Genomic DNA, 72,089 nt, shown 5'->3' on the forward strand with positions numbered 1-72,089 from the left:
ATTGGCTTCAGTGTCTGCTTTTGTAACAGCATCATGCTGTTTTAGTTACTGTACTCTTATAGTATAGCTGGAAATTGGGTAGTATGATGCTTCTCTGGCTTTATTATTTTTGCTGAGAATTGCTTTGGCCATTTTGGGTTTTGGGGGTGTTCCATATAAATTTTAGAACAGTTTTTCCTAATTATGTGAAGAATGATATTGGGAGTTTCATGGGGATAGCCTTGAATCTACAAATTGCTTTGGGCAGTATGGCCATTTTAACAATATTGGTTCTTTTAATCTGTAAACTTGGAATGTTATTCCATTTATTAGTGTTATCAAAAATTTTTTCCTTCCTTCTTTCCTTCCTCCCTCCCTCCCTCCCTCCCTTCCCTTATTTCCTTCCTTTTTTGAGACAGAGTCTCACCCTTTCACCAAGGCTGGAGTGCCGTGGTTATTATAGCTCACTGCAGGCTTGAACTCCTGGGCTCAAGTATCAGGGTAGTTAGGATACAGGCATGTGCCACCATGCCTGGCTATTTTTTTTTTTTTTTAATTTTTTGCAGAGATGAGGTTTCACTATGTTGCCCAGGCTGGTCTCAAACTCCTGGGTTTAAGCGATGTGCCTGCCTTGGCCTCCCAAAGGCATGAACGACTGCGTCCAGCTTCAGATTTCATTCAGCTGTGTTTTGTAATTCTCCTTGTGGAGATCTTTCACATCTTTGGTTAGTTGTGTTTGCAGGTATTTCATTTTCATTGTGAGTGTTGTAAATATGATTGTGCTCTTCATTTAACTCTCAGCCTCGATGTTATTGTTGTATAGAAATGCTACTAATTGTTGTAGATTGATTTTGTATCCTGAAACCTTGCTAAAATCCTTTATCATTTTTAGTAAACTTTTGTTGGGGTCTTTAGGATTTTTTAGGTATAGAATAATATTGTTGGTGAAGAGAGATAGTTTGCCTTAATCTTTACGTCCTATTTGGGTGCTTTTCTCTTTTTCTTTTGCCAGATTGCTCTGGCTAGGACTTCCAGTACTATGTTGAATAGGAGGGCTAAGAGTGGATGTCCTTGGCCTGTTTCAGTTCTAAGGGAGAATGCTTTCAACTTTTGCCCATTCAGTATTATATTGGCTGTGGGTTTGTTGTAGATAGCTCTTTTTTATTTTGAAGTATGCTTCTTTGAAGTCTTAACTGTTGAGAGTTTTTTTTTTTTTTTTTTCTTTTTTTCATGAAGGGACATTGGATTTAATTGAAAACTTTTTCGGCATCCATTGAGATGATCATATGGTTTTTTATTTGATCCTGTTTATGTGGTGAATCACATTTATTGATTTGCATATGTTGAACCAGCCATACATCCCAGGAATAAAGCCTGTATTGTCATAGTAGATTGATTTTTTGATATGCTACTGATGGATTCAGTTGCTAGTACTTTGTTGAGAATTTTTGAGTCTATGTTCATCAACAATGGTCACCTGAATTTCTTTTTTATTGTGTCTCTGCCAGGTTTTGATATTAAGCTGATTCTGGCTTCACAGAGTGAGTTAGGAAGGAATACCTTCTCTTCAATTTTTTGGAATAGTTTCAGTAGAATTGTACTAGTTCTTCTTTATACGTCTGTTAGAATTTGGCTGTGAATCCACATAGTCCAGGGTGTTTTTGGGTAGTAGGTTTTTAATTACTTATTCAATTTCAGAGCTTCATATTGGTCTCTTCAGTATTTAAGTTTCTTCCTGATTCAATCTTGGAAGATTGCCTGTTTTCAGAAATTTATCTGTTTCCTCTAGATTTGCTAATTTTTGTGTCTAAAGTTATTCCTAGTATTTTTTTGAGGATTACTTTGTATGTCTGTGGGACCATTTTTAATGTCATTTTTTTCATTCTGGTTTATATTTAGATCTTCTCTTTTTTCTTCTTTATCTAGCTAATGGCCTATCAATCTCTTTTTTAAAATCACCTCTTCGTTTCGTTAATCTTTTGTACGGATTTTTGCATCTCAATTTCATTTAGATCTTATCTATTTTAGTTATTACTTTTCATTCCTAGCATTGATGTAGGGTTGTTCTTTTTTTTTCTAGTTCCTTTAGGTGCAATATTGGATTGTTAATTTGAAATATTTCTAATTTTATGATAAAGACATTTGAACTTTCCTCTTAATACTGATTTAGCCGCATTCCAGATATTTTGGTAATTTGTGTTCCCATTCTCATCATTTCACATATTTTTTTAAATTTCTCCTTTAATTTTGATGTTCACATAGAAGTTATTCAGGAGAAATGTGTTTAATTTTCATCTATTTTTGTAGTTTTGAGAGATGTTAATATTTATTTATATTTTGATTACATTAGGGTCTAAGAGTGTGCTTGGTATGACTTCATTTTTTTAAATGTATCCAGACTTGCTTTATGACCAAGCATGTGGTCCATGTTAGAATATGTTCCCTGTGCAGATGAGAAGAATGTGTATTCAGAGGTTATTGAGTGGAGGGTTCTGTAGATGTCTATTAGGTCTAAATGGTCAAGTGTCAAGTTTAAGTATACAGTTCCTTTGTTAGTCATCTGCTTTGATCATCTAACTCTGCCAGCAAGGGTGTTGAAGTCTCCTACAATTATTGTGTGGTTGTCTGTCTTTGCGTAGTCCAAAAAGAACTTGTTTTATGAATCTGGGTGCTCCATGTTGGGTGCATTTATATTTAGGGTACTTACGTATTCATGTTTGATCATATACTTTGTCATCAGACAATGCTCCTTATTCTTCAATCGTTCTTCTTAATTTTTATTAAAGTCTGTTTTATCTGATATAAGAATAGTGACTCCTGCTTTTTTGTTATTGATTTGCATGGCAGATTTTCTCCATCCCCTTATTTTGGGCCAGTGGCTGTCATTACATATGAGATGAGTCTCTTGAAGACTACAGATGGTGAGCCTTACATTTTTATCCAGTTTGCCACTGTATGTCTTTTAAGTGGGGTGTTTAGCCTATTTTCATTCATGATTAACGTTGACATATGAGATTTTGATCCTATCATCATGCTTGTAGCTGGTTTTTATGTAGACTTGATTGTGTAGATACTTTATAGTGCCTGTGAGCTATATACTTAAGTGGGTTTTTGTGGTAGCAGGTACCATTCTTTTTACTCAATGTATAGCACTCCCTTAAGGACCTTTCATAAAGTTGGTCAAGTTGAAATTGATTCCCTCAGTATTTGCTTATCTGAGAAGGAATTTGTTTCTTCTTCACTTATGAAGTTTAGTTTAGTGAAATATAAAATTCTTGCCTGGAATTTATTTTCATTAATGATGTTGGACATAGGCCCTTAATCTCTTCTGGCTTGTAAGGTTTTTGCTGAGAAATTTACTACTAGCCTGATGGAGTTCTTGCTGTATGAAAACATGACCTTTCTCTCTAGCTGCCTGTAAGATTTTTTTTCTTTTGCATTTACCTTAGTGAATATGATTATGTGCCTTGGGGATAGTCACCTTTTATAGTACCTAGTTGGATTTGCTGTATTTTTTGGATTTACATGTCACTCTCTGTAGCGAGGTTAGGAAAACTTTCATAGACTCTATTCTCAAATCTATTTTCCAAGTTGTCTGTTCTCTTTATTTCACTCTTAAAAATGGCAATGGGTCATCGATTTCATCTCTTTATATAATTCCATATTTCTTAAAGCTTTGGTTCATTTTCTGTTTTTAATTCTTTTTTAAAATTTTCGTTTAACTCAGTTGATTCAATGAACCAGTCTTTGAGCTCTGAGTTTCTTTCCTTAGCTTGGCCTACCTTCTGTTAACATTTCTTATTGTATTACAAAATTCTTATACTGAATTTTTTCTGATCTAGAAATTCAGTGCGGTTATTTTTTAAAACGGCAATTTCATCTTTCAGCACTTAGATTATTTTGCTGGATTCCTTGGATTGGGTTTCAACTTTCTTCTTAATGTTCATGAGCTTCCCTGCCATCAATGTTCTGTATTCTATGTCTGTTGCAATTATTTTAGACTGATTAAGAACCATTGCTTGCTAGCTAGTGGGCTAATTATGAGGTAAGAGGACACTCTAGCTTTTTGAATTGCCAGAGTTCTTGCACTGATTTTTTCTTTTCTAGTAGGGTTAGTGTTCCTTTAACTGTAGTGTATCTTGAGTATAGTCAATTGGTTTTGTTTCTGGATGCTAGCAAAGGGCTAGGGCTTTCTCTGTACAGGATTTTTATGTATGGATAATTCTTGTCTTTGGTTTCACAGGTGTCTATGTAGCAGGATAAACTTTGATGTTGTAGTTTGGGCTGTGATCCAATGCATGGTGCTTAAGAGTAATGACGAGTGGCTAGCCTAATACCCAGTGGCATGGCTGTTTTATACTTCCTTTTATTTGCAGGTGTGCCCTGTAGTGGGGGTGAGAGAGATGCCTCCATCACCAGGTCTGCTCCAGGGCCTTGGGGGAGTCTTCTACAATCATTGGTGATGCACCTGTGTTTCTTGTGTTAGGTGTTCTAGGCCACAGGTCTCCCTCAGGCAGAGGCCCTTTCCTAGAAGCCATTCTGGGCCAGGAACTAGCTGTAGTGTTTGGGTTCCCTGCACAGGCTTCCTCCCTCTTCAACTCAGCTTCATTGCTGCCTCTCAATCCACTCAGCATTTTCTCTCCCAAGATCTGCCTAAATTACAGTGGTTTACTCCATAAATTGATATCTCTCAGTGGGAGTGGTGCTTCCTGACCACTTCAAATTGACCATCTAGTCTCGCAGAATGAAAACCTCTTTGATAGACTTTGCAACATTTTTTAATATTACATTCAGGAGTCAAATCTTACACAGTGTGATCCCGGCTACCTCTTCACTTTTGAGAATAACCTTAAGTAATTAAGGGATAATTAAATATGTAATTAAAAACTGAAAAGTATAACAGCTACACTTCCAGATCTCAACTTCTTTCAGAAAAATTTAAAATCTCTTTAAGAAAGGCAAATTGAGACCAAAATAGAATAATAGCTTTATAAAAATAAGTGCTCAAGGAGGGTATCACATGTGAAAATTAAACTTGGAATTTGTCATTTTACCCATAAAATTACTAAGAGTAATTTCCTTGAAATGTAAATAACTTTACAAATTTTTAATTAACAAGGATGCTAAAATATTACCCCTCTTACCCTCACATAACCTCTTCCTTGAAAACAACAATTTACTCATGTGGTGTGAGACTCTAATAACCTTCAATCATTCTCTATATCTGACATCATGACTAGTACCACAGATTTTTAACTAAGCAACCTTTCTTTCCTCCTTTGTGATATTATATCCAGTAATTTAATAATAAACAATCTATATTGCAAATTCAACTTCCAAATTGAATGCTAATTTTCAAACCCCAAGGACAATTTCTTCTGCCTCAATCATACTTAGGTCTTAGTTAATAGAAAAATTAACTGGCTGGGTGCGGTGGCTCATGCCTGTAATCCTAGCACTTTGGGAGGCCAAGGTGGGTGGATCACCTGAGGTCTGGAGTTCGAGAGCAGTCTGGCCAACGTGGTGAAACCCCATCTCTACTACAAACACAAAACATTAGCCAGGTGTTGTGGCAGGTGCCTGTAATCCCGGCTACTCAAGAGGCTGAGGCAGGACAATCACTTGAACCTGGTGGGTGAAGGTTGCAGTGAACTGAGGTCACACTACTGCACTCCAGCCTGGGCAACAAGAGTGAAACTTTATCTCAAAAGAAAAAAAAAGAAAAAAAAAAAAAAAAGAAAATTAACTAAATCAAGCCTAAATAAAACTTATTCACAAAGTGGCAAACTTTTTTAATCCAAAAATTTAACTGCATTGATGTCTCATTTATAGAACTTTATTTTACAATGAGGTTTTACACATCAATCAGTTGAGTCACTTCTTTTTTTTTTTTTTTTTTTTTTTTTTTTTTGATGGAGTCTCGCTCTGTCACCCAGGCTGGAGTGCAGTGGTATGATCTCGGCTCACTGCAACCTCTGCCTCCTGGGTTCAAGTGATTCTCCTGCCTCAGCCTCCCAAGTAGCTGGGATTACAGGTGAGCAAGCAAGAGAAACTCACAGATTCAAATGTTCACAAACATTTATGTTCTATTTTGATAGACACATAAACTGTATTTCTCATCTTTATATACTGAAAAAAAATTATTGAAACTGCCATCTAAAATTAATTGGAAGCTTAGTATTACCTTTGGGAAAGAGTGTAGGAAATGGGGAAAGGCAAAAGGTAATGTGTTCATGTTTTCTCTGTTCCATAATGCAAGAAACAGATAAACACAGGCAAAAAAAAAAAAAAAAAAAAAAATTCCTGTCTTTAGAGTAGAAAGAAAGTCGATAGAGTTGAGTTGCTAACCCTTAGCATTACTGATGTTTTATGCCTGATATTCCTGCACTTGGTAGGGGGTTATTCTTTGCATTGTAGGATATTAATAGTATCTCTAAGCTCTACCACTACATACCAGTAGCATCACCACCTAATCATTGTAATTCAAAATGTCTCCAGACACTGACAAGTGTTCTATGGAAACAAAAATCATTCCTGGTTGGAAACCACTTGTAAACAGAAAGTCTAGTAATGGTGGAATTATACAGTGACAGGAAAGCTCATGTTTTTCTGATTAGGTTGAAAAAGTTGCTCAGAAATTAAATCCTACTGTGTTCAAAAAAAACAAGGAACCCAGCCCTGAAGCAAAGAACTAATCAGGAAAGTTGTTTTCTCTTTCAAGTCTATGATTTCAAATGACCTCGAAGTGGTCATCTTTACAGTCAGAGAAGCATATGTGTGTTGGGGAGAAGAAAAAAAAAGGAAATGAGGCAGACGTCAGAATTATGCCTAGGAAAGAACTGTGTGTTTGGTTATAAACTAGATCCAATAAATAAATACTTGGAAAAGGTATAAGAAGCCTATTGTGAAAAAAAAGTTAAGGCTTAAAATATCCTCAAACATCCCAAATTGTACTAATCAGTGCAATTGATTAGTCATGCTGAGAAAACACTCATTGTTCTAATTTAACATGGAGGCATGGGGAGTAAGAGAAAATGCCAATTACCTCAGAAAGTAAATCTATGAGCCACAAGGACAGTGGACCTTAAAGTTACTTCCACAGGACATATTTATGGTTTCATCAAATGAATATTTGTACTGCTCAGAAATATTCTTGTCAGTGCTATGCAGACTTCTTTGTCTTCTGATAGGAGCTTCACCATGGTAACTTAGATTTTACAGATAATTTGTCTTTTGACTTTATAGGACACTAGTCCTTGATAAGCCATATAGTGGCCTAAGGGAGAGAACTGCATGTCATGAAACATCCTGAACGCTAATTTGTAAGCAATAACTGGGCAAAAATTTAGATTGTTTACAGAGTGAAGAGAAGTAAGTTTTTCATACATAAAGAAGTGTGCAAATTATATTTCATAAGTAGTCTTTTGTCTTCTGGAATGGTGATATATACAAAGCAATCTGGAAAGATATAATTTGATAATAATAGATCCTTCATTAACTTGAATTATTCTTTGCAGGAAAGATGCCTCTTTAGCCAAAATTGCTTATGTTTAACTGCTGTGTAAGCAAGAAATCACTACTTGGTTTAAGCCATTCAGTGTACTCTCTAGATAGATATGACACAAAGCTAGCATTATAATACACAAAACCAAGTGTTAACGTCATTTTATGTTGATTTTGACTACATTCTGAATAATAAAAGTCATCTGATATTTTAGGCTTACTATCTGAACTTGATACTATGATAGGTGTTTCAAATGTTTATCTCATTTGATTCTTAGAACAAACTTATAATGTGGGTACTAATACTGCTTTTTTAAATAAGAAAAAGGATTGCAAAAAAATTAAAAAGTCATATTAAAAAGTACAAAATTCTTTCTATCTCCAAATGTATAATGAATTTTATATAGTCAGTTAATTTTTTTTAGGTCTATAAAGTAATGTTTGGTGTAATAGTTGATTTCTTTAATGTTCATTCAGAATCACCACATTATCAATTTGAAATTAATTCACCTGTTCAAAGAAGTTGCTTCCTCCAATTAAGACAGTATAGTAGGCAAAATAATGGTTTCCAAAAAAAAAAAAGCATGTCCTGATTGCTGGAACCTGTGAATATGTTAACTTTATCTGGTAAAAGGGGCTTTACAAGTGTTATAACATTAAGGACGGTAAGATGAAAAACTGTCCTTTTGAGTTCAATGTAATCAAATGGGTTTAAAATAGGGAAACATTCTTGGCTAGAAGCATAAGGTGATATGATTTCAAAAGAATGGTCAGAGAGATACAGCATTTCTGGTTTAGACAAATGAAAGAGACCACAAGCGAACAAATCAGGACAGTCTCTAGAGGCTGGAAAAGTCAAGGAAACTGATTCTCCCCTAAAACCTTCAGAACGGAATACGACAGTTCTCACTCTTTGATTTTAGCCTCATAAGATGCACGTCAGACATCTGACAAACAGAATTGTTTGACACTATATTTGTGCTATTTTAAACCACTAACTTTGTAGTGATTTGCTACAGCAGCAGTAAGAAAATAATACAGAGTGTTTCTATAATGGAGATAAAAGTATAAACAAGAGGCAAGAATTTCCTTCCTCCACAGTTTTTATAATATAATAAGAAAACAAACATTAAATACACAGGGCCCAAATAGATTATTCCACTTTAATTTTAGCTGGCACTGTGGAAGGAAAGTAGAAATTCTGGAATATAGTGAATAGGAATATAACTTATTCTTATGTGGCAAGAACTGCTTATTACTGAATACTATTTGGACTGAAAATAATAAATGCACTGTAGTTACAGTAAGTACAGTAAATATGATAGTTTGCCATAAGGGAACAGAGGCATTGCGATGTAATGAAGGTCATCAAAGTTTTAGGCATTAACTATAAGTTGCAAGGAGTTAAAAAAATTAGAAGCAGTCTGATTATTTTAAAAAATGTGCCTGATTGTTAAAATCACAAATGTTCTTTAAAATTACTAACTGTATTAGTCAGTTTTCACAATGGTATAAAGAATGACTTGAGACTGAGTAATTTATGAAGAAAAGTGGTTTAATTGACTCAGAGTTCTTCAGGCTTTACAGGAAGCATGAATGGGAGGACTCAGGAAACTCAGAAAATCATGGTGGAAGGCAAAGGAGAAACAAGGATCTTCTTGACATGGTGGCAGGGGAGAGAGAGCATGAGGAGGGAAGTGCCACACACTCTTAAACCATCATATCTCTTAGAACTCCCTCACTATCATGAGAAAAGCATGGGGAAATCTGCTCCCATGATCCAGTCATCTCCGCCCAGGCCCCTCTCTTGACATGAGGGAATTACAATTTGAGATGAGATTTGGGTGGGGACAAAGGGCCAAGCCATATTATTCTGCCTCTGGCCCCTCCCAAATATCATGTCCTTCTCACATTTCAAAACCAATCATGCCTTCCCAACACCAAAAGTCTTAACTTATTCCAGCATTAACTCAAAAGTCCATGTCCAAAGTCTCATCTGAGACAAGGCAAATCCCTTTTGCCTATGAGCCTGTAAAATCAAAAATAAGTTAGTTAATTTCAAGATACAATGGGGGTACAGGCATTAGGTAAACACTCTGATTCCATAAGGGAGAAATTAGCCAAAACAAAGGGTCTAAGGGCCCCATGCAAGTCCAAAACCCAACAGGGAAGTCATTAAATCTTAAAGCTCTGAAACAATCTTCTTTGACCTCATCTCTCACATCCAGAGCACACTGATACAATATCTGCACTCCCATGAGCTTGGACAGCTCTGCCCCTGTGGCTGTACAAGGCACAGCCCCCACAGCTGCTGTCACAGGCTAGGATTGAGTGCCTGTGACTTTTCCAGGCACACTGTGCAAGCTGTCAGTGGATCTACTATTCTGGGGACTGAAGTACCATGGCCCTCTTCTCAAAGCTCCAGTAGGGAGTGCCCCAGTGGGAACTCTGTGTGGGGGCTCCAACCTCACATTTTCCCTCTGCACTGCACTGCCCTAGTAGAGGTTCACCATAAGGGCTCCACCTCTGCAGTAGACTTTTGCCTAGACATCCATGCATTGCCATACATCCTCTGAAATCCAGATGGAGGTTCCCAAACCTCAACTCTTCCCTTCTGCACAACCACAGGCCCAACCTCATGTGGAAGCCACCAAGGCTTGAGGTTTGTATTCTCTGAAGCGATGGCCTGAGTAGTGCCTTGGCCCCTTTTAACCACAGTTGGAGCTTAGTAGCTGGAACACTGGGCACCATGTCCCGACATTGCCCAGAGCATCAGGTCCCTGGGCCCAGCCCACAAAACAATTTCCCCCTCCTACGCCTCCAGGCTAATAATGGGAGGGGCTGCCTCAAAGGTCTCTGAAATGTACTGGAGACATATTCCACACGGTCTTTGCTATTAACATTTGGCTCCTCTTTACTTATACAAATTTCTGCTTGAACTTCTCCCAAGAACATAGGTTTTTCTTTTGTACTACATGGTCAGGCTGCAACTTTTCCAAACTTTTATGCTCTACTTTCCTTTTAATTATAAGTTTTCGTTTCAAACCATCTCTTTCTTCATGGGTATAAGCACAAACTTTTAGAAGCAGCCAGACCACATGTTGGAAGGTTTGTTGCTTAGAAATTTATTTCACCAGATACCCTAAATCATCTCTCTCAAGTTCAACGTTACACAGATCTCTAGGGCAGGTCAAAATACTATCAGTCTCTTTGCTAAAGCATAGCAAGAATGACGTTTTCTTCAGTTCTCAAATAAGTTCCTCATCTCCATCTGAGACCTCCTTGGCCCGGACTTCATTATCCATATCACTATCAGCATTTTGTTCACAACCATTCAACAGGTCTCTAGGAAGATTTAAACTTTCCCACATCTCCCTGCCTTCTTCTGAGTCCTCCAAACTCTTTCCTACCTCTGCCTGTTACCCAGTTCCAAAGTTACTTCCATATTTTCAGGTATCTTTATAGCAATGTGCCACTTCTTTGGTACCAATTTTCTGTATTTAGCTCTTCTCAAACTGCTATAAAGAACTACTGGGTAATTTATGAGGAAAAGAGGTTTAATTGACTCACAGTTCTGCAAGCTTAACAGGAAGCAAGATGGGAGGTCTCAGGAAACTAACAATCACAGCAAAAGGTAAAGGGGGAGCAGGCACCTTCTTCACATGGTGTCAGTAGAGAGAAGAGCTGGGGGGAAGTTCCACACACTTTTAAACCATCAGATCTTGTGAGAACTCACTCACTGTCACGAGAACAGTATGAGAAATCCACCCCCATGATCCAGTCACCTCCCACCAGGCCCCTCCCCTGACACGTGGAGATTATGATTCAATATGAGATTTGTGTGGGGACAGAGAGTCAAACTATATCACTAACCTAATAAGTGCTTATCATGATTGAACTGTATGGAAAGCTACAATTCAAATTATGTGGTCAGAAACTCTATCTAATGATAGACATTAATTCAAACACTGCCATGCTCTCCTGTCAGTTTCTCATATATTATCATGGATATGATTTAATTGTCCTTCAGTGTCATGGAATACATCCTGAGATTCAGCTGATGAGGTTGCAAACTGGGTAAATATAAATGATGATGTTTCAAAAAAGAAAATCCTCACTTAGTAAAAAAAAAAAAAAAAAAAAAAAAAAGGTTTATTTTACACTTTCTTGACAGCTGAACTAACATAAAAAGCACTCACCTTGTTTCTTCCAGTTTTGCATGTTTTGATTGTGTCAACTGAGTTCTTCTTCAAGGGATTTTCTCTCTATGTGTCAGAGACACTTGTCCCCCATTCTGTTTTCCTGTATAATCTCAAAATTGGCAAGGAGTTTTCACTGTATGTGAAAAGGATGTCAGTGTTGCTTGATTTTATGTGTGACTACTGTTTGAGATTGTCCTTTTCTCAATATGACATGTAATTTTACAGCACAGATTACTTTTCAATAGAATTACATTCCCGGGTTTAGTAGAGGGAGCGGCTTATTTACTGAAATGTGAACTCGAATCTCTCAAACAGAAACACCAAATTCTTATACTAATCTGTAAAGTAGCTACAAAGTGTTGCTTTTCAGAGTGAAGTATCTGTCAAAATGGCTAGTTTTGGTGTATAATAGAAACGGTATTTTATTCCTTTTATTTCTGTAAACAGATTAAATCTGGATGTGTGTGTGCATGTGTGTGTACATGAGATATAATACAAATGTACCTCGACTTATAAGGAGTTACATCCTGATAACCACAGGCCAAGATGTGTTTTGATGGATCTGGATATACGCATCATAAGTTGAAAACATTTTAGATAAAAAATGCATTTAATACACAACAAAAATACTGGCAAACCAAATCTAGCAGTACATCAAAAAGCTTATCCACCAAGATCAAGTTGACTTCATCCATGGGATGCAAGGCTGGTTCAACATATGCAAATCAATAAATGTAATCCATCACATAAAGAGAACCAAGGACAAAAACCACATGATTATCTCAATAGATGCAGAAAACTCTCAATAAACTCTCAATAAACTAGGTATTGATGGAACATATCTCAAAATAATAAAAGTTATTTATGACAAACCCACAGCCAGTATCATACTGAATGGGCAAAAACTGGAAGCATTCCCTTTGAAAGCTGGCACAAGACAGGGATGCCCTGTCTCACTACTCCTATTCAATATAGTGTTGGAAGTTCTGGTCAAGGCAATCAGGCAAGAGAAGGAAGTAAAGAGTATCCTATTATGAAAAGAGGAAATCAAATTGTCCCTGTTTGTAGATGACATGATTGTATATTTAGAAAACGTCACCGTCTCAGCCCCAAATCTCCTTAAGCTGATGAGAAACTTCAGCAAAGTCTCAGGATACAAAATCAATGTGCAAAAATCACAAGCGTTTGTATACACCAATAACAGACAAACGGAGCCAAATCATGAGTGAACTCCCATTCAAAATTGCTACAAAGAGAATAAAATATCTAGGAATTCAACTTACAAGAGATGTGAAGGACCTCTTCAAGGAGAACTACAAACCACTGCTCAATGAAATAAAAGAGGACACGAACAAATGGTAGAACATTCCATGCTCATGGATAAGAATCAATATCGTGAAAATGGCCATATAGATTCAATGCCATTCCCATCAAGCTACCAATAACTGTCTTCACAGAATTGGAAAAACCTACTTTAAAGTTCATATGGAACCAAAAAAAGAGCACACACTGACAAGACAATCCGAAGCAAAAAGAACAAAGCTGGCAGCATCACGCTACCTGACTTCAAACTATACTACAAGGCTACAGTAACCAAAACAGCATGGTACTGGTACCAAAACAGAGATATAGACCAATGGAACAGAACAGAGCCCTCAGAAATAACACCACACATCTACAACCATCTGATCTTTGACAAACCTGACATAAACAAGAAATGGGAAAATAATTCCCTATTTAATAAATAGTGCTGGGAAAACTGACTAGCCATATGTAGAAAGCTGAAACTGGATCCCTTCCTTACACATTACAGAAAAATTAATTCAAGATGGATTAAACACTTAAATGTAAGACCTAAAACCATAAAAACCCTAGAAGAAAACCTAGGCAATGCCATTCAGGACAAAGGCATGGGCAAGGACTTCATGACTAAAATACCAAAAGCAATGGCAACAAAAGCCAAAATAGACAAATGGGATCTAATTAAACTAAAGAACTTCTGCGCAGCAAAAGCAACTACCATCAGAGTGAACAGGCAACCTACAGAATGGGAGAAAATTTTTTGCAATCTACCCATTTGACAAAGGGCTACTATCCAGAATCTACAAAGAAATTAAACAAATTTATAAGAAAAAAATCAAACAACACCATCAAAATGTGGACAAAGGATATGAACAGACACTTTTCAAAACAAGACATTTATGCAGCCAACAGACACATAAAAAAATGCTCATCATCACTGGTCATCAGAGAAATGCAAATCAAAACCACAATTAGATAGCATCTCACACCAGTTAAAATGGCGATCATTAAAAAATCAGGAAACAACAGGTGCTGGAGAGGATGTGGAGAAATAGGAACACTTTTACACTGTTGGTGGGAGTGTAAACTAGTTCAACCATTGTGGAAGACAGTGTGATAATTCCTCAAGGATCTAGAACTAGAAATATCATTTGACCCAGAGATTCCATTATTGAGTGTATACCCAAAGGATTATAAATCATGCTACTATAAAGACACATGCACACATATGTTTATTATGGCACTATTCATAATAGCAAAGACTTGGAACCAACCCAAATGTCCATCAATGATAGACTGGATTAAGAAAGTGTGGCACATATATACCATGGAATACTATGCAGCCATAAAAAAGGATGAGCTCATGTCCTTTGTAGCGACATGGATGAAGCTAGAAATCATCATTCTGAGCAAACTATCGCAAGGACAGAAAACCAAACACTGCATGTTCTCACTCACAGGTGGAAATTGAACAATGAGAACACTTGGACACAGGATGGGGAACATCACACACCGGGGCCTCTCATTGGATGGGGTAGAGATAGCATTAGGAGAAATACTTAATGTAAATGATGAGTTAATGGGTGCAGCAAACCTACACAGCACATGTATACATATGTAACAAACCTGCAGGTTGTGCACATGTGCCCTAGAACTTAAGTGTATTGGTGAAGTGTATTGGTGCCCTAGAGCACATGTGCTCAGAACACTTACATTAGCCAAAAGTCAGAAAAAAATATCTAACATAAAGCCTATTTTTAAATAAAGTGTTGAATATCACATGTAAATTATTAAATTCTGTACTGAATGTGAAAAACAGAATGGGTATATGGGTAATAAAAGTATTGTTTCTACTGAATGTTTATCACTTTTGTACCATGGCAAAACTGTAAAGTTGTACCATTGTAAATCAGGGACCATCTGTGTTACATTAAAAAGAAAAGCTCAGTTGAACTACTAAATAAATCAGAATTTCTTTTTATTATGTAGGCGTTTTTTGCTGTTAGACAATCAAGACATCCAATTATTGCTTGCTGCTTCACCACGCAGACACAGCACAGATACAAATACACACTCCATGAATGAGCATATGTGCTTGTTTAAAGAGACATACGAACCAACAGTTGCATGCTGCCATGATATTGATTATGTCATCAAGTTCCTTATTTAACAAAACACATCTGTTCATGACGTATTTCTCTAAAACGTACGTTCAATAGCAACTGATTTTGCTCAGTCTTGTGTACCCATATTATTTAAATAAGCACCTGGAGTCTAGAATTGCTAAAAAATATCTATGTTGATGCATATTAAGTTGATTTTGAGGTCATAAATTTTGACAAGAATTGATATTATGGCACAATCATAACTTTACAAAAGATGACCTGAACTAATACTATTTTATGCTTTTACCAGTGGAATTCCCTGAAATATAATCAGACAATTTATTATTAAAGCAAAACTAAGTTTATTAAAACTCTGTGCCAAGAAAGTACACCGTTTTGACATATTTTTGCAGTGTTTCAGGAGGGAATCGTGAGAGGAAGATTTTTCATGTCTGTGGAGAATGGCTTAAGAGAGTTAAATGAGTCTTTCAAAGTCTTTCATTAGCTGATTGAAATTGAACTAAACTTAGAGCATAATAGTTTAGATAGTTTAAGAAATTGAAAAAAAAGGTGATGCCAACCATACAAGAAATAACAGCCACCAAAAAATAGAACTAAATACAGACAAAACTAAATTAAAAACAAGAATAATATGTTCAATGTTTAAAAAAGCAAAAGGAACATAGACATAGTTTTGGAGTTTTGCTTTGTTTTGTTTTAATAAGATAAAAATGTACTTAGTTTTGTACCAATACACTTAAAAATCTGGATCAACTCTGTCCACTACAGTTATTACTAGTGACATGTAGATATTGAACACTTGAAACATGGTGAATTTGAATTGACTTATGCTATGTGTAAAATACAAACTAGATTTAGTTTAAAAAATATAAAAACTGAATACAAATTTTAATATTGATTTATGCTGAGATGACAATATTTTGGATATGCCGGATTAAATAAATATAAAATACTTTTAAAAATCAAATTATATAGTAAAATTGGTCCTTTTGTTTTACTTTTTTCTTTTGTTTTGTTTTTTGAAGGGATAGAAATCATGGCCAAAAGGGACCCTGGGGCATATCATTGACCATCATGAAACATGCACTGATTTGCGAAATGTATTATTTTCCTGTGGCTGTTAGAAAAATTACACACTTAGTAGTCTAAAACCAACATAAATTTATTGTCTAACAGTTTTCCAGGTTATAAGTTCAACACAGGTCCTACTGAGTTAAAATCAAACCACTGGAAGACTGCATTCCTTCTTTAGGCTCTGTGGAATAATCCATGCCCTCTCCTTTCCCAGGTTTTAGACTCCAGCTGCATTCTTTGATGCATGTTCCCTGTCTTCACTTGGAATGCTACAAGACAATATCATAGACGGGGTGGCTTAAACAACAGACATTTATTTCTCAGGGTTCTAAGGGTTGGGAAGTCCAAGATTAAGATGCAGGTATATGTGGTTCATGGTGAAGGCCCACTCCCTCTCTGGTTGGTAGATGGCCACCTTCTCTCTGTGTTCACATAGCCTTTCCTGGATACAAGTTTATGGAAATAGAAAGAGAAGGGTGGGGCAGGGGTCTAGTATCCCCATCTTTTCTTAAAAGAACACTAATAGTATCATGAGAACACCACACTTATGACATTATCTCAACCTAAGTTCCTCTGAAAATCTCCATCTCCAGATACTATCATACTGCCAATTAATAGATTACTAAAAATAATCTATTAATAATTGAACAATGCCCATCATCTTAAATAGATTAATTTTAGGGGGACACAAATATCCAGTCTATAACAGTTCCCTTCCTTCAACTTCAAAGCTACCAATGAAGGACCAAGTCCTCACATTCTCCTTTTATATTTCCCTCTTCCACTTCTAAAGAATCTTATGATTGCATTTGGCCACCTAAAAATCTATGATAGTCTCTCCATTTCAAGATTCTTAACTTTAATTGCATTTGCAAACTCTGTCCTGCCAGGTAAGCTAACAAATTTATAAATTCTCTGGATTAGGACCCCAATATCTCTGAAGAGTCATTATTCTGACTACCACATCAATATGTTAGTTTATGTCAAGATTGCTAAATAATCAATAGGTTCTGGTGCCACAAATCCAGTAGCAGTCATTAACGTTGATTGAGTTTATTGATTGCCTTCAGCTCCATTCTGCTATTAATCTCTTTTGGGGATATAAAATGAAGACCTTATCACAAAGAGGAAGAGGAAGATGTGATAGGAGCTTGAATATGTAATAAGAATTATTTACGATATGTAAATGTGAGAAATGAATTAAGTACGTGCCATTTGTTCTCTTCTTTTTAAGACATTTCTTTCTAAAGGCTTAGTGACAGAAGCTGCCTTATAGTAAAGATCTCTGAGTGCTCTTCTACTGTAGGCATAAGCTTTCTTTCCTGGGTGCAGCATATTAGGATTTAATATTTCTATTTATCTAATGCTCTGCTGTTTGTCAGATAAAATGAAAATAAGCAGGGAGTCCAATTATTGATAAACTCAGATGTTTCATATTTGGAATCAATGTTAAAAAAAAAAACACTAATTGGCATCCTAAGGAAAATGTGTGCAACTTAGCCCCGATTCAACTGCATGTTCAGCCAAATTGTGAATGAATTACAGCCAGCTTCTGAACTCTTCTAGAGAATGAGGATGGCATAGAGAAATTAGGAATAGTAGCATTATAGGTAAAGTAATTAAATGTAACCTTAAGCATAAAAAGATTTAAAAAAAGGTAACTAGGAAAATAAAAACTCAAGATTTACAGATTAAATATGACACCCAATGGTCTTTTTATGTGGACCTTGGTTTGCAGATACTGATATCTCATATAGCGATTCACGTGATTTGAAGGCATTTGATGGAAGCTGTCTCCTCCCAAAGACTATTTGCTTTTGGAAGAATCCTAAGAGTCATTAGTTAGAGGTTTTTAGTAGAGTTACTTTCTGGTAATATGAAGATGACCTAAACCTCTTTACTTGAGAGATAGGAATCTGAGGATCAGTCTTTTAAAGATTTATGGGTTTGCTAGTTGCTAGCTCTGCCTGATAATGACTTTTTTCCTGGGATCTTTCTCTGCGGTGTCTCTTAGAAGACAAGGTATCCAGGTATGAAAACCAATTTTGCAGACATTGTTTAGGATACTAATGGGGAAAGCCTTCAGTAACTTTTTTTGAAAGAATAGATTTCCTGAGTCCTTACAGCATTTAGTTAAACAACTGTAGATTTCTAGAATCAGAGCTAATATTCCTAGACACTCAGTTTAGTCTGTTACTAACTCATAAGCCACAGATGAACCACAGAAAGAAGAAATACCATAGACCATGCAGGTTTTAAAATCTCTGTGAACTTTGGCAACTTTAGTTTCAGAATTCCATTTTTCTGCCTTCCTAAAAGGTTGAAAGGATATGGACAGTGAAGTCTGATTAATTGACAAAACTTTGCCACATTATTTAATAAAAATTTCAGTAAAATCGTTTCCTTGTTACTAGAGAAATAGGTTGCGATTCCCCAGGCTGAAAAAAAAGAAAGGATTTTGTCCATGCCAACAAGATACAAATAATGATCAGAACATATTTAAAAAATCTATTGCCAGCACTTGTTATGAAAAATTCATTTAGATTTTTACTGAGACATTTTACAGTTTTGCTAGGATTAATCTGGTGAAGGTTGAGACAAGTTATACAGATATAGTTATAAAGATATACTTACCAATTTTAGCAAAATGTTCCCCCAGCTATTGGTTAAATACATTGGTCAATTTGTCCTTAGTGTGCCAAGAAAGCTCAGCAGTTATGACTAAAGTTTATGTTAACCCACTGCCAGTAGAATGAAAGAGTTGAATCCTCTCTTAAATTATAATACATAGTTGACTCCTCAACAACACAGGTTTGAACTGTGCAGGTCTGCTCATATGTAGATTTTTTCCTATAAATATATCAGAACATTTTTGGAGATTTATGACAAATTGAAAAAGCTTACAAGTGAACCATGTACAAAAGAAATATTAAAAAACTAACAAAATGATAAGTCATGAATGCATAAATTATATGTAGATACTAGTGTAATCTATCATTTACTACAATGAAATATATATGCATCTATTACAAAACATTAAAATTTATCAAGACGTAGGCACACACTCAGCCAACTGCAGTTGAGAGAAATGTAAAACATAAATATACAATATTAAATCATAATTGCACGAAATTAACTGTATTACATACTGTACTACTGGAATAATTTCCTAGCCTCCACCTGTTGTTCTTGCAGTAAACTCAAGTGTTGTGAGTATTCACTTAAAATGCCACACAATGCTAATCACCTTCTTGTGAGTAGCTTGCCTCTCCAGTAAATTGTCACAGTAAAAGGTGATCTCTCATGGTTATGTATTTTTCATGATATGTAGTGCAATACAATAAAACTTGAAAAACACCTTCAGACTTATACAAAGTGCTGCTAGTGATGCTGAAAGTTCTTCCAGGAAGCAGAGAAAGGTCCTGACATTACAGGAAAAAGTTGAATTGCTTAATAGGTACTCTAGATTGAGGTCTGCAGCTGTGGGTGCCGCCATTTCAGAAGAAGGCTCCATCTTGTAAACACAGGATTGTAAATTTGTGAGATAAACGTAGTATAGTACGTAAATGTATTTTCTTTTCTTTTCTGTAGCTCACTTCATTGTAAAAGTACAGTGTAAAATACATATAGCATACGAAATATGTGTTAATGTTATCACTAAAGTTATATGTGAATTTTTGACTGTGCTAGGGTGGTGGGGAGGGGATAGGGAGGTTTGATGCCCCTAAACCTTGTGTTGTTCAGGAGTCAGCTGTACAATTTAGAATAATATGATTAAGGATTTCCCTGAGATTAAGAACATATTAAATGGTGGGAAGGATATTGATAGACCTCTGCATCTAGTGACACTATCAACTTTGACTGCATCTGTTTGATGAAGGAATTAAAATCTAGTAACAAAAGCATTTTGTAGATAGTTATTGTACCAGTCTTTGTTCTTGAACATGAGTGTGTTTTTTTGGAACTGAAAATCACACATTGAATGAAAAGCTTTATCTCAATATATTTTATTTACACATAAATTTGAGCTGTTTTTTGTTCACAAGTTTGGTTGATAAAAGAGCCCTCACAATAGCTTTAATTACCATTTAAAATAACTAAAAAAAAAAGGGATTTTTTTTTATTGTTCTCTCTTTTATAGGGCAAAGGAGCAATGCTTTTGGTTACTTAGTATTCTCTCAAGAAAATTTAAAGATAGTTTATACATAGAAGATATTTTAACAGGTTATATTCTGAACTTGTGGGCCGGATTTGGAAAAAGGAATATCAAGTATGGTCAAGGGGACAAGAGAGAAGCATTTGTTATCATTTTTCAAAGTCAAAAATATTTAATCAGATAATATTTTAAAACCCAGCAATAATTAATAATGATTGGTATAATGTTTTTTGTCAAAATTATTAAATAGGAGATAAAATTAAAAGCTTTATTTTTTGCATTAAAATAAAACTTTAAATATTTTGATGAGCATATTAAATCAACAATGCATGTATTATGTTGAACCTGACTTCTTAATAAGTTGCAACCAAATCTTTAAGGATAAGTTTAAGCCAGAGAGATAATTTTGGGATTTGTCACCATAAAGATAGGGTATAATGTCATGTAAATAATTAAGATCACGTGGAAAGACAAACAGGATTGAAAGAAGACCCAAAACCAAGGTTTGGGGCTCTCTCAGAATTTCTAAAAAAAATTCAGACTGAGTAAAGAAGGGTTGATCAGTAAGGTGAAATGGATCAAGGAAATGAAAATACTGAGACGAATGTTGAATAATAAATTAGATAGAACAGATGTCCCAGAAATCATGAAGATAAGTCACTTTATTAAAATGCATATTATAAACAAAGAAGGAATTAACTGTTCAAAAAGTTGTCTTGAAGAATTGTTTTGGGGGAAAATATAAAATAAACCTTATTTTCTAAAATACATTAAAACTAATTCCAAATGAATCAAAGGATTGTGTATAGAAATTTTAAATAAAACAATATTAGTGCAGATTCTCTTTAATTACTTCCCTGATTGTTTTACCTATAGTAACTCATTTAATACTACTAACAACCTTTTCATGTTGGATACAGCTATTCAAATTTTCTTTTTTTTTTTTTTTTTTTTGAGACGGAGTCTTGCTCTGTCGCCCGGGCTGGAGTGCAGTGGCCGGATCTCAGCTCACTGCAAGCTCCGCCTCCCGGGTTTAGGCCATTCTCCTGCCTCAGCCTCCTGAGTAGCTGGGACTACAGGCACCCGCCACCAAGCCCAGCTAATTTTTTGTATTTTTAGTAGAGACGGGGTTTCACCATGTTAACCAGGATGGTCTTAATCTCCTGACCTTGTGATCCGCCAGTCTCGGACTCCCAAAGTGCTGGGATTACAGGCATGAGCCATGCGCCCGGACAGAACCCATTGGAATTAACCAGAAAATTGTTAAATTCATAGTTTTTTTGACTAACATTCTTCTTCCAGGTTAATGAAATGTATATATAAATGCCACTCATTGCATATACTTTTGAGGGGTAAAATAATTACTAAATTTATGTACACTACGAATACTTCGTTTTATAAAATTGCATATATACCCATATGCAAATGAGCACAGAATCAATAGGGTAACTATAGACATAAAGTGATCAATGTAGGATATTTCATTTTATTTTATTTATGCATTTTATATATAATATACTTCTCGTTTAATATTTGTGCTAATTTTATTTAATTGAATATTTATGCCTTGGTTATAGAACAACTAAATTTATTTTCAAAGAAACTCCCATTATTATTGTCTGCAACAGTAAAACTTGCAAACAATCTAAAAATTCAACCAAATACAACCATTTACAATTGTGCCTTAGTTGAATATATAATCATAGGAGAAAACACAGGTGATGAATTTTTATAATTTCATTTAAAATATAATTGACACAATCCCTCAAGTATCATATAAATTAATTGTATTGTTACTGTCTTGGGTTAACATTTATTTCTAGTTTTTTTTTTCCCCTTAATATCTGATTTTTTCCCCATTAACATTACCTATTTGGATAATCAGAAAAAAAATCAACATTGCCAAAAGATAGATAATACCACAAGCGAAATATCTATAACAATGATAGGAAAATGCTTTGATTCAGGATGAATGAGAATCAGTCTAGGAAAACAGCTTGGACCCTCTCATTCCTGTTAATGTCATCTCTGTGTTTGGCACTGCTATTATTCCTCAGCCCTTAAGAAATGCTCTATTGCTGGGCATGGCATATGGAAAACCAAGAAAAATGACTGGCTGCGTGGTGACAGCTCTCTACTCCTCATGCCAAGTTCTGCCAGCGATTTAAATATTAAATAATGGAAAGATTTTTGAAATCCAGGATGATTAGAGAAGTCATTTTCTGCAAGAGTGAAGCATTGTCTTTAAAGACGAAAATCTACGAAAATAACATTATTGAAATACTAGACTTGAGACTATTTTTCTGAATTACTGTAACTGTTGAAATAGGTCTTTCAGCCCATTAAGATAAACACCACACTTTTCATGATCTTCAGCTGTAATTTTATAGTGAAAAGTACTTGCTTAAAAGAGTTCACACTATCTGAAAGATGTCACTTGTAACATTGACTGGCAGCCATTTCAGAATGGCAGACAGCCAATAAATCATTCAGAACTACGTGTCACTCGGTTTGGCTTTAAAATTGTATTCCTTCTCCCTTGATAAAGAACATTTCAATGTCAAATAGTTTGTTCTATTTAAACTTATACATCAACTGGAATATTGAGATACACAATAAAATTAATTGATTTGGTAATACATTTAGAACTTATCTAAAAACAGCAATATGTATTTGCGTGATAGATTTGTTTCACAAACCAATCAAGTTGTTGGTATCAAAAGCATGTTTTAGTGTTGATTTATGTATAGAGAAATTTGTGAAATTACATAAATAGAAATACTTCTTTATAAAATTCCTGGACCTTATGATATCTTGGTATTAAGAATCTTAAAGGAATCATTTTTAAAAATTCAAAAGCAAACAATTTCAATTTTACAAGAGCTAAGAACAAATCATTTTTTGATGGTCACAGATAGCTCTTCAAGAAAAGACTTTTTCCCCACTGGCTGCTAGGAGCAACATTACAAAGCAGTCTTCAGCTCTCAACTCCTTCAAAGTTTGCCTCAGCTGTAACAGTTGTCTGGCTTAATGTTAGGTCATCCTGGAGTACCTGACATGCAAACATGAATGGAGATGAGGTATAAAGCCCGGCCATTTTGACCCACCTGGGAGGATTCTGACAGGTCCTTTCAGCGCCTGAGAAACCCAGGGCTCACATCCTTTATATTCTGATTCTTCTGTAGGGGTTGTTCCCATGGATGATACTTAATAAAGCTGCCAAATATAAAGAGGCAGCCATGTAAATTTTTAGGGATTATTTCCAAAACTCTCATAACATCATATATATTTATTGGTTGTTTAAGTAGATTTTTGAGGAGTAGGTAGCAACGATAGAAGTCAAAGAAAGTAAATGTAGTTGTTAAAGGACTAGTCATCCCATACTTAGCAAGTACACAAGTTGCATATACACTATGTTCCTTCCTTAGAGCAAAGTATTTCAATGCAGTCGTGTGTGTGTGTGTGTGTGTGTGTGTGTGTGTGTGTGTGTGTATAACTGAACTCATTGTAGATTTTATTGGATCAGATATATGAAGAGACTTGGAAGACTTAGGTTTGTCTGGAACTGGGTGAAATAGAGAAGGACGATCATTGACATAGAAAGTTCATTACTTTGTCCTTTGATTATAAATAGTCTTACAATAAAATGGCATCTCCATTGTCTAAAACACATTTTTACATTTGCTCTCCTTCTGAAATTATTTATGTGAAATTAACAAATCTGCTTATTACCTTAGAAGCAAATGTTCCCTAATTTATATTATTTATTGTATATTTGTAGATCCATTTAAAATTGATTTGCAATATAAGGAAATAAATGCATTTTATAAGTTGTTTGCTTTGTGTAGCGGATCTGGTTAACCATAGGACTATTGTTGCATTGAAACAAAATAGAATTAATCTGTTCAGGTAAATAGAACTGGAAGTGAGATTTGTTGTCACTCCTCCTCCCTCAAGTACTGACCAGTCTTTTAATTCACACATAACTAACACTCTATGCAATAATATTTTTTTTGTTCTCTGTCTTTTCAAATAGAACTCAAGCTCCATGAGGAGACATTTCATTGTAGGTAAGCACATTCTTGTCAGTTAGTTCTTTCGTGTTTATTAGCATAGCCCCTGTGTCTAGAACATTTCCAGGTATTCAGTAGCCATTTAAAAATTATTTGTTGAATGAATTGTTATTTTAAAGAACATCCATAAGTTTTCTGATTGGGCATGGGAATACATGCCCATCTTTGGACTGAATATCCATTTTTCCCTTCTTTTATCAAAATACTGGTTAAATGATAGGGACAATTGTTAGAAGGAATTTTATATCTAAAAATATTTTCCCTCCTATGGATGTAAAAAATAGTGATAGTAGTTCTGGCTTTTATATTAATTCGATGTTTCAAAGTGGTTTTTTTTATGACAATATTCTACATTCTTGAAAACCACTCGTTCATGTGAGTGCTACTATTTATGCTTGTGCAGCACATAAATATGGAGAGAAGATAAGGAGAAAGTTTACCCTGTGTCTCCTTCCCTGTAACATAGTTTACTATATTGATTTGCCACTTTCTACTCCTGAAGTAAAATTTTGCAACAGGCATTTGGGAAACTCTGGATATAAGAAAAAAAATTTAATATCATACAAAGAGACAAGAGGTGACTTCTTTTTTATTTTTCATTTAGAATTTGTAGTCTAATTAAAGAAAATGCACATATATCTAAAGATAATCATGGATAATAAACTCATATAATTACTACTTTCAGTGGCTATAACAACAGCCAAAGCACTAACAGAAATGAAAAAGGTTTATCAGCATTATGCAAATACGTATCCTCTTTAAGAGTTCCTGTTATAGTGAAAGCATTAAAATAATTCAACACATACAGAGACCATATACTTTGTGATCTTTTTTAAAAAGTATTCAAAATATATTTCTGTGTGCAAAACATTTTCATAATGATCTTGTTTAAATGAAAGTATTTAGAATAGCACGTTGTAAAATTACATTGCAGAAAAATACAATTATTTTTCTCTTTAGAAGACACATAATAAAATAGAATCATCAGTGTTTTTTCGTAAACATGAATCTTTAGAGTGTTACTTGATCCTGCATAATAAGGGTACTTTTTTGCTTAATGTAAGCATAGTATACTAATTCTTTTAAAATTCAGAAAGCATATTTACAGTCTAGGCAGATGGGATATGAAGGTCACACAGCATGAGCAGTGAAATATCTCATTTACCTAGAGTTCTAGAGAGAATTTTAGGAACTCTTATTTATTATCAGTGCATAGATAAGAGTAAACTACACAAAACTGTTTGCAAAACTCTCCTCTTTCTACTCAGAAGGATTTCCCTAGAATAATCATTATGGACTCTGTCCATCCTTTACTCATTCACTGCATGGGAACAGGTGCTAGTTATGAGATTGGTGAGTTTAGAAAGCTAACCAATTTCATACTTATTGTGCAATTCTCAATTCACCAACTGTTGTGCGTTTCTTAATCAGTTCCTTTCTTTTTCTTATAGAGAGCAGTCATGATGGTCTGCACTCCACACAAGGCAACAGAGTGAAAGAGCAGGTTCTGTTTCTTTGGGGTAGTCCTGAAGCTTCCTAAGAAAGTTCACATCAGGTGATGGATAGGAGCAACCCTACAAAACCAGCCTTAGACTATTTTTCAAACAGTAAGTAATAAAGGTGACATTTTGATCTTTATCTGTTTAATTACTTCTGCTGTAATTCTATTGATTCTAACATTGAAGGAGCAGTAAATTTGTATTATCAAACTATAAAACAATAAAACTATCAAATACATTATCACATCCTTATGTTCTTATAATATTGTTCTTTTTTAACAGTTTTTATTCTTATTTGTTCATTGGTTTGTCTTCATGTTATGTCTTTTCTACTATCAAACTGAACATGTTGACATCATAGGCTATCAAAACTGTACATTTCTGATGCTAAGCATAGAGACTTAGCAAGAGTAAATATGCCAAAATGGAATGTTGTTAGCCATAGTGTGTATTATTATTTCTTTTATACGTTTCATCACTATTAGAAGAGTTTATCAGTTTTTGCCTAGATTGACACACAAACCATCTACAAACGAATCATACCTTATTTCTTCACTGTAATTTTTAATGTTGCTATTTTTGCCTGTTAACATTCCATAGGTTTATCACATTGCTTAAAGTTTTAATTCAATTTCTTTATTGTTGTCATGAGAGATTGCTTTGAACCTTCCAGTGTGCAAGGTCTCATTTTCACTAACGTAATCTCAACTTTAGCTGAGCACAATACCAAGCGTTTCCCAGCATCCCTTGCATCTGGATGCGACTGTATTAAAATAAGCTGTGTGAGGTCGGGCGTGGTGGCTCACTCCTGTAATCCCAGCACTTTGGGAGGCTGAGGCGGGCGGATCACGAGGTCAGGAAATCGAGACCATCCTGGCTAACGCAGTGAAACCCCGTCTCTATCAAAAATACAAAAAAAAAATAGCTGGGCATGGTGGCAGGCGCCTGTAGTCCCAGCTACTTGGGAGGCTGAGGCAGGAGAATAGCGTGAACCTGGGAGGCGGAGCTTGCAGTGAGCAGAGATTGCGCCCCTGCACTCCAGCTTACGCGACAGAGCGAGACTCATCTCAAAAATAATACTAATAATTAAAAAATAAATAATAATAATACCAACCTGTGTGAAACTTCTGGGATGGCTCCTTAAGTGCAGTTGACTCATTAGGGAGGTAGGACTTTTTTATTTTTCTACACTTTCTGCTGCTGTCCTGGAATGCCGACATCGTGTCTAGAAGCATGAAATTGCCTTGAAGATAGAAGTCATGCATTGAAGTTAGTAAAAGAGAAATGTAAGTATATAGGTTTCTGAAGAAAATGGGAAGCTTATGTACTAGCAACAGAATACTTACTATGCAGGCTTCTTATGTGTAAAAGAGGAAAAATTCTCATTTTATTAAGTTTCTGAAATTAGATTTCTAAATGCTGGTTCTCTTTTTTATTGAAAGTAATGGCAAAAAAAAAAATGGCGTTTTTTGCCATTACTAAATGCCGTGAATAGTGTCTGTTAAACACTGGAGATGATAAAAACAATAATTTTTCTGTTAATTATAAAAATCTGAACATTTTTCTGATTATATTTCACACATGACACACCATTTTATTTGCAGATTTTTGTATCCCCAATGTTTTTATTAATTTATTACCAACACAGCACACAATTCTAGTGGCAATGCATTACCTCTGCAGCTCATCTTGAATTCAGAAGGCCTATTTATTGCATTCATTACTGCTTAGATGACATCTTAAATCCATTAATTAGATTATTATGCTCTATTCTATACATGTATTGATCTATAGATTTCGTGGACACAAGTTTCAAAACATACCGGAAAATTTAGTAATAGCTTTTTAGAATCTATTCTTCAACATAGTTATTGAAAGTAACAAGAAGGACCTCCTCTAGATATTATGTTGAGAACCACTTCTTTGATTTGTTGAATATGTGTACAGTGGATACCATGTGGCTTTATTTTGAGGAGCCACTTATGTGGCTGAGTTACAATTCACAAAACCTTGTCAAAGGGAAAATATCAGGACAAATTTACAAGTCACATGCCAAGAAAAAAATCTTTCTAAATGCTTATAAGAAATACCTTAATTAATGGGAGCCCTTCAAATTATATAAAACGTCATAAGTAGGATTTGCAACACAACCAGCAATTTGCTGATTGAAATATGTTCATTCATACTGACTTCACCTGCTGAATGGAATATTGTGCTGTACCGTCCTTAACTTTGGAGAATTAAGGAATATTCCCTTATGGTGTTCAACAACAACAACAAAAGAGCAAGAAAGATATATTCTTAATTTTTGAAGAAGAATGTAGAGATACTTAAAAGAGACACTGAAGGTAGCAGAAAGAAGATTATTACCATCCCCAAAGTGTTTGCTCATTAAAACATTTTGTGACTTTCTTTGCCAATATCATACCTATTTGGATAATTATTTTACTATCCACACAGTTATGAGAGTGAGAAGAGGGAATATAAAAGATGGAACAAGAGGGAATCTGTGTGGCAATCACAGTAATCACAGGCTGGTTGGGATCCTAAACTTGGCCACATCACAAAATCATGTTCAAGTTTAAAGTCATGAGAGAGGCCAGGCATAGTGGCTCACACCTATAATCCCTGCACTTTGGGAGGCCAAGGTGGGAGGATTGCTTAGGGCAAAGAGTTCAAGACCAGCCTGGGCAACATAGTGAGATCCCATCTAAAAAAATTGTTCTTTAAGTTAGCCTTATGTGGTGGCATGTGCCTGTGGTACCAGCTACTCCGGTGGCTGAAGTGGGAGGGTCGCTTGAGCCTAGAGGTCGAGCCGTAATCATGCCACTGCACTTCAGCCTTGGTGACAGAACAAGACTCTGTCTCCAAAAGTAAAAAACAAAACAACAAAAAAAGTAAAGTCACAAGAAAATGAGATGTTATTAAGGTTGTTTTATGTTGATTTTCAACTAGACCAGCATTTAGCCTATACAAAGGCATATACAAAATAAACCCTAAACCTAAATGGAATTCAGCAGCAGCAGTGCGGGTTAAAGAAGCCACCAGTTCCCTGGAGGCCAGAACCACAGGCCTGTGGCCTTTTTTATTGTTTTGACCGGGAGGTGGAAAGCAGGAATATATCTGTATTCAAGTGCCTGCTCTGTTGCTGTCTGAGAAAATCCGCGCTGTAGCACATCAAATTTTTTTCAAACTGCATTTCTTAGGACATCTTTGGGGTTTACGTAAACATTTAATAGAGCTGCCCTAGCCCCTGCTTACACACGACACAAAGTCATATGTCTAGTCTCATATGTATGTATGCTTGAATTGTAGCAGAAATTTTGCTAAAATTTAAGTGAAGTAATGTTGAAGGTTGAATCATTTGAAACAAATTACCTGCACCAAAATATTCTTTGCTATACTGATTTCTGTCCCACCCCTAATGGGACTGAATTTTAATCTTAACTCTGCTTGTAATTAGGTATTTATATGTGTCTACTCATTTTTTGTAAGATGTCTCTTCAGAGATAAAATGAGGGTAGCAAAAAATAATTTTTACAGACATTTATATGGCTTTGATAACAATTGTCTGTTCTACTTATTTGACTGATTCTAAATTCTAAAGGTTATTTTACAGTTAGTAAATTATATAATTTTTATGCAACAATTTGCCTGCCAGGATTCCTATAATACTTGTCAGCTATCAGTAGGTATAAGTCTGTTAGCCTCTACTGTGAAGATAGTATCTCTTTAAGTTATAACGCATTTACGATTGTTAGAGTTTCTAAGGTCTTTTTAAGTTACAGATGCTTCTGAGGATGATGGTTTTCAAGGAGAGAGTTCTTTGACAAAAAAAAGACAATATGGGACTTAGTGTTATATTAATTTACAAATTATGTTTTTGTTATAAAGAGATAAAAGGTGTGCTGTACTAGCTATAAATTACTGTATGCCACATTTTGTATGATTGTTTTCCATATTATTATAGAACGTGGCACTTAAATAGTATCATGAAAAAAATTTATTCAAGAAATAATAAAACATTAATGAAATATGATTAATATATATTGACTATATTTAAAAATTATGTATTTCTAATCCTAAGCTTTTTAATGCGACATTATTTTTTTCTGTGACATAATTTCAGTTTAGAAGAACTTTAAATTTTAATAAGATTTTAAGATGATTCAGTAATGTTAACATACTTTTCTTCGGTAAATTTTGTTTGTTAACATTTTAGCTGCATTAAGTAAATATTTATATAGCTAATTTTAATACTGATATTTTAATACAATTCTTAATTTTACTCCTGGCTTTCAATCATTCACATATGTTTTTAAAAATTGCTTTTTTCATTGCTTTACTTTTTAATTACTTGTATCAAAGTCTTAATTGTATATGGTTGATTTTAAAAGTTAAATATTTCTATAAGATTTATAAAGACAAGCCGGGCGCAGTGGCTCATGTCTGTAATCCCATCACTTTGGGAGGCTGAGGAGGGCAGATCACTTAAGGTCAGGAGTTCAAGACCAGCCTGGTCAACATGGTGAAACCCGTCTCTACTGAAAATACAAAAATTAGCCTGGTGTGGTGGCAGGCCCCTGTAATTCCAGATACTTAGGAGGCTGAGGCATGAGAATCACTTGAACCTTGGAAGCGGAGGTTGTAGTGAGCTGAAACCATGCCATTGCACCCCAGCCTGGGCAACAAGAGTGAAACTCCGTCTCAAAGAAAAAAAAAAAAAAAATTATGAAGACAATAGAAATGTCCTGGCTATGTCTATATCAATAGGTTTTTCACATTAAACCAAAGTCACAAATATGGTTTGATTCTAATTAATTCTAATGCATCTTGCAGGTTACAAACTGTATTGTATTATGTAATTATCTGTTGATCCACTCTGTGTACTGTTGTATAAGTTGGGGTGATTAACCTCCACCTTTATTATGTAATTCAAATGTAGCATATAGACCTCAATGATAAGATTGATCATGGTGCATTTAATCATTAATTTATTATTAATCTCTTTTATCCTAGTACTTAGAGAACAGATTTTTCTCAACAAATATTTAAGCAATAATTAAATAAAATAGGCCGGGCACGGTGGTTCACGCGTGTAATCCCAGCACTTTGGAAGGCCGAGGCAGGCGGCTCACCTGAGATCGGGAGTTCAAGATCAGCCTGACCAACATGGAGAAACCCCGTCTCTACTAAAAATACAAAAAATTAATCAGGCATGGTGGTGCATGCCTGTAATTCCAGCTACTGGGGAGGCTGAGGCAGGAGAATCCCTTGAACTCGGGAGGCGGAGGTTGTGGTGAGCCGAGATCGTGCCATTGCACTCCAGCCTGGGCAACAGGAGCGAAACTCCATCTCAAAAAAAATAATAATAAATAAATAAAATATAGCCTTGTGTCAATTAGCAATGAGGATATGTTCTGAGAAGCGTGTGGTTAGGTGATTTTGTTACTGTGCAAACAACAGAGTGAGCCATCTGTAATGGTGATAGAAATTTTTAAACCCTATAATAAGCTTAATGGGCCATTGTTTTACATGCTGTCTCTTATTGATGTAAACATTGTAATGTGGCACATGATTATATAAAAAATATGAATCCATTCATTATTTATGCATTCATCCATTTGACCTATGGTAGTGTCCTATTGAAAATGAGTCATCATAATATAGAAATCCACTATTAGTTGTTTTCACTTTCTCTTTTTCGTGGGGAAGTGTGGGTATTGATTTTAAAAGTCTAAAGAATGGGGTATACACACAATCAATTATCAAGCACTGGCACCTTGTGCGAAATAATAAACCCATCTAAGATCCTAGCAATTCATTCAGAAAATAAACCTGGAAATATATCTTGGATATGTCAAACGTTATTGTAAAAATTAATGAAACTAAGCAATGGGAATGCGAGTAGTAAATTATTGGAGAAAATATTATAAAATTTACTTTTTTAAATTTCAAAACTTTATATTTCCTTCTTTAAAACTGAAAATTTTTGTGTACATATCTAAAACTAATTGTGTCACTTTTCATTTTGTTACAATATAGAGTAATGCTTCAAAATACAAACATAATAGATAGAGTCAATTACTTAGGGGAGTTTAAACCTGGAGGTAACATTAGAAATAGAAATAATAAAGCGCAGTGTTTTTGGATTTGTCTGTTAAGATGATTTTAATCCAGATCATATTTAATGGTTTACATAGTTGTATATCAAATTTGGTTTCACAAATAAATTATATAGTAAATTTAAAAATACAAAAAATGTATATTAAGTTATAATATACATTCTATAACCTAAGAATCCATATAACTCGGGCAAGAAAATTATATAATTAAAAATAACACCTTTTTGTTCTGAATTACATTTTAGGGACAGCTATATAATTCACACTCACAAAGGAATCATAAAAACTCTAGGTACAATCTTGTCAGTAAAAATATTTGTTGTATCTTACGTATGAAGTATACAATTGATTAAAAAATGGCAAGGTCTGCCTTCTATCCAATGGCAGGAACAGAAGATAATGGCATCTAAGTAGTCCTGTCTCCTTTCTTTTTGGCATTGATTTATATATCTTCACTAGCTTTGCTGTTTTCATTCCAATAAAAGATTATTTAGTAAGCCAAAGCAAAACAAACAAACAAACAAACAAATCCTGTGAGCAGCCACAAACTGAAGGACTATGATTTTTAGTCAATGTAAGTAACACAATAATTTTAGGTTAACCAATGTGTCAAAGAGAATGAAGAAAAATTATTACAAAAATGAACAAATAAACTGGTCTAGTCAACATGTACTTCTTTTAAAGAGAGTAGTCAACTGATATTAAAGCCTACGACATAGAATGTGCCATATGGAGTATGCCATATCAAAATATTTCTGCTTTTTCTTTCTCCAACTACTGCAGACCCTGATTATCTCCTTATCCGATCACTTTAAAGTTATTCAACAAATCATAATTATGCCATTGTTAGCATCAGAAACTGAAAGCCTACTGTCAAAAGTGATCTAAACTATCACTATTATTATAAATTTAATTTACTTATAAAAAGATAGACTTTCAATTTGAGAATAACATAAAAATCAATTCATTCCTCTGTGCATCCATATTGTGTCATTGGTAGTTTAAACTTTTCATCTAATATTAGATTGCATGCAGGATTTTATATCTAATTCCTCTGGTGGATGTACTTTAGAAAATGCAAAAATAAAATGCAGCAATTCATATTAGCAGATTTACTATTGAGACCAATGCTTTCTTAAAGGTTTTGTTTAAAATCCTTAGTTTAGCAAAACTGATAAAGATTTTTGAATATCAGAGCATGTAAAAGAGATTCTTACATTAAATCTGGCATATTTCTTACATTACATATTACAATTTACTTGAACATGGCTATCTGTAAAACCATATATATGATCCAGAAGAGACTCAAACTAAATTAAGTTTTAACAGCCATCAATTTATTCTAAAATGACACAGTCATGAAAAATGATCTATCAGGGTTTGTAAATCTTATTCTGTTAGCTATTGCTAGAAATAGTCTAAACATATTCCACTTGGAATATGAGATCAAGACAGATTTTCTATTACTAATAATATTCAGATTATTTTTATTTTAATGTATAAATTTAAAATTCTTAGAATATTTTCAACAATATTTTCCATTTCTATAAGTATTTAATTTGTAAACAAATGTAATTACTTTATTTATTAACTTTTATTTTCAGTTCAGGGGTATATGTGCAGGTTTGTTATATAGGTAAACCTATAGGTAAATAGGTATACAAATTATTTTGTCACCCAGGTATTAAGCTTATGTGTGTTAGTGAAAAATGTTATTACTTTAAATATCCAAGTTATTCAGCTGCATTTGATCTCATTCTTTAGTCCAATATAAATAAGAGTAAAACAATGACATTTAAGGCCACCAGGCTATTCTCATTTTCGGAAAAAATGCTGGATTACATTACCAGCATATTAAATGAGAATATCAAGGTATAGTATCTCCCTAGAAATTGTCTCACCTTCAATACTATTGACATTTTTGAAACTCATAATTTTGTTGTGGGCTGTAGCCTTGTATTATAGGAGGTTTAACAGTTTTCCCGGACTGAACTTACTGGATGTGAATAGCACACTCCACTACCCATGGTAATAAGAACTAAAATTGTCTCTAAACATTGACAAACGGTCCCTGGTAGTCAAACTCACCCCTGGTTGAGACCGTGTTGTTGAAAATAAAACAAAAACTTTCACATCAATAACTATGTCAGGCTGTGTATATTAAGGATTAACATTAAGACAATATGGAGCAGGCACTACATGAAAGCAGTGACGATTTGGAATTAGTGGCACATTATCCTAATAATTATCTTAATATAGTGACTTTAATATCTAAATATCATTATATAGAGTTTTTCATAGATTTTTTCATTAGTATAACTTATGATGTTGTGTATATTACACTGTGTATACCGTTATTTTGAGAGAAAATTTTGGGAGATTTTGCCAAGGTATTTTCAATTATAGGTGTTTAATTAATACATTCTAAGCAAGTGGGTCTCAAAAAAAAGGAATTTAACACCCCACATTCTTCTTCCCATCCAGTGGACATTTGTCAATGTGTACAGATATTTCTGATAATAAAAAACGGTGAAAGAGAGGGTGTGCTACTGGCATCTGGTGGTCGAGGCTAGGGATGCTGCTAATCATCTTAGATGTACATGATAGCTCCCCACAATGACTTCGAGAAGCCCTGCTCTAACACTACTGCAGGATGAATTTTAAGCACAATTATGAGAGAGGACCTAGAGATTGAATTTTAAAGGAAAAAATATAATTGCAAAAGAAGACTGAAGATTGTTATAACAGGGGCAAGTAGAAGTTAGAAGAAAATGTGATAAAGTAAATCTACATTTTAGAATAGTACTGGAAGTTATTATAAGGTGTTACAGACAAATCTGAGAGTTCCATAAGTGACCTAAGAAATTATGGACACTGCAAGACTAAATAATCCTTCATTTAGGAAGGAGCTTAAAAATACTTTCTCAAGCATGCCAAGTCACAAAAATATGAGTTATCCTGAGCTTTTTTTAACTGTAAGCTTTCAAGTCATTGTTTGGAATCTTCAGAACCTCTCTAGGGTTTGGGATTTAAGAAGCAGTATGTAGATAGTGAGCTTAAGATGCCAAGCACAACATATAAAACTATAAAAATCCATATGATCTTGAAAGCTTAAATGGAAGCCCAGCACAGAACAATTGCTGAGTATATTATTCACATTATCTGAAAGCATGTCAAACAAACACATTATTTGTTAATAAAGATATGAGAAAGAAAATTCCAAGGAGTTTCTAAAAAGTGAACAACCACAAAATTTCAATGGCTTACAACAAAAATTTTCTTCTTCTCATTCATGTTACTTGATGGAAAATCAAATGGCTGCCTGGAGACAGCGTGGAGGGAGAGATTGATTACTGAGGTGCACAAGAAAACTTTTCATAATGATGGTTGTGAGTGTAGTGGTATTTCCAAAAGTATATACATACATATTAAATTTGACCACATCACACATTTCAAGTATACTCAATTGACTATGCATCTCTTATTATACCCCAGGAAAGTTGAAGATATGACAATGAAAAAAAATTCTTCCACCAACTACCCATCAATTTTCTTCTCCCGTTAGCCTCACAGATTTCACAGTTCATTAAAGGAAAGATGCAAATATGTTCAAAGTGTACATATTCTGAGGCCCATACCTTGTCATTAGCTCAATAAAGAGAAACATTGTCCATGGCATGAAGTGAAAACCTGCACACTCCCCATATGGCTTCTGGACACTCTAAGACATGAACACACTTTGGAGGCTCACCCCGTTGTCATTCATTGTTCTTAGAGCTTAGATGAGAAAAACACAAAAATAAGATCAAAAGATGACATTTAGATGCCCATCAAGAAAGATGTGTTGCGAACTGGAGAGGTCAGGGCTTTAAGTACTGTAACTTACTGTATGTTAAAGTACTGTATGTTACTGTAGAAACTTACTCATTTTCCCCTCAGAACAACTCTTATCTCAGGAGGTGAGTCTGAGAGCTACTGTTTCTTTGTAAAGGTTTTATCTGATCAGACCCACTGTCACCATGTCAGTCCCACTGCCCCTAAATGGTTTGACTCCTGATGTTTTGATTTCAAAGACTTCTGATTCTAGCTACATAGCTGTGTCCATTTCCCACCTTACCACTATTTACTTTGAATTTTGTTGCATGCCGAGACCAGTGACTGCCACAAATGTGACTGTTCCTAGAACATGCTTTCTGCTCTGATCTTTAGTCAGTGTGCAGACTCTAACATAAACTCCTTTCTATCGTATTTTCTTGAGTCCAAGAGCCCATAGGTTTTATAATGCACTATCTTATGTCCCATTAAGCAAGTAAGTAGCATTATGGCTAATTAAACTAAGACATACCACTGAATTGTAAAATGCATCATGTTTTCAGGAGATACAAAAATATGAAATGTATGGGTCTTGGAATACATGAACTGTGACAGTATCTTTGGAAAGTGCATTCAGTGTGTAGCATTGCTAAAGATGTCTTTAAGAGCTGGGCTGCTTCCTTTAGTTTGGAATACGTATGTAAATTATTTGCAGAGGATATTTGTCTCTTCTATCTCATCATGTATTTATTCAATCATTCGTTGATATCAGTATGGACTAAGGAAAATTATATTTTTTGGTATAATCCAAATATAATACTAATTAATTTATTGTGTTGCTAAAATTATTCCAGTAATTGAAAGGTCATTCACTTGGCCCCTGTGCTTGTTTGACAAATAGGTTTTTGTTCGTATTTTCATAATTTCTGGCACTACAGGATGTTCCAGGCTCATCTTGTGTATTTTATTCCTCATTCTTAAAATCAGCCACTTTCAAAGATGCCCTTCTTTCTATATAAGAAATCAATATTTAAGTGCTAGGTGTACTTATAGCTAACATGAGAGAGCAAAGAAATATATGTGTATATTCTTACACATGTATAGGCAGATATCTTTAAATATTTCTATATGTAACCATCTATATTAGTCCATTGTCTCATTGCTATGAAGAACTACCTGAGACTAGGTCATTCATAAGGAAAAAAGATTTAATTGCCTCTCAGTTCCACAGGCCGTACAGGAAGCATGGATGGGGAAGCCTCAGAAAACGTACAATCATAGCAGGAGGCAAAGGGGGAGTGGGCATATCTTACATGGCTGGAGAAGGAGGGAGAGAACTAAGGGGAAGATGCTACACACTTTTAGACAACCAGATTGTGTGAGAACTCACTCATTATCACAAGAACAGCAAGGAGGAAATCTGCCCCATGATCCAATCCCCTCCCATTGAACCCCTCCTTCAACACTGGGGATTAAAACTGGACAAGAGATTTGGGCGTGGACAAAAATGTAAACCATATCACCATCTATGTCTACATTAAGCTAAACATGGGTTCTTACTGATGTCGCTACCTCTAACCTAGTCCCACAAGCATCACTACCTTCCTGTATCTCTAAACCCCCACTCCAACAATAAAAATCCTGACTCTCACCATCTGACATCTATTTAGTTAATTGTTCACTTCCAGTATATGTGTATAGCTATACCAGATTGATAACCTGCCCTTGGTAGAAGAACATATTTATCAACTAGATTAAATGCCTTGTACAAGTTTCTTTTGCCTTTCATCTTAAGAGAGTGCACTCATTTTCAATATCACTTTGACCAGCATCCTTTCTCTTAAGTCCCTCACTGAAGTTATTTTGTATGGTTCCTAACAGAGCTAGATAAATTTGTAACAGTCTGCATTCCATCCTGAGATTCTAGTTGTAGAATTAATTTTTTATTAAAAATATAACTATTATTTTGGTAAATATTAGCATTTCTGTGCCACACTACTATATATAAATATCAAAGAAAGGTCCGGGAAGCTATACAAAATTTAAGTAAAGTGCTGAATGTTGAACCTAATAATAACTTGGCTAAAGTTAGTACAGAAAGCAATTTTTATTTGTGTAAATTTATGGAATATAAATATCGTTTTGTTACCTTCATAAAGTACATGGTGTTGAAGTCAGGGTTTTAGAATATACATCACCTGAAAAATGTACATTGTACTCATTACATAATTTCTCATCATCCCCTCCTCCCACCCTCCTGAAATTTCCAAGTCTCTTTTGCCTATCATTCCACATTCTCTGTCCATGTGTATACATTATTTAGCTTCCAGTTATAAGTGAGAACGTGCAGTATTTGTCTTTCTGTGTCTGATTTGTTTCACTTAAAATAATGACCAGTTACATCCATGTCATTGCAAAAGACATGATTTTATTCTTTTTTATAGCTGAATAGTATTCTAGAGTGCATATATGCTAGTTTTATTAATCTGATCATCCATTGACGGACACATTGCTATTGTGAATAGTGCTGTGAAAAAAATATGGGTGCAGGTATCTTTTCCATATAATTATCTGTCCTCCTTTGGGTAGATATCCAGTAGTGGGATTGTTGGGTGAAATTGCAGTTTTATTAAGAATGTATGTTCTGTAGTTGCTGTGTAAAATTTTTCTGTAAATGTCAGTTAGGTCTGTTTTGTCTAAAGTTGAATTTAAGTCTTATGCTTGTTTATTACTTTTCTGTCTTGACGATATGTTTAATGCTGTGAGTGAGATGGTAAAGTCCCCCATTATTTATGTATTGCTGTCTATTCCTTTTTTACGTCTAGTAATATTTATTTTATGAATCTTGGTGCTCTAGAGTTGGAGGCATGTGTGATTAGAACTGCTATATCCTCTTACTGAATTGATCCCTTTATCATTATGTAATGGCCTCCTTTGTCATTGTTATACTGTTTTAGGTTTAAGTTCTGTTTTACTTGATATAAGTATAGCTATTCCTGCTTGCTTTTAGTTTCCATTACATGGAGTATCTTTTTTCATCCATTTACTTTAAATCTATATGTGTCTTTACTTTCAGTCTGTATGTGTCTATACATTTCTTGTAAGCAGCACATTTTTGGATTCTTTTTAGTTTGTTCCATCAATCTACCTTTTTTTTTTTTCTTTTTTTTTTTTCAGATGGAGTTTCACTCTGTCATCCAGACTGGAGTGTAGTGGCACAATCTCAGTTCACTGCAACCTTTGCCTCACAGGTTCAAGTGATTCTCCTGCTTCAGCCTCCCGAGTAGCTGGGATTACAGGTGCCAGCCACCATGCCCAGCTAATTTTTGTATTTTTAGTAGAGACAGGGTTTCACTATGTTGGCCAGGCTGGTCTCAAACTCCTGACCTCGTGATCCACCCACCTCAGCCTCCCAAAGTGCTGGGATTACAGGCGCAAGCAACTGCACCTGGCCCAACATCAATCTGTATCTTTTAAGTGGAATGTTTAATTCATTTATATTCAAGGTTAATATTAATACATGAGGTTTTCTTTCTGCCATATTGCTGTTTGTTTTCTGCTTGTTTTATAAGTTCTTTGGGGTTATTTTATTGTTGTTTTTTGCTTTTCTTTCTGTCTGTCTTTTTGTCTTTGTGGTTTGGCGGAAATCTGTTGTGTTGCTATTTGATTTCTCTCCCTACTTTGTGTGACTGTTTTACAAGACCTGTGAGTTTGCTACTTTCATGTGTTTTGATGATGATGAATGTTGACCTTTCATTTTTGTGTTTGGGACACCTTTGAGTATTTCTCATAGGACTCCTTCAGTGGCAATGAATTCCCTCAGTGTGTGCTTGTCTGGAAAATACTTGGAATCATTTCAAGAAGATTAGCAATGAGTTATGTCAGTCAGGCCATTGGTGTGTATTTGGTGGCACATTTACTCTGTATTGTTTCACATCGGAACCATCTGAGTTAAGTTTTATTATTTGCTCTATGTTGCAGATGAAGAAACTGAAGCTGAGAGAGGTTTAGTGAATGACTAAAGAGGTTGTCAGGCTGCAGGGGAAAAAAAAACCTGTATCACTAGCCTGCAATGCTTCCCAAAGTATGCAGCTTATTATTATCAGTCACTTTATGAGCACAAAATGCTGTGCTATATAACAAAATAATACAATGTACATATGTATAAAAGTTAACATATACATATCAAATTAACATAAGCATAACTTTAATCACATATATTGATAAACAAAAATATAAAGTAATATATGGTAATGACCCAACCACTTGCCTAAGTTACATGTATTACAGAAGTTTTGAGGAGGGACTTCAGCTGTGTGTGAATCAGCAATTTGGATTGTACGGTTGATTACCCATTAGTTCAGAATTTTAATAATTTAAAATACATTTATTATATATTTAATAATTTAAAATACAATTATTAAAATGTATTTTAATAATTTAAAATACAATTATTAAAATGTATTTTAATAACTTAAAATACATTTAAAATACATTTATTAACAATTGGAAGACCTTATAATAGACGGGGAAATTTGATAGATGAATAATGCTCAGGAGATATCAGCACGTTTTGGAAGGATATTCCCATGAAGAGCAAAAGTATTGTGGGAAGTGTGGGAAGTGTTATGGTGTGAGAGTAATACAGGTTCCAGAATGTGTTTATATTGTTTTATTGGAGGTGTTGGGGAACCTTTCATGGAAGGTGTGTGGTAGACTGTGTGGACAGGTATCCTCAACCTTCATTCCACTCTTCTTAAAGTTGAAGAGGTTAGAAAACTAAAACAAAACAAAGCAAGCAATGCAGCTTCCTTTGAGCCAGTTTTATGAATGCAGCTTAGACCACTTATCCATTCTTTGCATGTGAATTAGACTTAGAAAAATGGAAAAGATCAAAGCCTGTCTTGCTATTGTTGATTCTGGCAAGTGAAATGATGGAGACAATAGTTCAGCAGTGGAAGTGGTAGGATTCAATATCCTTGTGCCTAATCACCAGTTTCATGGGCATAAGAAGCTTAAAGTTTTAATAGTAAGAGCATCTTTTTGACCCAGGATTGCAGAAATGATTGCGTGCCTTTGAATTCAATAACTCAAAACCTTCCTCCATGCCACAGTTACAACCATACTTTAGTTATTTTAGCTCTTCCTATTGTATATGTATGAAATGCACTTTCTGCTTAAGATACCTATTGTGGTTTTTATTTCCCTATTAAAACTCTGGAAAAATGTAGCACTTAAATTATGTTTTGTAGAAATTCACTAAGCCAATAAAGCTAAAGGGGGAGAGAGTTAACCTTCTCTGCCCGCTTTTTATCAGAAGTTAGTTGTAGAAGAAATACACAATTTTTACAGAATTTTAGCACCATCTAAGTTTTGTAGACAAAGAATACACAATTTTAGCACCATCTAAGTTTTATAGGTCTGGAACACAGAGTGGTTAGATGAGCATTTCAGGAGCACTACAGTTGCAAAGTTAAGCAGTCACCACAATTTTATGTGTCATACAAAGATTTTTAACTTTATGTTTAACCAATGAGCCTAGAAGCAAATGGTATTTCCATCAATAATTGTCTCATATAGAGTGTTTTGGAAAATGAAGTTATTAATACATAAAAACATGTTTATACATTTGGTTTCTAGGTATGACAAACCTATTTCTTGGTAAATTGCAAGTCCATTGCACCTGTGTTCATAGGCTCATTTGCCTAAAAATCTTGGGTTTTTTTCTGATGATCTATTAAATTTTCTTTCTGATTATCTTTTCTAATGCTGTAATAGCATTTCTAACACTGTAATGAAAGAGAACAAAAGTACATGCTTGCTCATCATTTACTAATTCAAACCATATATATTGAATACATCTATGTAGCAGGTACTGTGGTAGATGTGGAAGATAGTTGAGACAGATAACAAGCCCAACATAATGGAGCTTAGCATCACCACATAAAAGAGTTTTTTAAAAATCATAGATAAATGAATAATAATTATAAAGACAAAGAAATTCTTGCAATATAATTACATATAAGCAAATTTAGGTTGTGATTAAAGATTTTGATATTGGTCTTCTGATTTGGCTGTAGAGGGAAGTGTTTATAAGTCATCCCAAGGAAGAAGCAATTCTGATGAGAACTACTCAATGGATTTGCAATAACAATCCAAAGATGGAAGAAAATACTTCTAAGTAGACAAAATGGTAAGTATAGAGAATCTAAATTAAGAGAGAGCTTAGCTTTCAGATGAACTAAAAGATCATGGTGATCAGAATGTAGAGACTGAGGAGAAACAAATGAAATAAAACTAGAAGGACACGTAGAGATTTGTGGGTCCATTTTAAAAATTTTATTATAAATGCACTGATACTGTTCTGAACATTTTCTTAAGCATGGAAATTCAATGATTACAGCTATTGAAAAATATAACTCTTAATTTTGAGAATGAAATCGGTGGAATTGCTGGGATGAAAATGTCCAATGCAAAACAGGAGGCTAATTTAAGAAGATACTGCAAAATTGGTCATGATGGCTCAAAATGCTGTTCGTAAGAGAGAGAAGAAAATGAATAGAGTTACATATGGATGAGAGTAAACTGACAAGGCTAAATGCTAAAATGTGGGTAGTGACAGAACGTAGGTGTCAAAATAGACTTCCAGGAAAAGAAAAAATGGGTCTACAAATGAGCCAAATGCTGATCTGGGTTACATGATCCTGAGCAGTTGCGGATGTAATTGGTTAAGTAAAGTAAGTTCTTAAGATAGATTTGGCCTGGCGCTATACATTCTAGAGCCCGTGAATATAAGTAGGATATAAAACCATGGGAGTGACTAAGGAGAGAATTTGGCAGAAGAAAAGGAGATATGAGATGAAATGCAGAGGAAATTCAAACTTAATCCCTTGTTAACTGGAATTAGGGACAAGGGAACTGGAAATGAGTAATCAGAGAGAAAAAAGTAAAAGTAAGAGTAGAATGTCATGGAAGAGTAGAATGATCATAAAGCTTTTCAATAACTGGAATGTTTCAAGAACAGGGAAATGGGCAATAAAAAGAAGAAAAAAATAGTGACCAGAGGGTATAGCAATGTGTATATATTCATCTTGTGTTAGGTTTGATTGTTTAGACATTTTATAATAAAAATCTTTCCCAGAGAGTAATAAAATAGAAGTGAGGTTAGAGAAAGAACATACAATTTAGCCAAAAAGTGGGAAAAGTTAGGAAATGAAGAATAAATATGTTTAAAGATAATGTTATGGCTACTCAAAGTGCAACCTCTATTTTTTTATTATTTTTAATTTTCATATTTAAAAACAGTAATTACCACTTTTAAAAATCGTCCTCTTATTTGTTACATAAGAAAATGCACTAGTTCAAGCCACATAGAATCATTTATATTATGACTGTTGAAACATTAATAGAATTACTGGAACTATTAACCTAATGGCCTGAAAATGTCAACTCACTTCTCTATCCTGATGATCATTAGTGAAAGGAAAGACTCCATTAAATAATGCTTACTTATAGAGAACTGGTTATATCTGTCTCATTTGCATACATATATCTATATAAGTTAATTTGATTAATAAAACAAACACAAGGAACAAACAACAAAATAAAATTTATAAATGTCATTGAAATATACATGCCTCTACCATTTGGGTATTTGTAATTATAAATTGATACACTTCATTTTGTATCCAGGAGTTAGTTAGATTGAAACTTTACCTAATGTATGATAAAATAATATGTGATTAAATTTAAAAACATGATGAATTTATTTAAAACTGGCTTACTTCAATAATGTCAGAAAGTAGTAAAATAAAATGTTTTCTTCAAAGAAATCTGTTTATTGCCTGGGATCATCTCTCTTGGCCACAAATCAATACTACTTCCTTTCATTCATCAGTGATCATAAAGCTTTTCAATAATTCTAATTTTAAAGGATGATTACAGCAAGTATATAGTCATTGATTCCTTAAAGGTTGTAGCTAAAATTAGCACAAAGGTAATTTTATTTTTAATAAATGAGCCCTTTTGAAAAGTCAACCATTTTTCCTCTCACAAAACTTTGTTTAATAAGGTTATAGATTTGATTATGTATGAGTTTGCACTGTGTGTGTGTGTGTGTATATGCGTGTGATTGCAGCAATGAAGTGCACTGTTCCACAACTGGGAATTTATTCTGCTTAATTGAAAATTCTGTTTTAAAATATTTCTTTAAAGTTCTAAAATGGGTTTAAATGGGTTCATGAGCTGAAATACCATTAAAAAAATATATCCACGTATTTGTTGATTCTCCTCAGTTTAAGAAGTGGAGTTTCATACTCCTTCCCTGAGGGCAGGCTAAGCTGAGTGACTCCCTTCTAAGAAATAAAACACCACAGGACTGGAATGTTACCTTCTGAGACAAGGTCACGAAGGCTAGAGTTTTAATTTTGAGTGAACTATTTTGCTCCTTACTAGTGTTTCCCTCTCTTTCTCTCCTTCAACTGTCTATGAGCCCAGCCACCATGCAAATAATTCCAAACTATCTTTCCTAGAAAGCTCACATAAAGAACAGAGGTATCCTATGTGATATCCAGTCAAATGATTAAACATTTTAGAAGCAGACTACGATGCACTGAATTTGTGAAATCCTACCCCCCAGTGTAATGATATTAGGAGGTGGAGCTTTTGGTAGATGATAGTCTGTCTTCATGTTGGGGATTAGTGCCTTGATTTTTCATTTTGATTTTAATTTTTTTTTTAATTTTTTTTTGTCACCCAGGCTGGAGTGGAGTGGATCCATGTCAGCTCACTACAACCTCTGCCTCCTGGGTTCAAGTGATTCTTCTGCCTCAGCCTCCTGAGTAGCTGAGACTACAGGTGCGTGCCACCACACCTAGCTAATTTTTGTATTTTTAGTAGAGGGTTTCACCATACTGGCCAGGCTGTTCTCGAACTCCTGACCACATGATCTGCCTGCCTCGGCCTCCCAGAGTACTGGGATTACAGATGTGAGCCACCGCGCCCAGCCGGGGATTAGTGCCCTTATAAAAGAGACCCCAAAAAGCGTCCTTGCCCCTTCTGCCATGTGAGCTAGAGGACGGCAATCTATGAACTAAAAAACGGGCTCTGATGAGACACCAAATCTGCAAGCACCTTGATTTTGCACCGTCCAGCCTCCAGGACTATGAGAAACATTTCTGTTGTTTACAAGCTACCCTGTCTATGGTATTCTGTAGTGACAGTGCAAACAAACTAAGACATGGACCTTCCAAAACGAGTTAAAGGCTTCAGGGGATGCAGCCTGGGTCAACAACATGACAACAATCTTTACTCGTGAAAGACCTCAAGTCAGAACCACCTACCCAAATCCATCATTTTCCTGACTTCTATAATTGTGTGGTACATATTTGTTATTTTAAGCCATTAAGTTTTAGGGTAATTTTTAAATGGAGATGATACACGATCATAGGTAAAACTATAATTAACAGAAAAATCTAATGGTAATAATATTTACCATTGATTGACCATAAAAACTCTATTAAAATATTGCCTCTACAAATTTAGTGAGAGCTTCAAGAATCAGTTTTTTCAGTCTAAAAGATGCCTCTTAGTTGATTTCACTATTTAAGTCCTGAGTAAAACACGATGCTTTCTGTACATATGACATTATATTATATTCATAGGCTTAAACAAATACAGCTCAAATATTGGAAAGGTAGAAGTAATTCACGTAATATATTAAAAAACATTGACTCTTTTTTTATTTTACTTCCTGAAAATTAGGTTTATTTTGTCCTTTATATTACCATATTTCCAGGAAAATGAAAGTCTGTGCAAATTAAAGATGGAGGAATAAATGTTCTCGTGTAAGTATCTTGAAGAAAAGTAAAGAAAGTAATTAGTTTGGGGAGACAGAAAGTGAATGAGGTAAAGAGCAGTAAGAGGTGATATATCAGAGCCACTGGCTTTCCTCCTGTCACTATGGACAAAAACTTTTAAACCACAGTCTGTAAAGAAAACACAGTTTGTGTTTTTCTTCTGCTTTAGGGTGTGTGGGAAGAGCCAGTCTCATGTAATGTTTGAAACCCCACATGGGGTCATTAGGGCAGAACAGAAATAATTGCATCTTGATATTAGGTAGCTTAGCCCGAGTTTAAAATGAAGCTAGCAGGGTAGGTCTCTACCAGGCTTTATTAAGAATCATGATCTTTTCCTTAGGGCAAAGAGAGGTCACTGAAATGATATAATACTTAGGTGAAGGGCAGACTTGAATTTCATAATTATTACCCTGGTTACAGCGTGTAATTTAAAATGGAAAAGTTCAATGAGGAATTGGGAGATTAGTTATAAAGATAATGAAATATTAATAGTTCATGTACAAATGTAGCTTTGACATGAAGGGTGAATGGAGGAGATGACAAGTGGACATATTTGTATAATACGTGGAAAAAAATCAGCAAGCAATGAGGGTAGATTGAATATGGAATAAAAGGGAAGGAGATAGGTATCAAGAATATCTGAAATATTGCTTTTCATGAAGGGATATGTAGGATGCCACCTGGTGGAATAAGAAACACTGAAAAGGAACTTGTTACAAATGGGAGCACTGTGGATTTAATTATCCCCTCGTGAGCTTAAGATGATTTGCAGATTTCTAAGGGAAACTGTCGCAAAATAAATTGTATATGTGGGCCTGAGGTTTTAAAGAGAGGCCTAAGATGTACAGGAAATTTAATTTTGTGAGTCACATAATATAGATTAACAGTGAAGGTCTGTGTTTGAGATTGTCCATTGGTTACATAGCGTGGCAAGGGAGAGGGCAAAGAAGTGAGCATTCAATGACTGTGCATAGAATAAGAGTGACTCTACAAAGGAGACAGAGAGGGAATGATCTAAGGAGTAGGAGGGACACGTGATGAACATGACATCTTAGCAACAAAGAAAAAAGAAAAGGAAAAGAATGCTTCATGTTAGAGTTTATGCTGAATATTAATGAATAATGGCAAAAGTCAAATAAGAAAACAACATGGAAACAAAACACCACCCCTTCCCACATCCATTTATTTTATAATTATTACTCTCCACAAAATTTGTTATGATGACCCAATATCTATGGACACTAGATAAGAATGGAATTGTGGAAATGGAATCAATAAATGTAAAGAACTCTTGGTAAGTTTTGTTGTTGAGATGAGGTGAGAAATAAAAATACAGTAACAGCTTTGTCCTTGCCACCTGAACATGCTTAAAAACAGATGGTAAGTCTCTGTGTCAGAGGAAGAGGTTAACCATCTAAAAGTGATAAGGAGCAATAGACTGCGTGGTCTCTGAGAAGGTGGTAGGGAAAGGAATCCATTAGGGAAAGGATTGTATCACATACTGGGGTGGTTATGATGTGGGATCATAGGTTATGGGTTTCTGATATGTGAAGAGAGACAATTAGGAAGACAACTCAAGTTGCTTTGAAACAGCTTAACTCTAGGAGAACATGATAGAACATACTGGAACTACCATAAATCTATGAATAGCAAATTCACAGAGGATTTTAACAAGAGTTAGCAAGAGAAGAGTCAGATAGTGTTAAAATCCTCTGTGAATTTGCTATTCATAGATTTATGGTAGTTCCAGTATGTTCTATCAAGTTCTCCTAGAGTTAAGCTGTTTCAAAGCAAGTGAGATACAGGATATGGACAAATGAACTTAGAGCATTGGCAAAAATGTAACTGAAATTATTGATGAAATGAAGAACAAATCTAGAAATGTCCTAACATATTAGAATGAGAGGCTGTAGGGACAAAGAGGAGAACACTTTAATTAATCTCGTAGTCACTTGAAATGAAAAGGGAAAATGTATGACTGTAGGCATGTATGGTTAAAGTTGGCATAGGAGAAGCTCAATAGATTGGAGGCGGTGAAGACACTAAAAGACTATGATCTTGCACCAGTCATTTTCACTGACCTTGAAACTGACTCCAGGGTTAGAAAGTCTTGAAGTGGGCCAAGTGTGGTGGTTCATGCCTATAATCCCAGCACTTTGGGAGGGTGAGACGGGTGGATCACCTGAGGTAGGGAGTTCAAGACCAGCCTGGCCAACCTGGTGAAACCCTGTCTCTACTAAAAATACAAAAATTACCCAGGTGTGGTGGCACATGCCTGTAGTCCCAGCTACTCGGGAGGCTGAGGCAGGAGAATCGCTTGAATCCAGGAGGCGAAGGTTGCAGTGATCAAGATTACACCACTGCACTCCATCCAGGGTGACAGAGCAAGACTCCGTCTCAACAAAAAAAGAAAGAAAAAAAAAGAGAAAAAAGAAAAAGAGTTGAAGTGTAGAACAAGGCCTGGAGACAGGAGCCAAAGTCTCCTATGAAGTGGAGAGATTAACTCAGATTTCCTTGGACTGCAGAAATGAAGGTGAAGGTGAAGGTGATGATAATAGTTGACTGTTCTGAGCTTTCCAGATTTTTCTTCTTGTATATTTTGTTTCTTTGTGTTATTATTTGTTTTTAAAGAGGTTATGAGAACCAATGACATGAAAATAAAAATAATAATAATAATGAAGGACAGAGGGCATGGTCCATCTTTCCTAAATTGAGGGATACTATACTACTGGTACATCTCTGGGTGAACAGGAAGACTCTTCAGTCCTGGAGGCAGAGAAAATGCCTGGGCCAAGTTTCACAGCATACAGGAACGCTCTAAATACGAAATTCTCAGGAAGCACAATGAGAATTATGGAATTTGGGATTGATGAGCAGCCAGGTGTTGAGGTTCAGTAAAAATTGACTAGCTGGGATGAACTCACTGGGCCATGAGGAACGAAACTATGTAAGAGAGAGATACTGGTCAGTGTAAGAAAAGTTGCACATTTGTATTTTGGGACTATAAAGGATATATGAGACAAAACACAAGAAGTATCTGAGTCTGCTTCTTATTAGGTAACTAGAGAGTTGGAGTGCAAATATTTAGTTCCTAGAAAAGATTGTCTTAAGGAATGCAAGACAGGAAAATATCATAGTAGAATTGTATTGTATGTTTATAGAGAAATTAAAACAGAGAAATGATCAGGATCAGCCAGTGTAAAATATTTTTTTTCTAAGCCAGGTGTTCATTAGCTTTTTAGATAAATACCAACTTCATGAAGGATTATGTTGCTTTACCTTAACTGCAACCCTCAAACACTGGTATTTGCATTTTCATGGAAATCTGATGAAGAAAAAATTTTAGGGGAAAAAATGTAGAAATAAAAAACAGATAAAGGAGAGGAAAACCTAACGTAGAATTTTAGGCACTAAAATATTCAAAAATTTAAAAAATAATGAATGAAGTGAACCACAAATAGGTAGCTAGATATCATGTCTAAGAAAATCACTGAGACAAAACAGGCCAGATTTTTATGAACTCTGGATGATTTACTAGCTCAGTATAACTTGATTTAGTTACTATTTCATTTTTTGTGTTTCCCAAACAATATTATATATTTCACTGTAATTTATAAGAATGGGAACTGGGCATTTTTTTAAGAAATATGGTGTGTTTGCATAGTTTGACAAGCAAATAACACAGAAACACATAAATCATAAACTTTTGTTCATCAGGGTACATATTCCCTCCTCTGAAGATTTCCCTAGCCTCTTTCAAACAATTGCTTCTCTAGTTCTCTATACTCCTCTTGTTCATTCTCAAGGCTGATAAAATAAATTTTAGGGTAAAATAAATTATTGGAGAGGTTATAAAAGAGGGTCAAAAATTCTCCTCGTCCCCTTTCTGTGACATTTTCCGGTTGATAAAGTCGAAGTAACAAATTCTGGATTTCTACACAGGAATTAAATCTCAGAGTTCAATGCAAATGAAATCAGACTTCTCTTTTTGACATTCTATAGGTCAAGCTGCAAAGGGTAACCCAAGACTCTTCTATCCATCTGGTATTCCAATTCCTCATCTTTTCCAACACTAATCACCTCTGATATATTTTGGTTGTTTCATGATCAGCATCCCCTGCTGAAGGCAACACTGTCACTGAAGACTGCTCAAAGCATCTACCTTGCCTCCTTTTTCAATCTAAACTTTATATGTTAAATATTCACACCACATCCTACTTTGTTTTGGCAACTGATAAATAAAGAGGGAATACTACACCAAAAAAAAAAAGAGAGCGAGAGAGAGAAATGCAACTGGCAACTAATCTGAAGAAGTACACCTATTTCCTGGAAGCTTAAGACAACGAAAACTACAGTTGCTTTCTTGTCACAAATTTCCCGATCCTCAGTTTGCAATATCAACTCTGAAACAGGAAATGAGCTACCAGGATCTACCTACATATGCTTACATCTGATTCAGTGTTTCTTACCATTGTGATTCTCAATTGACCCAGTGAGAGAAATGAAGCTGATTCTGAGTATTCTGGGGATAATTCATCTACAAATAGTTATTTAATAACAGATTGTACATTGCTTGAGAAATATAATTAAAAAGTCTTCTGCAAGCTCAAAAAAGCTCCCAACTAAGGAAGAAAAGAAAGAAAATGGTTTTATTAGTGAATAAGCCTTAAACAAATATATGATGTGGATCACAGACAACGCACTTAAGAGACAGCAAAGACAGAAAAAAACTCACTCTTTATATAATCGAGCAGATGTAACCTATTGCATCTATGTTCTTACGATAAACCATAATTAGTCCTCAAGTAGAGGAATTGTTATTGTTGGAACTCAGAAATCCATCCTCTAAAATATGCTACCTTGACATGCTTTACGCAAGCAGCAGCCTCAGGGTCTTTGACCTCTTTCCCTCCTGTCTCTCAATCCTCTGTCTCTTTCAAAGCGCAAGTTGAAGTTATTTTCTGAAATTCCCTGATCTCGCTTGAGTCCAGAGCCACCAAAAGAAAAAAAAACCTCGTCTCTTTCCTGATTTTTCATAAGTTTATCTCACATAGCAGGAAGAAAGACTAAAGTCTTTCAACAAACTTGGACAGATTTTTGTCACAAACCATTGACAGCTCTGTGGGTCCAACAGACTTTGTCCCCAGCCACTGCATGTTCTGTAAGTCCACTCATTTTCCCTAAAAATTATTTACTATTCCCCAAATTGCTACATTTCCCCCCTCTCCCCTCCCCTAAGAAGAAGGGCATTAAGCATCTGTACCCTACTGTGTTATTGAATAATCACTCTCAAGTGATCCCTCTGTGCTATGCACATTAAAATAAAATTTCGTAGGCTCTTTCTCGTGCTAGTCTTCCTTTTACCAGTTGATTTTCAGAGGACAAGTGGAAAGTTTTGCGTTTGCCCCTAATAAAGCAGTACCATTTGCCACACTATAGTTCATCAAAATGTACTAGGTAATAGAGGTAACCATCTGTGTTAGCTAATTGACTTTATCCAAAGGAAAAATAAACCTCTCATATCTTTATTTCAGGAGATAACTTGACAACTCAGTGGAGTTATCCCACAGAAGGTAGGCTCCTATCCTCCCACAAATACTGGGAAATAGGGGCATTATCTCCCTTGATATTTCCATTCCAAAGAGAGACTCCAAAATCCTTCAGAAAGACAGCCCTGGATTATAAAGCTGGCAAGAGTCTTATTTTGCCTTTAAGAAAAGTACATACATTTCAAACAGACAAGTAATTGACCATTACAAATTGCCTAAAGTAAATGTTTTAAGTAAAAGAAGATAGTCTCTTCTCTTTTCAATGAGAATTAAACTCCTAATTTTTAATTTGTATTTGCCCTTACAACACACATATCATTTACTCCTCTAATAAAACAAGCTTCAAAAAATTGTATTTTATTTATTTAATTTTTTAGTTTTAAATTTATAAGTAAAAATTATATATGCTTATGATATGCCACATGATATTATGACGTATGTATATATTGTGGAACGACTAAAACAAGCTACTTGACATATGTATACCCTTACATACATTTTTGTGAGGAGGACATTTAAAATTTTTTCTCTTACTGATCATTACTCTTTAGAGCTGTCGAGGTCATGAAAGACAAGGAAAGATTGAGGAACTGTTATAGACTGAAGGTGACTAAGGAGAAATAACAACTAGATGCAATGTAGGATCTTGAATTGGTATATTAAAAAAAAATTTACCAGGAGCAGTGGCTCACACCTGTAATCCCAGCTACTCCAGAGGCTGAAGCAAGAAGATTGAGCCCAGGAGTTTGAAACTAAAGTGAGCTATAATCATGCCATTACACTCCAGCCTGTTCGACAGAACAAGACCTTGTCTTGAAGAGGAAAAAGCAGAAGAAGGAAGATGAGGAGGCAGAGAAGAAGAACAAGAATTGCTGAATTTTGAAAGAACTATAATTTAGTTAATAATATTGCACCAATATAAATTTTCTGGTTTTGATAATTGCACTACAGTCAGTAAGATGTTAATATTGTTAACTTTAGGGGAAATGAGATAAGGAATATAAAATAACAGTTTATACTCTTTTTATAATTTTTCTGTAAGTCTAAAATTAGTTTAAAATAGAACATTCATTTAAGAAGAAGAAAGAATGAATGAAAAGAGAAAGAAAGAAAGGAAAAGAAAGAAAGAAAGAAAGAGAGAGAGAGGGAGGGAGGAAGGAAGGAAGAAAGAAAGGAAGGAAGGAAGGAAGGAANGGAAGGAAGGACGGATGGACAGAAGGAAGGAAGGAAGGAAGGAAGGAGGGAGAAAGAAAGAAAGAAAGAAAGAAAGAAAGAAAGAAAGAAAGAAAGAAAGAAAGAAAGAGAGAGAGAGAGAGAGAGAGAGGGAGGGAGGGAGGGAGGGAGGGAGGAAGGAAGGACGGATGGACAGAAGGAAGGAAGGAAGGAAGGAAGGAGGGAGAAAGAAAGAAAGAAAGAAAGAAAGAAAGAAAGAAAGAAAGAAAGAAAGAAAGAAAGAGAGAGAGAGAGAGAGAGAGAGAGAGAGAGGGAGGGAGGGAGGGAGGAAGGAAAGAAAGAAAGAAAGAAAACATGCCACTATGATTTCACCTCCACTCTTGTGCCTTGCATGTGTTTTCCAGAAGTAGAACTAACCTGGTCAAGGTACTAATAAAACGACAACCACACTCAAAAAAAAAAATTCTCTTAGCAATTTTCAAATTTACAATATATTGCTGTTAACTGCAGTCACAATGATGGAAACAGACTACCTGAATTTATTCCTCTTCAATTTTGTGTCCATGCTCAGCTTCACTAATGATCAGGGAAATGCAAATCAAAACCATAATGAGATGTCAACTCAGACCTGTTAGAACTGCTATTACCAAGAATTGCTAATACCAAGAAGATGAAAGATAAACAAGTGTTGGAGAGGATGTGGACAAAACGCAGTCCTTGTGTACTGTTGGTGGGAATGTAAATTAGTACCACCACTATAAAAATGTGTATGGAGTTTGTGATGGTTAATATTGAGCGTCAACTTAATTGGATTGAAAGATGCAAAGTATTGTTCCTGGGTGTGTCTGTGAGGGTGTTGCCAAAGGAGATTAACATTTGAGTTAGTGAGCCAGGAGAAGCAGACCCACCCTTAATCTGGATGGGCACCATGCTGCCAGCATGGCTAGAATAAAGCTGGCAGAAGAAGGTAGAAGGAGCTGACTTGCTGAGTCTTCCAGCCTTCATCTTTCTCCTGCGCTGGATGCTTCCCACCCTTGAACATTAGACTCCAAGTTCTTCAGCTGTTGGACTTTTGGACTTACGCCAGTGTTTTGCCAGGGGCTCTCCGGCCTTCGGCCACAGATTGAACGCTGCACTGCCGGCCTCCCCGCTTTTGAGGTTTTGGGACTCGGACTGCCTTCCATGCTCCTCAGCTTGCAGATTGCTTACTGTGGGACTTCACCTTGTGATCATGAGTCAATACTCCTTAATAAACTCCCCTTCATACATACATCTACCCTGTTAGTTCTGCCCCTCTAGAGAACCCTAACTAATATACAGTTTCCTCAGATAATTACATTTTTGACATCTCTACTAATTCCAGCCTTCCAAGCACATGTCTAGAGCATTAGGTCATGATCTTTCTTTAGAATATGCCTCTAGTGCCCAGTACTTCCCCTCAACTGTTTGCTGCATGCGCTTGAAGTGCAACAAGCAGCCAGTTCTATGTAACTTGAGCCTCATAACACAAGGATACTCTTCCACCTCCAGGGCATCCAAGCTGTCTATTCCAGAGAGCTCTCTCTTGCAGCAAGCACTCACTCAGTCTCATTCTAGCATAATCTAAAAGAAAGAAAGTTATGACAATGTCTGCATATCAGAAAACAATGAATTTTCCAAATGGCAAGATGTATAGACTCAAAGTCTTAAGTGATTCTAAATTGAATAAAGTAAGACCAATATTTAGAAAAATTACAAGATAATTCCAAAGTGGAGATTGGTTACCTTTATTTCAGCATTTTCTCCCATTATCAAAGCTTGGCTTTTTTCTATTTTTCTTGTTTTGTCACCCAGACTGGAGTGCAGTGGTGTGATCTTGGCTCCCTACAACCTCCGCCTCCCAGGTTAAATCAATTCTCCTACCTCAGACTCCTGAGTAACTGGGATTACAGGTGCACACCACCACTCCCAACTAATTTTTGTATTTTTAATGAAGACAGGGTTTTAACCATGTTGGCCAGGCTTGTCTTGAACTCCCGGCCTCAAATGATCTGCCCACCGTGGCCTCCCAAAATGCTGGGATTACAGACATGAGTCACTGTGCCTGGCCAGGGTACTTTTATTGTATTTTATTTTCTTAACTTTTTAAAATGTATTTTTCAATTGAGAAATAATAATTGTTCTTTACAATATCCTATGTATTTATATTGTACAATATTTTGTTTTAAAATATGTATACGTTGTTGATGGTTGCATAGCATATATTAATATGTGCATTACTTCACATACGTATTTTTTGTGGTTAAAACACTTAAAAATCTACTCTCAACAATTTTCAAGAATATGATATAACATAATTAACTATAGTCATTATTTTGTACCATAGGTCTCTTGAACATATTTCTATAAATGGAATTTTCTAGGCTTTGATAGACGTCTTCCATATCATTTCAAATATATGTAAACATGTAACTTTGAAAGAAAATAATTTGTTGAACATCATTACACTTTATACAAATTTTGAATAAAATACATTATTTTTGATTCTATGAGAATAATAATGTGCAAATAAATCCTGAAGGTATATACTGACTCTTATTGAGAGATCATTTTTGTCATTGATCAAACAAACGAGCTTGAGGAGTTACATAGGTACAATCTAGCCCAATATTAAAATTTAAACTTGTAAGAATTACTTAATAATTATTACAAAAATATAAACATCCATAAATATTGATTCATTATTTGAGATAAATATATGTTTTTCAACTATATAAGTAGCTCTGTGTCTTAACCTTATGCTCGAAAACGCTAAATATATTTTGACCTATGATTTATAAGAAAATTCAGGGAATTTGTAAATTCATATTTACTAAACCTATACACAAGGATACCTTATCCTTACAACACAAGGATAGCCTTCCACCTCCAGGGCATCCTGTTAGCTATCTATTCCAGAGACCTCTCTCTTGTAGCAAGCACTCATTCAGCCTCATTCTAGCATAACTTAAAAGGAAGAAAATTATGACAAGGTCTGCACATCAGAAAACACTGAGTCTAATTCCATTAATTATTTTAGGCATCAGAAGATTGTGTCTAATAAATGTAACCACGTATATTACTCAATAATCTAATTTTATCACTTGCTGCTCCAAAGGACGAATTATTCAAGACAAAAATCCATTCTTTTTCTCTTCTAGAAAGAAAAAAACATATGCCATTTTTGTTTCCATTCCTGAAATTTGATTGTTGTTTTATTCAGAAAAGAAAAAAGTATTATCTTAAGTGTCATGGAAGGTGAAAGCTAAAATCTGTTTCTAGTCTATCACCAAAGAATAGAAAATAAACTAAAATCTTAGCGAAAGCTTTTAGAGATACAGTGCCGTCTTTAAAGCAGATCAGTGCTCTTATTCAAAGGAAAAAGAAGAAAAGCGAATGAACCAGAAGCAGAGCATTTGACATCCTATTTCATTCTAAAAGCTCAACCCAAAAAGGAGTCAACTTTTCAGAAAAATAGGATAGTTAAGCAATGAGAAGACATAAAACCACAGAAAAATGTAAGTTTTATGGAAAATTATTTTTCTACCTTGATGCATTACATTCAAAAGCTTTTAGATGAGATACTTATTAACTTGTTTTAGTCGTGGGAACAATTTGAAAATTGGATTTAAAAGAAGGAAACAAATATGGAGTTTCTCTCATGTAAAATACACATAAATAACTAGAAAAAAATTATGAACAACTGATATTGTTTCATATTAAAAATATCTGCTTTTCATAGTTTAATCAAAAGATTACAAGAGATTTTACATTTTGTTGCTTTTAATTTAAAATTGTATTATATTTGCAGCTTTCATATTCATTTCTGAAGTTGATGCTCTGTCCCGATAGTAAAGTAGATCATATGGCTTTTGTACGGTGCAGTATAAACACGTGAACTCTGAAACTAGATTTGATCTAGTTTGAAACTAGATGCGATCATTCCCTTTTCTGTCAATTTTTCAAGACCATACACAAGTTAATAAGCCTTTTTTAAAATCAGTATTTTTATAATACAAAAATGATAGCTTATTCCCAAGGTAGTGGGCATTATAGAGAAAATGAGATAATATACATAAAACTCTTAGTACAATGAAAGAGACATAGCTGGTACCAAATAATGATGACCTATGCGGTGTGCAAGAACTGAGGAATCAATATTTCAACCTTCATCTTTCAGAGGAACAACTAACTGAGAGTAGCATCTGACACTAAGATAAAAAAAAAAAATTGAAATATCCTAGGTATAAATAAGTCATCTATCAAACAAATTTGTTTACCATGCTGGTATTAATTACTGACTAATGGCTAAAGACTTCTTGCCAAGATGTATCATCTATCATCTCAGTAGCTGAAACATCACCTAGGACTTTTGATAAAAAGCTAAGGTAGGCCAGATGTGGTGGTTCACGCTTGTAATCCCAGCACTTTGGGAGGCCGAGGCAGGCAGATCCTGAGGTCAAGAGATTGAGACCATCCTGGTGAAACTTTGTCTCTACTAAAAATAAAATTAGCTGGGCGTGGTGGCGCATGCCTGTAATCTTAGCTACTCGGGAGGCTGAGGCAAGAGAATTGCTTGAACTTGGGAGGTGGAGGTTGTAATGAGCCGAGGTCACGCCACTGCACTCCAGCCTGGTGACAAAGCGAGACTCCATCTCGAAAATAAATAAATAAATAAATAAGCTAAGGGAACCAGATCAAGTTGTGCAATCTGGAGTTCTCCATATCCACAAAAGTTTTATAAAAGGAAATATGTTCAAAATAAAGAAAGGTAATTTTGGAGAAAAAAAAAGAAAAAGAAGGAGAGGAGAGTACAATTGTGAGAAAATGAGAATTACTGTTTTTAAATAGGCAGTAATTTTACAGAGGATTTATGATTCTGTTATCCTAAACACTTTTTGATTTTACTGTGTGTCATGCTGTGGGGTATATACAATTTAGATAAGTATAAAACTATGAAACTATAGCTGGGGTATCTTCTTATTCTCTTCTTCAAGTCATTTCCTAGTGCTTTCCAATTTTTTGAAATATCCTCAGATCATTTAGTTTTACCCTCATACATGCTTAAATTAAATATGAAATGAAGGAAAGGCATGGAATTTTTGTATTTGTCATGCTCTTCTGTCATACAAATTCAGAAATCTCAAAAAGATGTTTGTCATCAACTTGTATTTTCTTGAGTCAGAAAATTGATCAGTCAGGAAGGTAAACTGCCATTACTGTTCACTCCTACTTAACCTCATGTTAAATTCACGATTCAATACACTAATTACTACCACCACCCCTAAAGATAGCCCTGTCATCGCTGTATTTTCTGCTTTCTAACAAATCATACTAATGTCCTTAAGATTGTATTTTAAGTTTCTCATGTACTTCTATTAGACTCTAAAGGCCAAAGTAAAGATTTTTGAGAGCATGCTCCAATATATAAGCAAATGTCCATTTTGGCATCTGTAGCCACCATGAAAGTCAAAGAGTAACAGATCGGTTTTTCTGTCCTATCAGTGACAGCCCTGCCTCTGTTAACTGGAGAGCAGTATTTCAGCTAAAGCTCTCCAGACTAACCCCCAACATTGTTTGAAAATGTGACCTTTTTCATGATCGATGTGTCACTAACACCAACATTTTACCAACTTTTAAAAGAATTGTCTGTGTCAGAGCTTGAGAATGGGGATTGTTTCTATGCAATATTTGAAATAGATTTATAATATTAAAATATGATGGATGAGAATGGTGAAAAATAATAAATTCCTATGTGACTGAGCTTTCAATAACCTAGAAATGCAGGCTTATCAGAGAACTCCAACTAGAAAGTTTAAATCTCATAAATCAGAGGTTTAATACCTTGAACTTACAGAATCACATGATAAACTTATAAAACTGTAGATTATTAGATTCTGCACCAAAATATTCAAGGAGAATAATCAAGAATATGTATGTTTAACATTTTTCCCACCATCAGTCTACTGAGTGAGAGTATTGGCAAGTAGTTAGAAGTTAGTTTTCTGTAGTCAGAATAGCAGCATTTCAACCCCCAACTCCACCTGTTTCCAACCACCTAAGTTCGTTAAATTCCCTGAATCATAATCATTATTTTTCATAGCTATAGATTATGGAAAATAACTGTATCTTTCACATAGTATTAAATAAAATAATGCATGCAAAAAGCATACAGTGAACCCTTAAAAACATTGTCTATTGTCATTGTCATTCATTGCCAGTAGAGTTAAAAAACAAACAAACAAAAAAAAAACCGTTCTTTGAAAACATATTATCTCTACATAAGCAAGCAATTTCCAAACAGATCTTATTGTAAGAAATTTTTATGAAGGGGTCAGTGTATATTCCAGAGAAGCTTACAGAGGAAATGTTACACATTCTATAAAATATATCTAACAAATTATTTATTTATTTGTTTATTTTTTAAAGAGACAGGGTAGTGCTCTATTGTACAGGCTGGAGTTGCAGTAGCATAATCATTGCTCACAGCAGCCTCCACTTCCTGGGCCCAAGCACTCCTCCTGCCTCAGCCTCCTGAGGAGATGGGACTACAGACATGCACTACCACACCTAGCTAATTTTTTTTTTTTTTTCTGTAGAGACTGAATCTCATTTTGTTGCCCTGGTTTGTCTCAAACTCCCAGCCTCAAGTGGTCCTCCTGCCTTGGCCTCCCAAAGTGCTGTGATTACAGGCATAAGCTACTGCACCCAGCCTCAATTTTCTTCTTGTAATGAATTTTTTCTTTTTTTTCCCAAAGAACAGCCTTTAGCTTGATTCCCTTACTGGCATCAAATAACACTCACAACTCATTATCTTAGACAAAGAGAAAAAGAAAACCTTCATTCCATCACCATTTCTGGGTTTTCTTGCCAGGCTAGGAGAGGACACACGAATTATCATTTTCCTACTGCTTTAAAGAACTGTTCGAGACCGGGTAATTTATAAAAGAAAGGGATTTGATTCACAGTTCAGTTTGGGCTGAGGAGGTCTCAGAAAACTCACAATCATGGCGGAAGGTGAAGGGAAAGCCAGGCATCTCCTTCATAAGGCGGCCAGAAGAAGTGCTGAGCGAAACGGGAAGAGCCCCTTATAAAATGCTCAGATCTCGTGAGAACTCACTCACTATCATGAGAACAGCATGGGGAAAACTGGTCCCATGATTCAATTACCTCCACCTGGACTCTCCCTTGACACCTGGGGTTTATGGGGATTACAATTCAAGATGAGATTTGGGTGGGGACACACAGCCTAACCATATCAACATATTTGTGATAAAATTCCATATTAAAGAACTGGCACACATTCTAGGGGCGGTGGCTCACTCCTGTAATCCCAGCGCTTTGGGAGGCCCAAACGGGCCGATCACTTGAGGTCAGGAGTTCAAGACCAGCCTGGCCAACATATTAAAACCCTGTCTCTCTAAAAATACAAAAATTAGCCAGGCATGGTGGCACATGCCTGTAATCCCAACTACTTGGGAGGTTGAGGCAGGAAAAATCGCTTGAACCCAGGAGGCGGAGGTTGCAGTGAGCTGAGATCATGCCACTGCACTCCAGCCTGATGACAGAGTGAGACTTTGTCTCAAAAAAATAAAATAAAATAAAATTAAAAGAGGAAAAGGAAAAGCTTCCTGAACTATAGGCATTAAGTGAACAAGAAGCAAGATGATTTCTGAATGTGTACTGGAAGTCTAGACTGTTGATTGGATTAGGCTCAGTATAAGTTTTGTGCTGTGTTAGGACCTGATAGACATTATCAGCTTGGTTCTATAACTGCAATCCCTGAGAGGTCATTTCTGAGAACCCTGTGTGAACAACTGTGGAATAATAATCAGAGCATCCTGGATGAAATTCTGGTGAAGGTGACCAAGCTGCCCTTGTCTACAAAAAGAGTCAAACTGTAAAATACTTGAAAAGATAAATTCTGAGCCAAATATGAGTGACCATGGCCTGTGACACAGCCGTCTGAAGATCCTGAGAACATATGCCCAAGGTGTTCAGAGTGCAACTTGGTTTTATACACTTGAGGGAGACGTGAGACATCACGTAAATACATTTAAGATCTGCATTGGTCCAGTCCAGAAAGACAGAACAAGTTGAGGTGGGAGATGAGGCAGGGTGTTTCCAGGTAATAAGTAGATTTAAAATTTTTCTAATTGGTAATTAGTTGGAAGAATTATCAGTAGAAAGGAATGTCTGGGTTGTGATAAGAGGTTGTAGAGACCAAAGTTCTATCACACAGATGAGGCATCCAGGCAGCAGGCTTCAGAGAAAATAGACGATACATGTTTCTTATCAGACTTCAGGTCTGTGTTGATGTTAATGCTAGACGGTATAATGAGGCATGTCCAACCCCCTCTTTCTTCATGGCCTGAACCAGTCTTTCGGGTTAAATTTCAGAGCACCCTAGTGAAGAAGGAAATCCATTCAGATGGTTGGAAGGCCTTAAAATTTGATTTTTAGTTTACACTTAATGAAGTTTGAAGTGCTGCAATAACACTGCTAGAGACGACACATGGTAGATGAGGCTTGAACAATTTTAGGATGAGAGCATCTCCAGGATCATGCTGGGTTTCCAGATAGAAAGCACTCCAATGCGAGTCATAAGCACCCTACCATGCCACCTGACCTTTAACTTGGGCCTTCTCAGAAGAGACCATCAGTGACCTTCCCACATTTCTGGCACATTGAAAGTCCAGGAATTGGAGTTGGTCTAGGTTTACCATCTTCTGGGTGGTATTAGACTCTAGCCATGAAGACGTATGCTAGCTCTTCAAACTCTATTGGAAGTATTATGATGTTAGCATTGCCATAGTTAGAGGTGAAATCAGGGTACATATATTTATGGAGAGTTTCTAAAAAGTGATGCTAAGGTAGTAACAACAAAAGCAGAGTGACACGAACCACTAGAAAGCAGATAATGGAGCACAGCCACTAGATGTCTTGGGTAAAATATTTACTCTGTCACTGACTTGTATAACAAGTTACTTAACTACCGTTTGCCCAGATGATCTTGTTCCCAGTGGAAGGTATCCAAGTTCCCAGCACAGTATCCATACCTGTCTGCAGTAACCTCAATCCTTGTCTCCTCAGAAGAAAGAATTTGACTGAGGACCATAAGGCAGAAGAAGAGACCAAGGTAAGTTTCAGAGCAAGAGTGGCCTTTTTTTTTTTTTTTTTTTTTGAGACAGGGTCTCACTCTGTCACCCAGGCTGAAGAGGAGTGGTGTGATCTCAGCTCACTGCAACCTCCGCCTCCCAGGTTCAAGTGACTCTCCTGCCTCAGCCTCCTGAGTAACTGCGACTGCATGCGCCTACCACCACGCCCAGCTACTTTTTGTATTTTTAGTAGAGATGAGGTTTCACCATATTGGCCAGACTGGTCTCGAACTCCTGACCTCAGGTGATCCCCCCACCTCAGCCTCCCAAAGTGCTGGGATTACAGGCATGAGCCACTGCATCTGGCTAGGAGTGGACATTTATTTTAAAAGGCTTTAGAACAGGAAAGAAAGGGAACTTCACGTGGAAGAGACACAAGTGGGCACCTGAAAGTCAAGTGCCACATTTAGCCTTGGTTATGGGACTTTATAGGCTCATCTCTTTCCCATGGTTTTCTCTTAGGGTGAGCTGCCCGTATGTGCAGTGCCCTCTTTGCCCTTGGGGACTGAGCATGTTCTGCATATTTAGGAAATTATACACAAGCCTATCTGAGGCTTTCTTCTCTCTTCCAGTGGAGTGGCCCCAGAAGCTCATACTTTGCCATTTTTTTCTTTTAATGAGCATGCCCAGGAAGTTGCTTCTCCCTGGTGTCTGTATTCAATGCACACTTTAATGTTAACAGCTATGGATCATAGGAGATTGTCTCTCTCTGGCATCTTGGCTCCAGCTTCCCAACTATCAATTTTAGAGAGGTATGTGATAACTGTCAAACCATCACCTGACATTCATAGTGGGTAGGGGAGAAGAGCCCTCTACTGTCCTGGTCATGCCTAACTACCTACCTATAATAATCTCATTTGTTTAAATAGATAGGGCATGCCATAAGGTTGTTTTTAGGATGAAATGAGATAATACACATAAAGTACTTAGCTTAGTGCCTGGCATATTGCATTTGATAAAGAAATATTGGCTAGTAATATTGACTTGAGATTTAGAGATGGAACCTTAGGTGGAGGAGGCCTGGTGATGTCCCATATGTTGGTAAGGTGCGTCAGCAAGATGCAGAAGATTTCAGGGAGAATATACCCTTTCACATTAGCAATGCTCTTCTGAATGTCCAGTGTCACATCTCCCAAGGGTTGACTGGTGTCAACTGAGGCCTTTGTCAAAGGGGATGTTACAATGAGATAAACTGGCTGAGGATAAGGCAAAGTCTTAGATCTCTAAGACTCATTACTGTTGCTAGACAGTCAACATTTGTTGATATCTGTCAAATGGAAATTTTTACAAAATGCATATGAAAAAGTGGATTGATTTGTTATCTGTGTAATTTACAAAGGCTGTTCATCTGTGTTTATCTGTTAAATATGAAGGAGTTTTAATTTATAGAAACTCACAGAAAAAAAATCGTAAGCACTTAACACTGAAATCTATCAACTCCTTATGCTCTTCTATAATTAATATAGATATTTTTTCAATTAAATTGAATAGATGCCATTAACAGTCCCATGTGGCATTCTCCTAGCCTAGCCTCCCTCTGAGGTAACTACTATTCAAATATGCTGTTTATCCTCTCTATAATTTTCTTTTTATGCTTGACTATGTATCTGTGTATTTATAACAATGTATAGTAATGTTTTTCATTTTTATGACATTTATATAAACAATATTTGTTAGCCAGCCTCAAAGATGGACCTCAATAATCTTTGCCTCCTAGAACTCCTGCCTCTGAGTAGTCTCCTTCATTATTGACTCAGAGCTGGTCTGTGTGAGCAGTAGACTCTGGTGGAGGTGACACGGTCTGACTTCCTTTGTTATAAAGGAAGTATGTCTGTTGGCTTGATCTTGAATCTCTCCTTTTTGGGTGAGTGTGGACATAGGCTGCCATTTGGAGAAGTCCATGTAGGCAGGAACCAAGGTCTCCCATCAACAAATTGTGTTACCTTGCCAGCTATGTGTGTGAGCCACCTGGGAAGAAGATGCTCTCCCCCTAAAAGCCAATAAATGATGATAGACCCAGCAAACGTCAGGCTGCCATGTCATTCAGACCCTAAGGCAGAACAACAAAATTATGTCACTCCCATGTTCCTGACCCAAAGAAACTTTGAGGAATAATAAAGACATAGTGTTGTTTTAGGTCACTAAATTTTGGAGTAACTGGTTGTACAGAAATAGGTTTGTATTACAAGTACATGGTGTAAACCAAAAATAAAATTCTAAGCCCCACCACCAACCATCTGAGTGGGCTTCCTCCTCAGCTAGCCTTCTTTTAAAATTTAACTGAAAGACTGGTTCAGGCCATGAAGGGGAGTGGGTGTGAAATATGCCTCATTATACTTCTCTGGCATTAAGGTCAACACAGACTTTAAGTCTAATAAGAATCATTTTACAACTTCCTCTCTCTGAAGCCTGCCTCCTGGAGGTTTCACCTGCATGATAACTTTGGTCTCCACAACCTTTTATTGCAACCCAGGCATTTCCTTCTGTTGATCCAAGTTTTTGGATAAACTCAACCAATGATCAACCAGAAAATTTTTAAATCTACCTATAAGCTGGAAACCCCTCACACCCTCCTGTTCAAGTTGTCCCATCTTTCTGGACCAAACCAATATATTTATTAAATATATTTGATTGAAGTCTCATGCCTCCCTAAAATGTACAAAACCAACCTCCACCTCAGCCACCTTAGGCACATGTTCTTAGGATCTCCTGAGGGCTGTGTCACAGCCCATAGCCACTCATATTTGACTCAGAATAAATCTCTTCAAATATTTTCACAGTTTGACTCTTTCATCAACAATGGTATCATGTTGTATATAGCCTACTGCAAACTGATTTCTTTTCACTCAACATTATCTCTCCTTTAGATTTACTTTGGTTGATGCATGTAGCTCTATTCTTCATTTTAATTGTTTTGTTGTATTAGAGTACTCTATATTTTATATACATATTATTTTAAAGTATAGAGTGTGAATTGCTTTTAATTTTCCACTTTAGAATGTATGTCCAACAAAACACTTGAAATATCTTTTTCTTTAACGTATGTGCAAAATTACATATAAGTTATTGATTTAGTAGTGGATGTATAGATGGTCAGCATGTGTCTTTAAATTGATAAGATATCGTCAAGTTACTCTCTAAAAATATTTGTACAAGTATATAACCTCCAAAACAATGTATGAGTATTCCCAGACATGCACTTTCCCACCAACAATTGGTGATATTAGACTTTAATTTTTTTCTAATCTGATATGCATTTACCGTTGCTTCTTATAAAATATGCATTTATTTATTAATGTGTTTAAACCCCTGCTTTACAATAGTACAGCAATGCTAAATATCAGACATTCTGTGTAAAAATGCTAACCAGAATCCTACTTCCCATTATATTAAAAAGAAAAAAAATGGTAAGGTCATATGTATCATTGCAAAAACACCAATTACATCCTTAATTCACCTACATATTTAATATGTTATTGCATTGCATTGTAAAATATAAACATTGCTTACTGATCATCAAGAAGATGTCTTTTGTTGGTACACGCTGTTTTTCCAACGTCTATATATAATTCAGATCTTCTACCATGAGAGTGAGAGAATCTCCCAATATTGTCAAATGAACTCACTGGAAAGCTTAGCTGGACAATCTAAAAACAACAGCTAAAATGGAGGAGGATTTTTTCATGCTTTCATTCCCATATAATTGCTAGGTGACTGTGGTAAAATTTAATGGAGCTAGAATGATATGATTCCTGTAAATCAGTCTAACTCAAAAGTAACCAATCTAAGTTCCCATCCAGAAAGGACCAGAAAGAGGAGAAATTTGGGGGATAATATGAACAATGGAGACAGAAAATAACAGATAAAGACGGGGAAAGACAGAAGACTAGCAGGAAGCTCTAGAGCCATGGGACTAGAAATGATGTTGGGTCCACTCTCTACCTCTTAATGTCTGATAAAGTAAATGTAAAACCAAAAGTCAATAAAATAGGTACAGAAGAAAATTTGCAGTGTGAAAATCTACAATAAACAATGGGACGTAATTGCTATTATATTTTTGTACCTGAGAGTATAAGAGCAACTTCCGTAAAGTAGAGACTACTTGATATGAAAGTTGAAATAACAACACACTTGTATCAGTTTAAAGCAGGTAAAGTCTCCAGAAATTAGTAAAGATATTATGAAATTACATCGACTAGTTCTATATCAAACTTTGTACTCCAAGAAGAGAATACATATTTGTACTTAAGGAACATAGATTACTAACAAAAATTAAAATACATCTCAGTAAATTTAAAATGAAAGCTAAAATTTACAAATACTGAATTTTGTGAATAAAAACATAAATATTTGAAAATACACTTCACTGACTGAAAAATATTTTAGGGAAATACATGTAGGGTCTGTGACCCTGGGTACTGAAACTGAGCGAGGTCCACCAGGAAAGTCTGAGTGTTTTCCTATAGTTTTACATATTGACCAGCCCCTTGAGCTTCCTCTTCTGTGCATAGTTTGTTCATACTTAGATTGGATTTTTATATTAATTTACCAATTTAAAAAAGCTTTGGGTGTTCTTTATAATAATGTGGATTCTAATAGGCATTAAAATGGATTAAATTATGTTACGATAAAAAAATAAAAGCAGAAATAAACCAACAAGTTTATATATCTCCCTCATGATACAAATTCACTGTGAGGCAGCTGGGTCTAGGTTTTACCTCATCCTCACTTGGGGTCCCAACGGTTAGAGCAGCTGCTTTCTGGTCTAGGACACTTCTAGTCATCAAAAGCAAGAAAAGAAAAGAGGAAACAAACTGCAAATTTGCTTTTAAAGTTCTGACCCTGAAATTGCACTCTCACACATGCCACTTTGATTCAGATTTCTTTGATAAAAGCAAGTCCAGTCTCACAAGTTCTAAGTAGGCAATAGGCAAGGAAAGTGAATCCTATCACATGTCTGATAGAAGTGCAAATATTTACTAAATAGAACAATACAAATATAATCACAGTTAATTTGCAAATATTTTCTCTCTGTTGCTTTTATCACTGTTGGTGGTGGTGATTTTTAGACTAATGATTTTCATAATATTGTCAAATTTATTAAATATTTTTGTCAGTGTTTCCTTGAGTGTTTTTAAAAAAATATATTTTTTTCCCATTGAGTTTATAAAGGCATCTTACTATGTATTTAAAATGTCCATACAGTATTGTTCCAGTTAGTTAGATAGATACGACCGGGGCAGAAGCGGGATCTTCCTCCACCCACTAGGAATACCAGGTGATGGTTTGACAATTATCACACGGCCTCTCTAAAAATGATGATAATTCAGCAGCCCACCCAGGACAACAGGGAGAAGCCATTTCCTGGTGATCCACAACTATTAACACTAAATTGTTAATTGAATGCAAATACTAGGAAGAAAAAACTTTCTGGACATGCGCACCAAGAGACAAAATGGCAAACTATAACCTGCCAGGTTCACTCCACCGGAAAAGAAAGCAAGCCTCACATGGGCATGCGTACAACTTCCGAAAAAGCCTGCACTGCACGTACTCAATTCCCAGCGTAAGGAGAGAACCTGCATGTGGGAAGTCCACCCTAAGGGAAGAATCATGGGAAAGAGGTGAGCCTATAAAACCCTAGGGTCAAGATTAAACACTCTCTTCTCTTTTTGACCTTTAGACGCCCTCTTGAATCTCTTCCAAGTGAACTTTCCTTTCTTTCGTGGTCTAAAGCCTTTTAAATAAAACTTCCACTCCTGCTCCGAACCTTTTCTCAGTCTCTTTTCCTGCTTTATGCTCTTCAGTTGAATTCTGTCTTCTGAGGAGGCAAGGACTGAAGTTGTTGCAGACCCGCATGAATACAGTCACCAGCAACTCTAGGTAACACTCTCTTCCACCAGTAACAGTATGATAATTCACATGCATACCTTTAAATTATCTGAAATATTTTCCAATCATAAAATCACTAAAACTTCATGATTATTTTTCCACTCACACGATGTTAAATCTACATACTAAATTGTAGATTTTTTCAACAAAGTCAAAATTAATCTCATCACGAACACAAAAATGGTCCTTTGCAATCTTTAAAATTAAACACTCACCTCACACCCATCCTTCTAACGTTGTCTGAAATGCCAATTTTACGTCTTTTAAAAATTTAAGAGATATATATTGTTGTAATATTTTCTGGTAATTGTAAAATCCACTAGCATATTTTGTTGATGTTTTCCAGTCCCTGTTTTTTCTTTTACCACATGATTTTCTTATGATTTAATTTTTTTCTTTGGGTGAAGTGACTGATCATTTATTTAGCAAAGACTTTTATGTGCTAATGTGTGAATGGTTTTATGCCTGATAATATCTTCATCATTCTCTCTTTACTTATAGCGTAGCTGGTATAATGTTCTTGTTTGAATCTTCATATTCCTTTTGAAGATAGTGTTACTCCATTTTGTTGTAACATTTCTTATTTCTGATGAGATATCTGTTAATATTCTAAATGTCATTTTGTTGTAGGTAATCTTCATGTTTTCTTTGGTAATGTTTAAGAAATGTATCTTTATTCTTTATATTCTGCTGAATACAAAATATGTTTAGTTACGATAACAAAAAATTAAATAATAAAAGTAAACTAAGAAAGAGAGAAACCAACATAGGAACAAAATTCTGGAGTAACAATCAGGGCTGTTATGAGGGTCCCCAATCATCAGAGATCATGGCTGTTCCTATTATATATTTCGCTACCATCTGAAATATGTAATTTCTACCTAGTAATTCAATATGGCTACTTTAGCTATTTTTCTTCCTGTCTTCCTGTCTGCTTTATGCCCCTCAGTTGAATCGTCTCTTTCATTTCAACAAGAGGAAAGAAGTAGGTGAAGAAAGACATTCTTTCCCCATATTATGACAATTCGTGAGACATGCTCACAGCATTTTCACTATAATCTCTACACAGGAGAATGTGTTTCCCATCTTTCTTTATATAGACATAGTATTATTTTTCTTTTTATGGAAAATTGTTAACTTCATTCCTCTTCCAAATATTATTATTCCTGTAATAATAGAGAACTGAGCAAGGTCTCAGATTTTACCCAACTTTCAAGCTAAGGATGAACCTGCCACAGTTTTATGAATGTAATTTTGGGTAAGAATCAAAAAAACTTTTATTACTCACACAACAGCAGGCAGCATAAACTTTGGGTTTAGATTCATTCTCTGTGCCCCCCAATTCCATGGGGACCATGCTAAACAGCCAGGTTGGTGCTGTGAACACAGTAGACTTGTGACACAGCTGAGCAACCCTGCATTTGGAAAATCCTTAATCTTATAAAGAAGGCTATAAGCAAATCTGTCCAACTATAGCTCCAGAAAGAACATTATCTTTACTATCAGCATTAGAAAAGAAATGTGCCTTCTTTCCCAGAAAGAGACTCTATCTGTACCTTCAAAGACTTTTTGCTATACAACATCCTTAAAAATAGAGTCTGAAACAAATACTGATAAAAGACATCCAGAAATTCCATGGAGAATTGTCTTCCAAAAACCAATTTCTTTATTATCTCCTTCTGAAATTGCTATCAGATACATGAGAGCCTCTCAATCACTCCTCCTAATCCTTACATTTGTAGTTCGTATTTTAATTCTGTTTGCTTGAAAGGGTATACTGCTGAAACCTTTTCTATTCCCTTCTGTTCACTATTGCATTTTGAATTGTGCATAATACAGCATTTCTCTAAATTTAATAAATTTAATTTTTGAAATTTGAATTAAATTTTAGTTAGATTTTACATGTCATGTTTTCTTATTTCGCATGGGCATCTATTTTATAATTTTGTTTTTATTTGTAATTTTAATAATGTCTTTTTCTTCCTTCAGCATTCCAAATGTGCTTATTTTAAAATCATGTTATTTCATCTACTTGACTTCAAACTATACTACAAGGCTATAGTAACCAAAACAGCATGGTACTGGCACAAAAACAGACATATAGACCAATGGAATAGAACAGATACCTCAGAAATAACACCACACAACCTCAACCATCAGATCTTTGACAAACCTCAGAAACAGAAGCAATGAAGAAAGGATTCCGTATTTAATAAATGTTGCTGGGAAAACTGGCTAGCCATATGCAGAAAACTGAAACTGGACTCCTTCCTTACACATTATACAAAAATTAACTCAAGGTGGATTAAAGACTTAAATGTAAAACCCCAAACCATAAAAATCCAAGAAGAAAACCTAAGCAACACCATTCAGGATATAGGCATGGGCAAAGACTTCACGATTAAAATGCCAAAAGCAATGGCAACAAAAGCCAAAATTGACAAATGGGATCTAATTAAACTAAAGAGCTTCTGTACAGCTAAAGAAACTATCAAAGAGCTTCTGTATGGCTAAAGAAACTATCATCAAAGTGAACAGGCAACCTACAGAATGGGAAACAATTTTTGCAATCTACATGTCTGACAAAGGTCTAATATCCAGACTCTATAAGGAACTTAAAAAAATTTACAAAAACAAACAAAAGGCAGAATAACCCATCAAAATGTGGGCAAAGGATATGAACAGACACTTCTCAGAAGAATACACTTTTGTGGCCAAAAAACATATGAAAAAAAATTCAACATCACTGATCATCAGAGAAATGTGAATCACAACCACAATGAGATACCATCTCACACCAGTCAGAATGGTGATTATTAAAAAGTCAAGAAACAACAGATGCTGGAGAGGATGTGGAGAAATAGGAACACTTTTACACTGTTGGTTAGAGCATAAATTGCTTCAACCATTGTAGAAGAAAGGTGGCGATTTCTCAAGGATCTAGAACCAGACATACCATTTAACCCAGCAATCCCATTACTGCATATATACTCACATTCTGCTCTAAAGACACATTCACACATATGTTTATTGTAGCACTATTTGCAATAGCAAAGACATGGGACCAACCCAAATGCCCATCACTGATAGACTGGATAAAGAAAGCGTGGTATATATACACAATAGAGTACTATGCAGCCATAAAAAGGAATGTGATAATGTCCTTTGCAGGGACATCAATGAAGCTGAAAGCCATCATCCTCAGCAAACTAATACAGGAACAGAAAAACAAACACTGCATGTTCTCACTCATAACTGGGAGTTGAACAATGAGAACACATGGACACAGTGAGGGGAACAATATACACTGGGGTCAGTTGAGGGGGGTGGCGGTGTGAGGGTAGGGAGAGCATTAGGACACATAGCTAATGCATGTGGGACTTAAAACCTAAATGACAGGTTGATAGGTGCAGCAAACCATCATGGCACATTTATACTTATGTAACAAACCTGCATATTTGGCACTTGTATTCTGAAACTAAACTAAAATAAATTAAACAAAACAAAATAAAAGCAAATTCAACTAGTATAAGTTCACAATCCTCTTGTTGATGCTGGTGGTTATTTTCTGTAGTCCATTTTCACACTGAAGAATGTACATGTGTAGGCTCATTTGGAGTGGAAACTGTGTGTGTTTAGGGTTTTCTTCTTTCTCACTCTGTTTCTATCCCTTCTGCCAGGTCCATTCCGCAGACCCTGGCTCAGTGACGGAGTACTCAGACACAGGTATGCAGTGTAAGAGCAGCTGGGGGACTGCCCAGCACTTAGCGGCCATAGAGTGAGCAGTCTCAAACAGCTGGAGCTGCTTGGTTTTATTCAGTACAGACATAATGCTGAAAGCCTGGAGACAACACAATCTGTGGGTAATTAACATTACTGTTCTCCCTTTCAGGGAGAAGTCACGCACACGGATGATCAAAGGTCGGTTTCTGGTCAACATAAATAAACAAGCCTGTTTATCATAAATTCCCCTACCCTTCCTTGTACCTACTCCTTGCCCTCTGCCTCAGAGTCAGAGAAGAGATGCCTTCAGCTATTGTCTCCTGAAGCTATGCAGAGCCTTCTGACCTTTCAGAAGATCACAACTGCTTAGAACACAACATCTGGTAGTGTACTTCAGATTTCCTCTCCCTGAGCACAGGTGGGATTATTAGAGATACGTTCACTGAGTATAAGTTTTTATGGCTCAACTCTTAAACCAAGTTCTTCAGAAATTCTGTACTTACCTCAAGTAATAACCCTGGTTCCAAGTAGTGACTGATACGGAGAAATTTTAGTCCCTGTTCTATTGTAGAAGGCAACCTAATGTCCATCACTGATGGCCTTGGTAGTAGAAGTCCTGGATTCCATATCTTAAGATACAGTCTAAACTCTATGTTTGTGTGTGTGTGTATTTGTGTATGTGTTTTTAAGGCATTTCATCTGATTTTTCATTTTCACTATGTAATTATGATTTTCCCTTTTCACAATACTCTAAAATTGTCCTGTATTTGCAGAAGTTAAATGCCAACTCTGATCATACTCCAACATCTTCGTAAAAGTACAGTGTTTCATTTTTATTTATTTGAAGTAAGCCAAGCTTAGGTATAT

General features: G+C 35.5%; 1 long non-coding RNA gene across 1 annotated transcript; it reads left to right on the forward strand.

Annotated features, from left to right (window-relative positions):
* Positions 1-24,378: 24,378 nt before the first annotated feature.
* LOC112626524 lies at positions 24,379-43,051 on the forward strand. Its single transcript, XR_003119907.1, has 3 exons — positions 24,379-24,412; positions 25,867-26,022; positions 41,935-43,051. It is a non-coding gene; the product is annotated as an uncharacterized LOC112626524 (long non-coding RNA).
* The last annotated feature ends 29,038 nt before the right edge of the window (positions 43,052-72,089 follow it).

This window comes from Theropithecus gelada, chromosome 6 (assembly GCF_003255815.1).
Source record: "Theropithecus gelada isolate Dixy chromosome 6, Tgel_1.0, whole genome shotgun sequence".
In the NCBI taxonomy this organism is placed as follows: domain Eukaryota; kingdom Metazoa; phylum Chordata; class Mammalia; order Primates; family Cercopithecidae; genus Theropithecus; species Theropithecus gelada.